Raw genomic sequence first — 72089 nt, forward strand, 5'->3', positions numbered from 1 at the left:
GAGGCCAGAAGACTGCCCAAAAAATGAGCACGACTCATTAGGCAAAGAAGAATCAGCCCAACTGATGAGCAACGCTCGTGAGGCTAGAAGACTGCCCAAAAAATGAGCACGACTCATTAGGCAAAGAAGAATCGGCCCAACTGACGAGCAACGCTCCTGAGGCCTAAAAACAGCCCAAAATATGAGCACAACTCATTAGGCCATAAATGACAAAGAAGAAGAGCACGACTCATGAAACCACAAGCAGCCCAAAATGCCTCAAGAAGAGTTGCTCGATAAAAAAAAAAAAAATACAACTTTCAAACTTTGGAAGTCAGCTTCAAAAATTCGAAATTGAAGGGGGGACAACTGATATACCCCAAATATATCACTTACCATAAATCCAAAGGAGACTAGAGTCCTGCATTGATGAGGGAAATTACCACCTAAGTCAACTGCTCAGGTAGAGCAATTGACGTCAGCTCCATGATGACTAGAGCAATCTACGCCAACGTTATAAAAACCGGAGCGATTCACGTTTGCGCCATAATTCGCTAATAAATGGCACATCACCCTTGGGTCAAACTCCATCACTATAAATGGGGATTCAGAGAAGAGGCTAAGGTATCTCATTCTAAACTCTACTTTACTGTTGCATAAAAAACCTCTCAAGTCAATCCCTGACTTAGGCATCAGAGTGATCCCCCGGAGTACACCCTGGGTCCTCCAAGCCTTGCTTATTTATCTCTTTTCAGGTGGTCGTGATCAGGGATCGTGAAGGTCGTTCAATTTTTGGCTGCAACAGATCACCATTGTGTACATGAAACATGAAAAATTACTAATTTTTGGACATAATTATCCTTATAAGCTTAATGAAAATTATGATCAATAAAATTTTCTTTGTGAGCATGATTAAGAAGCCCATTTGTTGTTTTGCTCCTACTTATTTTCTTTTAATGGAGTAAACATACTTGCCCATTGAAAAATAAAATAACATATAATTTTGTCAAGTTTCTTTGAAGGCATCCCCAAGGCTTGTTCTCATGACTTATAGGTTCATTTGGTTTTGAAAAATATTTTTAATTTTTTAATTTTTAGTTTTTCAAAAAATTATAAAAATTCTAAATTTTTTTAAAATATTTTCAAGATTCATACTAAAAAAGTAGAAAATAAAAGTTTTTCTAAATGTGCATAATAATTTTTAAATTTATTTTAAATTATAAAATAATCACAAAAAGACAACTTATTTTTCATAGATTTTGATTTGAATCTATTTGGATTTAGAAGAAATTCTATACGTAGTCCACACAAATTAAAGTTCAAAATCTGAATCATATGTTTCCATATGCAAAGTAAGAGTTGGAAATTTTAAAAAATAATAAAAAAATATGTTTTCCAAATTTTCTTTATAAATTTAAAAAATTGGATAAGGAGGTGAATTTTTTGTAATTATTTGAAAATTTAGAAATAAAAAGTAAAACTATTTTCACAAACAAACAGCGTCAAAACTGTTTATTGTTATTCATTTATTTCATACAAATGTTGAAAAAATAAAAAATTAACTTTTTTATAATTTGTTGAAAAATTTAAATTATTTTTCAAAACTAAATAACCCCTAAGTGCTTCTTTGGTAGGTTTCCTTTTCCTTTTATCAGTGCCAATTTGTATATTTTTTACTCTTAAATTAATATTTTTTTTTTCATCTTTCAATAGAATTTCTCACTTGTTTTTATTTTTATCATGCAGAATGTCTCTTTTTGAGGATTGTATCCCATATTAATTTCCTTGCTTAACCTTTTTTTAGTAAACTAACTAATGATAAGTCCGATTTTACGTGCATGTATGTGTGAAAACATGTATAAAATTTATTAATAAATTGACTTTTGAAAAATTAATTTTATTTTAACACAATTATATAATTATTAAAAAATTATTACACTATTAACTCAAAAAAAAAAAAAAAAACTCCAAACAATTGTAGTGAGATGAATCCCTTTGGAGTTGTAGGATCAACTTCAAAGAGCGCAGGATTAGTCACGTGGATCGTAAAATGGACGCGTGGATTCCCGGTGCGTAATCCAAAAAAAAAAACTAAAGGGGCTGTTTGATATTGTTGTATTTGTGCATAGTAAAAAATATATTATAAATATATGTTTGTTTATGTCACCAGTTTTTTGTTTTTACTAGTTTTCAATTATTTTTGAAAAAGTTAAAAGCTAAATTTTATAATTTTCAATTGTTTTGACAATCTATTGTCATAGCTTTTAATATTCAGAAATAACTCTTCTATATCAAATCATTCATTTATACACTCTTAAATTAAAATAAAAATAAAATGATGATATAAATTTAAATATAATTAAAATAAATATATATAAATTTCAAAAAATAATAATGAAGTCAATTACAGTATGATTTGACTATTTTTTAATTATCATGTTTAATAAAATTTCTATTAGTAAAATTTGAAAGTATAACAATTAAATAAAATAATTATAGGAATTTTTATTTTAATTATATTATTTTTTTTAAATATGTATTATTTTATAATTTTATCATTTGAATCCTATTTTTATAATATTACTTAATTTATAAATAAAAATAAATATTTTTAATTAAAATTTTTATTTGTTATTGTAACGCCCCTAACCCAAAACTAGGGTTCGGAATGTTATACAAAATATATCTCTTGTATCTGATACAAAATATACCAGAGTTTTTATACCTATATAAATCTCAAAACATAACCCAACATCCAGTATTCACAAACATCCATATATATTCCTAAAAACATAAATAAATTACAACCCAAAAACATAATCAAAGTTTATACCCGCTCTCTCTCTCTCTCTCTCTCTCTCTACAAAAATGTTACAACAGCCCCGAGCTCTCTAAGCTCGATCCCGTGGAGGTCTTGAAAAGATCAAATTCAACTATCAGGTGAGACACATCTCAGTAAGGATGGAATGCATTAAAACAGTGTATAGCCAACAGGAGATTTGTGTACAATATACATATATACTCGTTATTTTCAAATAGAATCATAATTATAAAACCATTCTCTGCTCCTAATCAAACACAAGCAAAGTATTTTATCAACGAGAGTTCCCAAAGATTGGGGTGATTACCTGCCCATATAAGTAGCACCCCTTTACTTTGATACTTTAAGCAACCTACGATCACAACTGAAGCATATCAGGACACTTACCATACTTAACAAGCCCTCAGGTGATTAGTTTATTTCGTACTCACACATTTATACAAAAGCTTATTGGCATAAGTTCCCGAGAATAGGGAAGATTACCCGCCTATAAAAGTAGCTTCCCTCTGCCCTAATACGTTCTGCAGCCCACAGTTACATCTAATACCTATCAGGGCACTCGTCTTTCTCAGCAAGCCCTCGAGTGAAGAGTATACCCTACCCCAAATACATGTAATAATACAATATATAATACATTTCTTTCTTTACTCTATATCATTCATTACATTCATATTCACATTCCTTATTCATATAATCTATTTCCATATCATTCTTGTCCATATCATTTTCATTTGCCAATTTTAATATCCGTTGTTCTCATATCTGCGATTTCCCATATATCCATGGTTAAAATAACAATTATGCATTTAGAACTCTCTATACCGATCGAAGATCGTAGTCATGATTTCGCCCCATGACGGGTTGAGTGGCCCGAAGGCTAGACTTAACTATGGTTGGCCTACCAGAGCTAAATCAACCACGTTCTATTGTTTGTAGGTCCGATTGACTACTCCCACACTAGTCTAGACTCTACGGGGACACTGCCCTTCCCAGCACAATCGACCATCCCATCTCCACATTTTATCTAAGATGTGTGGGTGCACTAGCTCCACCAAATATATTTGCAACAATACTATGCCCATTTCTAGTTTACCAGTTTCCAGTTTACCAGAGTTCTCAAACCATACATTGTCATTTAACAATTCGAAACATATGCAGAATAAACCATATCACATTTTTATTCTCAGTACATTTCTAGTATTTCTTGCATCTCATATATATATTTATCATAGTTCAACACAGAAATTTCATTTTACTCATGTCACACAATTTAGTAACATAATTCATACATTTACCGTAAAATAAGCCAACCCACATTCTTCGTTATTATACTGAAAATACACCTTTAATTTCTTATACAATTATCTAGAAAATTTGCCATTTTATCCTTCCTTTTTCGCAAATAGTAATTAGCGACACAGCCCTAGGCTTAGAAATTTACATTTTAAACGGTTGGCTTTTCAAAACTCACATCAAAATTATACACATATATACATAAATTTTTCATTTTTACCGGTTAATTTCACTAAATTCTTGATTTAATATATTCCCCTTACCTGATTTCTTAAATTACACCAACAAGAACCCCAAAATGATGTCTTTGGCGCTCACCTGAATCCTAGATAAAAAACCCTAGTTTAATATGATAAACCCCAAATAACCTACTATTTCAGCATTTCCTCAAACCAAAAATCTCAAATAAACCTTTAAAACCCCCAAAACTAAGAATCATAACCCTTACCTCAACTTTGGAGCATTTTCCAAAAAGCCTAGCTTAGAAATCTGCTTCGCTAGATGTATAGAGAATCTCCCCTAGAACACCGTAAAGATTTTCGTTTGTCGATTCGGGCTAAATCCGAACCGGATTTGAAGAGAGAAGGCAGAGGAAATGTTCTAGAGAGAGAAAAAAATGGAGGAAAATGTATTTCTTCGTGGAGAAGCAACCTTAGATTTATTTATACACGATGTTGTCACGTGACTTCGTCGACGAGAAGACATAATTCATTGACGAACCACAAAAGGGACTTCGTCAAAGAGAGTTGACGTTCATCGACGAAACGTAGAATGTGAAATTTACTCACTCAAGATCTCTTCATTGACGAGAGACTTAACTTCGTCGACGATCTCTAGAAGAACACTCGTCGACGAAGACAGGATATTCGTCAACGAGGTCTATTGTTCTCCTTTCAAAATTCCCCCTTTTTCCCTAATTTTTTATTTACCTATTCCATTTATTATCTTCCTAATTATTTAATCATTATAATTTTCCGAGTCTTTACATTCTTCCCTTCTTCAGAAAATTTCGTCCTCAAAATTTCGCTAATCATTCATCCGTTTACATTTCTATAGTTTACTAACTCAGTATATCCCATACAGTTCAATATATATCACCAAATAATCTTTTGCATCATCCATAATTAAATAAAATATTCATTATCTTAAATATAAATTCATACCTGCCCCCTTGGCTTTATCTACCTCGTCCAAGACCATCATTTAGACACATGCTGGTCCACCACCACCTCGGGGCACTTGCTGACTTCCCTGTATCTGACTAGGTGCAGGTGCAATAGGCAGCAATTCCTAACAGTTCATCTTGATGGGCGTTCACCGCACCTATAACAATTAGGAGTCCTGGTCCAGTATTCATACCTATGCCTCTTATTACATTTCTGACATACGGAGTAAGACAGATTATCCTAGTAACCAAAATAACCTCGATCTACTGTCTCCTGCCTCAGGCTCACAGTATTCTTCTCTTTCTTCCACGATCCCTAACTACCCTCAACCTGAAAACTAGAAGGTGAAGGCTTCTTCTTCTGCTCTGTCGGCTCTGTACTGTCCTGGATGCTCTTTTCCAGCACCAAAGCCTTATCCACCAAGTCAAAGAAGTTCTGAACCTAAAACCCCACTACAAGCTCATAATGTCTTCGTCTTAGGCCTTTTTCAAACTTTCTGGCTTGCCTCTCCTCATTCGGGATCAAGAACGGAGCAAAACACGACAATTCAACAAAATTTTCCGCATATTGCCCCCACAGTCATATTCCCCTGTGTCAGGTTAGTGAATTCCTCAATCTTTTCCTCTCTAATAGATAAGGGAAAATACCTATCAAATAATAGTTCCTTGAATCGATCCCACGTCAGTGCTATCTTCACTAACCTCTGTTCCTCTAACAACTTAACAGAAAAGCCACTAGCTTTTCGCATCCTCAGCCATTTTAAATGCAACATAACGAACCTTCTACTTGTCCATGCAGCCAAGTACTTCTAGCATCTCCTCTATCTGCTGAACACAATTTTCTGCGGTCACTGGATTAGGTCCTCCCTCAAACGTAGGAGGGTTCAATCTTATAAACTCCTTGATGCTACAGCCTTGATCTACCACTGAACAGTTCTGCCCTCTAGTACCCTTCCTTATTTCTACCCTGACCTGTCAGGCTATACCCCTCAGCATTGTGGAGGTATCAATTTCCTCTTCGCTAGAAGTCTCTAAATCATCTCTTCCTTCAGCCGCTACATCCTCATCCCTAGGATCCATCCTGAAAATAGAACAGAAAGGATATAATAATTCCATTATCATATCCCTATCAACACAATCATTAATCTAAATCCCAATATACACCTAACTTTTCAATTTAGGACTAGTCTCACAGCTCAGAAACGAAACCATCTAAGGTTTACCATGGCTTTTTTGAGGCCGTCGACTGCTTCAGAAAAATCACAGGAAATCGTCGACATATTTTCGCCTCTAGGCTACAAACCACAATCATATACTTCTTAATCCCTAGTCTACCCATCTCCTATCCTTATTATCACCCATTCCTATACTCTAGTATTAATCATTCTTGAGTCTACAGAATCCCAAAACCTAATACACTGATACCAAAATGAAACACCGCGAACCCAAAACTAGGGTCCGTAGTGTTATACAAAACATATCTCTAGTATCTGATATCATAATATCAATCATCTGATATCATAATACTTGAAACTATATCAATTATGCAGTGGAAATAACAACATATCCTCAATAAAATATACTAGAGTTTCTATACCTATATACATCTCAAAACATAACCCAACATCCAGTATTCACAAACATCCATATACATCGCTGAAAACATAAGTAAATTACAACCCAAAAACATAATCAAAGTTTATACCCTCTCTTTCTCTACAAAAATGCTACAACAATCTTGAGTTCTCTAAGCTTGATCCCATGGAGGTCCTAAAATTATGAAATTCAACTATCGGGTGAGACACATCTCAGTAAGGATGGAGTACATTAAAACAGGGTGTAGCCAACATGAGATTTGTGTACAATATACATATATATATATATTCGTTATTTTCAAATGAAATCATAATTATAAAACTATTCTCTGCTCCTAATCAAACACAAGTAAAATATTTTATCAACGAGAGTTCCCAAGGATTGGGATGATTACCCACCCATACAAGTAACACCCCTCTGCCCTGATACTTTAAGCAACCTACAGTCACAACTGAAGCATATCAGGGCACTTACCTTACTTAGCAAGCCTTCAGATAATTAGTTTATCTTCTACTCACACATTCATACAAAAGTTTACCGGCAGAAGTTCCCGAGAATAGGGAAGATTACCCGCCCATACAAGTAGCTTCCCTCTACCCTAATACGTTATGCAGCCCACAGCTACATCTGATACCTATTAGGACACTCGCCTTTCTTAGCAAGCCCTCAGACGAAGAGTATACCCCACCCCAAATACATGTAATAATACAATATATAATACATTTCTTTCTTTACTATGTATCGTTCATTACATTCATATTCATATTCCATATTCTTATAATCTGTTTTCATATCATTCTTTTCCATATCATTTCCATTTTCCAATTTCCATATCGGTTGTTCTCATATTTGCGATTTCCCATATTATCCATGGCTAAAATAACAATTATGCATTTAGAACTCTTTATATCGATCAAAGATCATAGTCATGCTTTCACCCCATGATGGGTTGTGCAGCCTGAAGGCTGGACTTAACTCTGGTTGGCCTACCAGAGATAAATCAACCACATTCTACTGTCTATAGGTCCGATTGGCTACTCCCATAATGGTCTAGACTCCAGGGGGACACTACCCTTCCTAGCACAATCGACCATCCCATCTCCACACTCTATCTATGACGTGTGGGTGCACTAGCTCCGCCAAATATATCTGCAACAATACTGTGCCCATTTTCTAGTTTACCAGTTTCCAGTTTACCTAAGTTCTCAAATCATACATTGTCATTTAACAATTCCAAACACATGCAGAATAAACCATATCACATTTTTATTCTCAGTACATTTCCAGTATTTCCTGCATGTATATATATATATATATATATATATCATAGTTCAACAAAAAAACTTCATTTTACTCATGCCACACAATTTAGCAACATAATTCATACATTTACTATAAAATAAGTCAACTCACATTCTTTGTTATTATACTGAAAATACACCTTTAATTTCTTACACAATTATTTAGAAAATCTGCCAATTTATCCTTCCTTTTTTGCAAATAGTAACTAGCAACACAACCCCAGGCTCAGAAATTTACATTTTAAACGGTTGGCTTTTCAAAATTCACATCAAAATCATACACATATGTACATAAATTTTCCATTTTTACTGGTTAATTTCACAAAATTCATGATTTAATATATTCCCCTTACCTGATTTCTTGAACTATACCAACAGGAACCCCAAAATGATGCCTGTGACGCTCACCTGAACTTTGGATAAAAAACCCTAGTTTAATAAGATAAACCCCAAATAACCTACTATTTCAACATTTCCTCAAACCACAAATCTCAAATAAACCTTTAAAACTCCAAAAACTAGGAATCCTAACCCTTACCTCAACTTTGGGGTGTTTCCCAAAAAGCCCAGTTTAGAAATCTGCCCCGCTAGATGTGTAGAGAATCTCCCCTAGAACACCGTAATAGTTTTCGTTTGTCAATTCGGGCTGAATCCGGACCAGATTTGAAGAGAAAAGGCAGAGGAAACGTTCTCGAGAGAGATAAAAATGGAGGAAAATGTATTTCTTTGTAGAGAAGCAACCTTAGATCAATTTATACACAATGTTGCCACGTGGCTTCATCGACGAGAAGATAGGATTCATCGACGAACCACAAAAGGGACTTCATCGACGAGAGGTGACGATCATCGACAAAACTTAAAATCTAAAATTCACTCACTCGGGATCTCTTCATCGATGAGAGACTGAACTTCATCGATGATCTCTAGAACAACACTCGTCGACGAAGACGAGATATTCATCGACGAGGTTTGCTGTTCTCCTTTCAAAATTCCCCTTTTTTCCCATATTCTTTATTTATCTATTCTATTTATTATCTTCCTAATTATTTAATCATTATAATTTTTTGGGTCTTTACATTCTCCCCTCTTTCAAAAAATTTTGTCCAAAATTTCGCTAATCATTCATCCGTTTACATTTCTACAATTTACTAACTCAGTATATCCCATACAATTCAGTATATATCACCAAATAATCTTTTGCATCATCCATAATTAAATAAAATCTTCATTATCTTAAATATAAATTCATACCTGCCCCCCTTGGCTTTATTTACCTTATCCAGGACCATCGTGTAGACACGTGCTAGTTCACCACCACCTCAAGGCACTTGCTGACTTCCCTGAATCTAACTAGGTGCAGGTGCAATAGGCAGCAATTCCTGACAGTTCCTCTGATTTGCCCTAGTTTACCAAACCTGTAACAATTAGGAGTCCTAGTCCAACATTCATCACTATGCCTCTTATTACATTTCTGACATACGGAGTGAGACAGATTATCCTGGTAACTAGAATAACCTCGATCTGATGTCTCCTGCCTTGAGCTCACAGTATTCTTTTCTTTCTTCCACGATCCCTGACTACCCTCTGCCTGAAAACTAGAAGGTGTAGGCTTCTTCTTCTACTATTTTGGCTCTGTACCGTCTTGGATGCTCTTTTCCAAAACACCGTAGTAGTTTCCATTTCTCAATTTGGGCTGAATACGGGCCGAATTTGAAGAGAGAAGACAGGATATTGGTCGACGAGGTATGTTGTTCTCCTTTCAAAATTCCCCCTTTTTCCCTTATTCTTTATTTATCTATTCCATTTATTATCTTCCTAATTGTTTAATCATTATAATTTTTCAGGTCTTTAAAGTTATAATTTAATACATGTTAATCAAATAGATGGACGGTGTCTAATTTTTAGTTTCTCATTTTAATTTTTAATTTTAATTTTTATAATTTTAATGGTGATATTAAATGGTCCCCAAACTATCAAAAAAAAAAAAAAAGGAAAAATGAGAAAAATAGTAAAAGTCGAAGTTTTTTCCCAATTTATTATTATTTTACAATAATATATTAAATAATACTTTGTTTAGAAAAATTATTCTCATAATGACGCTCATGTAATCTCGCTGGACCAAGCTGTAAGATTTGCCACGCGTCAGGACCAACTTATTTCCCAAGCAAATCTTGTTGGACCAAGCAGCGAGATTTGCTTGCCACGCGTCACTCAATCGATTGGGCTACCATTTAAATCTCGTTGGACCAAACAACAAGATTTATTGCGTATTCAATTTTTTTTTAATTAATAATCCTAAGTATTCCATTTTCAAAAAAAAATTTAACTGCAATTTGTAACATAGACTGTTTCAATTTTTTGTGTTCTCCTTTTTTATTTATAATAATAATAATAATAATAATAATAATAATAATAATAATAATGAGGACGATAACTTGCCACACTTGAAAATAGCCCAATGAATGAAATATGCAAATGGCTTGCCACACTGGGAAATAATCCCAATTGATGAAATCTGCAGTCCTTGTCTTTTGCCATTTACCACATATGATAGCTTAAAAGGCAAGTTTTTATGACAGTACTGAACTTAATACTGAGGTTACAATTAGAAGGGCTACTGGAATGTCAATCTTAAAAGTGTAGGTGACAAAATATTTGATTTGTTTTTTACTGTTGTAGTGTTGTATCTTCCAAGGGCACTTTTGGAAGTCTAAAATGTTGGTGTTGATTCAGATATTGAAATGTACCCAACACACTCTGATATATATTGAACAAGTATAAAAATTGTATTAATTTATTTTTATTTATGAACACGATTGAGGCACTTTCGATATGGCAAGGACACCTCCAGGACACTTATTGTACCAAAATACTATACTTATGTTTCCTTTAAATCTATTAACAAAATTTAAAAAAAAAAAAAATAGGGATAGGTCAAGAGATCGAGAGTGAGGTTCTTTGACATTGAAGTGGTTGGACTTTGGAACCCTAACGTCACTACACTTGCCTTATAGACCATGTTAGACCTCCCAGCCCCCAAAATAACCCCCTCTCTTTAATTATAAATTTATCATTGGTTGTTACAAAACTTAAATTATAATTTTTATTTTTTATTGAACTAATATTCTATAGTATAAATAATATCATTTAGCGTGGTGTGAGCGTCGAATTATATAAAGAATCATTACTATAAAAATTTCGGCAAAGTTTCCTTTTAAAAAATGACCATATCTCATCCATGCACCTATTAAAAAAAAAACAGTTTTCTTCGACAATCGATACCAGTATGTTCACAAATTTCATTCACAACTTTCATACACATTCAGAGTATCAAATTAATATAAAAATTTCAGCAGAGCCTCCTTTCAATAAATGACCATATCCCATCCATGCACCTGTTCAAAGAAAACATTTTTCCTAGACAATCGATACCAGTACGTTCACAAATTTCATTCACAACTTTCATACACATTCAAAGTATCAAATTAATGTAAAAATTTCGGCAAAGTCTCCTTTTAAAAAATGACCATATCCCATCCATTCACCTATTCAAAGAAAACATTTTTCCTACACAATCGATACCAATATGTTTGCAAATTTCATTCACAACTTTCATAAACATTCAAAGTATCAAATTAATGTAAAACTTTCAGTAGAGTCTCCTTTTTGAAAAATGACCATATCTCATCCACGCACCTACTCAAAGAAAACAGTTTTCCTAAACAATCGATACCAGTATGTTCACAAATTTCATTTACAACTTTCATACACATTCAAAGTATCAAATTAATGTAAAACTTTCGGTAGAGTCTCCTTTTAAAAAATGACCATATCCCATCCATGCACCTATTCAAAGAAAATATTTTTCCTAAACAATCGTTACCAGTATGTTCACAAATTTCATTCACAACTTTCATACACATTCAAACTATCAAATTAATGTAAAAATGTTGGCAGAGTATCCTTTTAAAAAATGACCATATCCCATCCATGCACCTGTTCAAAGAAAACATTTTTCCTAGAAAATGGATACCAGTATGTTCACAAATTTTATTCACAACTTTTATACACATTCAAAGTATCAAACTAATATAAAAATTTCGGTAGAGTCTCTTTTTAAAAAATGACCATATCCTATCCATGCACCTGTTCAAATAAAACATTTTTCCTAAACAATCGATACCAGTATGTTCACAAATTTCATTCACAACTTTCATACACATTCAAAGTATCAAATTAATGTAAAAATTTTGGTAGAGTATCATTTTAAAAATGATCATATCCATCCGTGCACCTGTTCAAAGAAAACATTTATTCTCGACAATCAATAACAGTATGTTCACAAATTTCATTAAAAAGTTTCATGTATAAGTTTGTGGGAAACAATACATAAGAGCACCTGTTCAAATCCATGGAACTATTAAAAGAAAATAATTTTAATCGGAAAGGTGGGAATGGTCACAACTTTCATTCACACCTGTCATACACAACTTTCATTCACATATACATACTGTGGAAAATGAATAAATATTCCTAATTATACATAAAGCAACAATGCCATACAAATGAAAAAAATAATAATTGCTGTACAAATGAAATAAAAATAATTGATCCTACTACTTTGTGTCACATGGAGGCCATCTCCAGTTTTGGGGTGGCTGCCGTCTGCATTTGTCCTCTCCTGGTTGCTTATCTCCGTCTGGTGTCCTGTCCCGTCGATGTGTTGTATGTCCAGCATCTCTCCCAATATGTACTGCATCATCTACATCCATGCGAAGCAGATGGGGAGATAACGCATATAAAGGCTCTGGACGGGACTGAGGTGGCATGGCGAGTGCATCCACCTCCTCTGCATCGAGAATGTCATGTAATAGATGTGACACCGATGGGGTGGCGGCAGAGTCAGAAGGAGCGTCTGCCTATCTACTAGACGATCCCACAATATCCGCTCCTGACGAAGGCACATATAGTGCTGACGGGCCGAACAAATACTCTACTCGTACAACCGGCAGCGAGAATGTGGGACTCAATGGACGACTGGAGGAAGCTGCTCGACCTCCTTGTACTGGAGCTGGTCGACCTCCTCATGCAGGCGGGGTAGCTCGAGGTCTAGGGATCCATCAGCCGTCCTTGTGCACAAGATCCAATCTAGCTCTCACTATACTCTACACTGCAAGATCTAGAGAGAGTAGATCAACCTCATGTAGTAGGTTAGCCAGCAGTATACGAAAAAAATGTGTTAACACATTAACATCGTAATATACACATTAAAAAAGTATATGTGGGGTAAAGTCTTCTTACGAGGCTCATATAAAAAGCAGTGGTCCTATCAACGAAGCGTCGTGTGATGGACCTATATTGGATAAAGTATGGATCATCCAGACAAATCAAACCATCCTCCTCCACTCCCGATATAATGTACTCTCGCTGATGCTGCCATATACTCACGTACCTCTCGTGCGCAGTCCCCCAGTTCGTGATCCCTCGACCGCGTCCATTAATTTCATGGAGGTCCTCCCCAAGTACATCTACCCTCGATGTCAAGATGCGGCCAAGAATGCCCTGTCGATAGCCAAACTGCCACATTATTTGGTCAGGGAGATACCACTCGATAATATGAAAGCATATGAGTGGCACTAGGATTACCTACAAGTCACGCCCAACCGCATAATTACGGGGTAGGTCGGCTATAATATCATTTGTGTAGGGCATCCATAAAAACTGTATATAAACATAAGTAAAAGGTAAGAGAACTATACGTATCTGGTAGTAAAATACTATGACATGTTACACTTTAATCGGACTATACCTCATGCTCCTCGTGTATGTCCAACTCGAATTTGTCCCTGGGAAACATGTATTGTGCAATCGACAACGCCCTCAATTCATCCCACCATCTGTACAAAATAAAATGTAAGTTAATAGGTGTATTAACTAGTAAGTACTACGAATTAGTATTCGTAGTACTCATAGCACGAATGCATTGTAAATGAAGTTACTGACTGGAATGCGAGTGGGAGTGGGTCAATCTGATGACCATCCTCGTCCTTCTCAATCTACAAGACACCATGGTGCATAGTAGCTAAGGATATGAATCTCTCTCATGCCCAAACCTGTAGTAAGTGGAGTGGGCTAGAGATCTCCTGTCGCGACTGGTTAGCAGCGTGACACATCTCCCTGTAAAGCCACGCTAACGTCACGAACCCCCAACTATACGAGCGAATATTATTTAGGTTTGCAAGGAGTGGAAGGAACATCAGATGCGCATAACTCCCTGAAAGGTTGCAAAACAACGTCCCACATATCAAACGCAATAGGTGGGCTCGTCTGTGACACGCTATAGTATGTGCATTTGCATTTGCTGGAAGCTAGCAAAACATATCCTAGTCAAGAAACCGCATACGGATGCGGGCACCAACCAACTCGCTATTAGGTGGCACCACCCCTAACAATCTCTCGCACATACAATGTAATGCAAGTCCTCCCTAACGATCTGCAGGGCCCTCTATTGGTCCAACAGTACGACCAATGACGGACCTCCCATCAATCGGCGGCATAGACAAAATCGCAATGTCTTGGAGGGTGATAGTCGCCTCCCTGTGCACTAGGTGGAACGTGTGTATCTCTGGTCTCCATCGCTCCACAAAAGCAGTCACTAGATGCCAATCCAATTGGATATGGCCAATCTGAAATATCTCATAGAATCCTGCAACGCGTATCCATATAACGATGCGGGCATCTGCATCTATCTGGTGTTGGACTAACTGCATACCCCCTTAGAAGTGTAAAGGGTCAGCGTGACAATCAGCCCATGCTTGGCTGGACCGGTGCTCATCGCCCATCGTCAAGACACTGGAATCAGATAGCCCTATATCGATCCTGAAAAAGTACCAGTGAAATACAGTAAATATTATGATAATAGGATGTGTAAACGAATGCCTATAAGTGCGTAATAAGTCAATGCGAAGGTCCAACTACATCCCCAGGTTGTGTCCTTCTCAGACACCTTGTGCGGTTATGTCCTTCTTGATGACATATGATGCACGTGATCTTCTTCCTAGCTTCCTTTGCTTCCATCTCAATGTGTATACGTGAGCACCTAGGTTGATCTTTATGTCGAGCATATGCAGGATTTGCCTGCAAACTTGGTAACAAGGATGCTAGCCAATACGCCTCATGCATAATTGGATGAAAATCCGTGGCATATGTTACATAGTGATCGGCAGTGCTTTAATAGGACTCAACATACTAGACAACGTTTAGCCGTGTCTATGCACATGTAGCAAGAAGGTGGGAGTAGGGAAAGTTTAAAACTTGCCACTTCCTACATAAGCATTTGCAGCTTCTAAAGTTTGGATGTTATTTCCTTTATGTAGCCCCAATTGCACAGTTGTGATGCTAAAAGTATCCCTAGACCGGTTGAACGTCGTGACTCAATGTCCAGTCGCCTTCAGCTTCCTTCTTTTCATCGCTAGCAAGATATGCAGAGTAAATGCATTTCCTCCAAATATTGCATTATGAGCAGCCTCCCGTCGACTATTGAAATAATGTGCAACACAATAAAATGTTAGTTGCAAAAGGGCCGCTATAGGGAGGCTACGAGCTCCTTTCAGGATAGCGTTGAAACATTCCACAAGGTTAGTGGTCATGTTCCCATACCTTCGTCCATCATCATGGCACTAAGTCCACATATGAGGAGGGATATGCTCAAAAAATGATTTTGCTGGTTCTCCACCCTCATCGAATATCCTCACTATCCACTTGTCAAATTTTCTTACCTGATGCTCCCTTCCTGCTCGCTCAGTTATATGCTTAAGATTGACACTCTATACTTTCGTATTAAAGTTGCTGATCACGGGTCGAAAGCAGGATCGGAAGTGGGCACGTAGTGATTGCTAATCAGGATTGCGTTGCACTGTAGCAAGAATTTTTGGATGCTGATATGATCTAAGACAAATGTCGTCCCTATCAATAATGGAACGAAGATAACACAGAAACCAATTCCATGTGTACAGGCTTATCCTACTCAGCTCAGACGATTCATCCGAACGAATCCCCGTATAGGAAGCTCCTCGTCACGTGAAAAATCTGTAGCATTTACGTCAATTTGACCGTACATTGGAGGTTCGTCCATAAACTGGGCGTCGTACATGGCATCATTCGTTTCACTAGGGGGGTGGGTTCACATCATCGGGAAACTCATTTAACCCTTCACCAGTTTCCTGCTCGTACGTGTCTTCATCTTGTAAATCAACATCGTTCGTAATATTTATCCCCTCATCTAATGCGTTGTTCGCAATGACGAACAAGGATCCTGGACCTTCTACCGGAACTTCTTCGCAACCTCCCTGATCATCCATGTGAAGAACAGGTCTTTCGTACATAGGAGGCTCGAATGACAATCCTAGACATTCATTAAAATCCACAACAGGAATCCCACCAACCTCCACACTCGTGTATGGTTCAATACCTTCTTCTGCAATTATATCATAATGACGTGTTTGTTGGGTGTCTTCCTCTGCTTCAACCACATGCTCGGTATACGTCCCCGTTTGCTTATCCACGATGACACCAATGTGCAGAATGGTTTCAACATATAACTACACAGTTAAATATGTCGGACTTACGCAGTGTGCATCCAACACAATGTGCAGACCATAATCATCAATTACGGGAATAGCCTCATAGAGGACTGTATCATTAAACCCTCCCATAGGGTATCTTGCGGTCACCCGTAATGCATATTGATATGGATCAATATGCAAATATTTGTATATCTTCGAATACAATTTATTTAATTTACTCCTATGTCCAATTCAAATTAGTCGAACCGACTTAGTACTATAACTAACACTTTCTATTCTGATGATAATTTCTCCTCTATATACAACAACACCGTCCCCGGAACACTGTTTAAACTTCCTGCTATTTAGATTGACCCTCAAGAAATAGAAACAACTTAAGAAAAACAAAATTGTATATATAAATGCATGACATAACATCAAATTTTTATTATTTTTAAAATTTTACTACATTTTTTAAAATTATTATTCTTAAAAGCATCTAACATAAAAAATAAAATAAAACTAATTTTTTTTTCTTTTTCAAAGAAAATCTCAATCCAAATAGAATCACAAAATGGTACATCAAAGTGCAGCTTAAATAATTCCTGGAAAAGATAAATTAGGAGAGACATTTCAAGATCTTTCTTTAAAAATCTTCTTATAGATCTTTCTACAGGCTTACAACTACTGGCAACATCCAATAGATTTTCAGAAGACACAAAAAAAAAAAAAAACATAATTGTCATGTTGTATTTTATACTACTGCATGCTTATGATTTGCAGCACTTCTTCATAATTTTAACTCGGATTGGAATGTGGATCGGTTTGTCCCCCGCTGTTCTAAATAGTCAGAAGGCTAAAACCAAAAGAGAAAAAAAAAATTATTTTTATTTTTTTTTATTTTGTCCATTCATTAAAACTAAGTTGATGAGTACTTTTTTTATTTTTGCCATTAATAGAAGTAAAAAAAAGTATTTATCTTAAAAGTATTAAGCGATTTAGAAATATCTATATATATTTTAAAAATACTTATTTTCTTTAAAAAATAGCTTGGAACTTCAAAGAATATTTTTGGAAAAAATAATTATTTAAATGTAAACCGAATATTATTTATTTACACAAGCTCTTAATTTAAAAATTTTCACAATATGTAATTATTTTTAATACATTCCAATAGATTTATAGAAGACCAAAAAAACAAAAATCTTCCACAGATGTGTGTGTGTGTGAGAGAGAGAGAGAGAGAGAGAGAGAGAATTCCTAAAATATTTATTAAAACACATGGGCGTTTAATAAATAATTTTTTTGTCATTCACAATTACACAGACAACATGAAATAAAATATTTTTTTTACATAGACAGCATGAAATAAATGGCAGGAAATATAATATCAAATTCAAGTAAATCAACAAAATCATAATAATCATAACCTCAATCTTAGGGGTTTTTAGCAAATGCTTGCAATCAACAACGAATATATTAAACACTTCAATCAAACTAATAGATTTTTCACAAAATCAATAACGTGAGTAAGAGTTGAGAAAGTTACATATTTCATCTTCCCCCTTTATACCTTCTCCCCAACGTTCGACAAGCAATGGTCGGCAAGTCCTCTCCAACGGTCATTTGCTCTCCTGTCCAATCATCTGTATAAAGAAAACTGAATACCCTTTCAGATTATCAATGAAGCTAAAGAATTAGTGAAGTTACAAAATAAATGAATATTACATATGCCCAGTCAATTTATATACAAGGGCTCGCTAACAGAAAACTAAAAATAAAACAATTTTCTGTTGAAAAATAATTTGTTACAGACATTTTACTAAGACTACCAATGATTACAAAATAATTATATCACAGGCAGCAAATCTTCATAACCCATGCTCTGTTCTTGGATCACTAACTTGCCTTTCACTAAGTTTAACACCCCAGCATTACCAGTATTAGTGATTAGCTCATTAAGTTTAACACCCCCCCCCCTTTCAAGAGCAAAGCTCTTGCTGCTTGATCATCCACATTACAATCTGGATATTCATCTTGATGAGCAAAGATATTAATCAATCTCAACTTCTTGATCATTCTAATATAGTTTTCTACACCAAGTGCCTTAGTAAAAATGTCTGCCAACTGATTTTTAGATGCAACATGAAAAGTCTTGATTGTACCATCTAGAACTCTATTTCTAACAAAGTGACAATCTGCTTCTATATGTTTTAATCTCTCATGGAACACTAGATTTTCAGCTATATGCAATGCTGTCTGGTTGTCACAATAAAGTAAAACTGATCTTTCATGCTTAACTTGTAAATCTCTTAGTAAAAATAAAATCCAAGTAATTTCACAGGCGGTGCTAGCCATAGATCTATATTCAACTTCAGCTGAAGATTTTGATACCATTGACTGCTTCTTTGATCTCCAAGAAATCAAAGCATCTCCAAGAAAAACATAATACCCAATAAGAGACATCTGGACATCCAGCCCAATCGGCATCACAATATGCTTTCAGTTGTAAATTTGAACCACTAGGAAATAAAATTCCTTGTCCAAGTGTCCCTTTGATGTATTGCAGGGTTCTTGTTGCAGCTTGCATATGAGGAACTCTTGGTTTGGCCAAAAACTAGCTTAGCCTGTTCACAGCATTTGTAATATCAGGTCTGTTGAGTGTTAAATACATCAATTTACCTATAAGCCTTCTATACTTTCCTGAATCTGATAGAAGTTCACCATCGTCCTTTGACAATTTCAATTGTTGTTCCATTGGAGACTTAGTAGGTTTACAACCCATCATACCTATTTCCTTTTAAAATGTATAAAGCAAACTTCCTTTGATTTAAGCTTATTCCCCCTTTTGCTTCTAGCAATTTCAAGTCCTAAGAAGAACTTAAGTGATCCAAGATCCTTAATTCCAAATTTAGCATCTAGAACTGACTTTAAAGTGGATCATTTCCTGTGATGATCGTGTCATCCACATAAACCAATAAAGTTGTGAACAAAGAACCTTTGGCATGAACAAAAAAGAATTATCAATAGTCAATCAAGTTGCTGAATAACAGATGACAATTTCGTATACCATTGTCTTGAAGCTTGTCTCAGACCATAAAGAGATTTAAGCAACTTGTAGACAACATGAGTAGATGATTGTGAGGAAGAAGAAGCAGTTGAAGGCCCCCTTTACTGTGAAAACCAGGAGGCAATGACATATATACTTCTTCATGTAAATCCCCATGTAAAAAAGCATTGTTTATATCTAATTGATGAAGAGGCCAACACTTGGCAGTTGCTAAAGCAAGAAGTTCTCGAACAGTTACTGTCTTAGCAACAGGAGAAAATGTCTCAAAAAAATCAATGCCTTCTTGTTGTGTATACCCTTTAGCCACAAATCTTTCCTTGTACCTTTCCACTATTCCATCAGAATTTAGTTTAATCTTATACACCCACTTACACCCAAGAGGGGTTTTTCGAGGAGGTAATGTGGTAAGCTCCCAAGTTTAATTCTGTTCAAGAGCCTGAATTTCTTTGTCCATTGTTGATCTCCACAAAAGATTTTGAACAGCTTGAAAGAAAAATTGTGGCTTTTGAGGTAAGGAATTAATTGTCAGCAGATATGAATGATAGGAAGGTTCTAAATGGGAATAAGTGAATCCATCAGCCACATCATAAGCTGCACCAGAGACATGAGTGGTAGAATAAGCATAATCCTGTAAGTATGTTGGTTTAGTGGATTGCCGATATGATCTTATGATAGGTGCTGATGGTGATTCATGAGCTGATGTAGAAGCAGGTACTTATGTGATAGGAATAGAAAGTGTGGGCACATGCAAAGAAGGAACTGCAGTAGATAAATCAGAAACCTGAACTGGAGAAGAATTAGGAACATAATTTAAACTAGGAATAGACTCATCTTAGATAGGAATAGGAGTGACAAAAAATTCATTACTTGAGCTAGAAGATGCAAGATTATTAACTTCAGCAATTGAAGTAAAAGGATTTGAAATTGACGCTGTAAACCCTTAATGAAAGGAAATATGTTTTCATGAAAAAGCACATTTCTGGATATGAAAACTGAATTTGTAGACAAGTTTAAAACTTTGTAACCTTTTATGCCAAAAGGATAGCCTAGAAAGATACACCTCCTTTGCTCGTGCTGCAAATTTGTATATGTTATGTGCTAATGTAGAAGCATAACAAAGACAACCAAAAATTCTTAGATGGTCATAGGAAGGAGGACTGCCATAAAGAACCTTATAAGGTGTTTTGTGAGATAGAGGTGTACTAGGAATCCTATTAATCAGATATACAGTAGTTAAAACACAATGTCCCCAAAGATTTAAAGGTAAATGAGAATGGAACATAAGTGACCTAGCTACATTCAAGATATGTTGATGTTTCCTTTCTACAATTGCATTTTTTTGAGGAGTCTCAACACAACTTAAATGATGCAAGATGCCCCTTTTAGCAAAGAAATCACTCATGATGAATTCAGTTCCATTATCAGTTCGAATTATCTTCGCTTTCCTAGAAAATTGACTTTCAATCATAATGCAAAATTGTTCTAATATGGATTGAGTTTTTGACTTGTGCTTTAACAAGTAAATCCATGTACATCTAGAATGATCATCCACTATAGTGAGGAAGTATTTGCAGGAATCAATAGTAGGTACAGAAAATGGACCCCACAAATCACAATGAATCAAGTCAAAACAATTCTATGAAGTATGTAAACTTTTATTAAAAGGCAATCCTTTTTGTTTGGCAAGAGGACAAACATCACAGAATAAATCTTCACTTGAATCACAAATCTATACATTACTTGACTTGAGTAAAAGCAGCTTGGTATTGGAAGGATGTCCCAACCTCGAATGCCATATATGTGGCTGAGTTTTATTAACAGAGGAAACAAATGAAACAAAAGAAGGAATAGAATTGCTATCTTCCAATAGGTATAGGTCATTGCACTCTTTACCTTGACCAAGTGTGTTCCAATGAGCAAGGTCCCAGATGAAACAAAATTACCAAAGAAAATAAGGCAACAAAGAACATATTTGGTAAGTTGGCTAACTGATATAGAATTGAAGCTAAAAGATGGAACACAAAGAACATCATATAAGATGAGGTTTTCATTGATTTTGACAGTCCCAATATGTGTGACTAAAGCTACCTCACCATTTGGAAAATTTATGTGAGTTTTCATTGTGGCTATTATGGTGGTGAAACAAGACACAGAATGCACCATGTGGTCAGTAGCACCTGTGTCTATGACCCAATCAGTAGTTTCAAAACAGGTTCGATTAACTAGTTTGGCTGAAAAAATGGAATGTGTCAAATTTGGATTTAAGATAGGGCTAGAAACAACACCTCACATAGTTTCAAGGTAATTATTATCTTGAGAATGTGGTTTAGTGGCAACCACACCAACAATAGAAGGATCATCAGCAAATGAACATACATCAACAGCTCGAGAAACCAAATTTGGCAATCCATTACTAGTACTCACATTGGCTACATGATAATTCTTACCATAATTATTCCTCGCATTGAGGAAAGTCAGCAATTGCTCACATTGAGCTTTAGAAATAGGACATTGAACTGACACACTCTCAGTTGCTGTTCCTGGATTGCAAGTGACCTGATTAACACTTGATCTTCCTTTTGATTTATATCCTGGTGGATAACCATGTAACTTGTAACATTTATCAATTGTATGTCCAAGCATGTTGCAGTGAATGCATAACAGTCTCTCCCTTTTGTTATTTCCTTTGTTCCAAGAAGAATTTCCAGAATTACTCCCCTTCGAATTGGCATACATTGCTACTGAGTCAGACTTAGCAGTGTAATATCCTCCATGTCTTACATTCTTGTGAGACTCTTCTTGAAAAACAAGGGCATAAATCTTGCTGATCGAAGGAAAATACTCTTGCATTAGAATTTGAGTCCTTATAGTCTCAAAATTCTCATTCAAACCCATCAAAAACCTCATAGCATAAGTCTTGTCATGAGAAGCATTTAAGGTTTTGATTACTCCATAGGTACACTCTGGTAATGGCTCTAGATTTAGCAATTGATCCCACAGCTTCTTGAATCTTGTGAAGTACTCTGTAATTGTCATATGGTTTTAAGATATATTAGAGATCTCCTTCTAAAGATTGTAGAGTTTGGGACCACTACCCTATGAAAAAAGTTTTTGCAATACAAGCCACATCTCTCTAGTAGTTTGACAATACATCATGCTGCTAGATACATCAACATGCATCGAGTTGATCATCCATGAAATCACCATTGTGTTACAGCTTAACCAATCTTCATAGAAAGGAGACTCTGGATCTGGTTCAACAATTTTGCCATTAATGAAACCTATCTTCTTCTTGGCAGTGAGAGCTAAGATCATAGTCTTGGACTAAGAATGATAATTCTTCATTCCAAGTAATGATTGCATAACCAAGATGTTGCCTAGATTTTCATTCGAGTTGAGAAAATATGGATTTGTAAGATTTGAAGAACTGGTTTCAATGTTTGGATTACTTGATTCAGGAGATGCCATGAATGATTTTCAAGAATTCAGTTGAGGAAGACAATTAGAAATAATGAAAAAAAAAAAATCAAGAATTTAATTGAAGAAAAACAATCAAGAAATGGAAGAAAATTAGCTAGGAAATTAGCCAAGCTATGCTAGCCGAGAGTCTCTGATACCATGTAAAGAAAACTGAATACCCTTTCAGATTATCAATGAAGCTAAAGAATTAGCAAAGTTACAAAATGAATGAATATTACATATGCCCAGCCAGTTTATATACAAAGGCTGGTTAACAAAAAACTAAAAATAAAACAATTTTCTGTTGAAAAATAATTTGTTACAGACATTTTGCTAAAACTATTAATGATTACAAAATAATTATATCGCAGGCAGCAAATCTTCATAACCCATGCTCTGTTCTTGGATCATTGACTTGCCTTTCACTAAATTTAACACCCCAGCATTACCAGCATTAGCGATTAGCTCATTAAGTTTAATAGTCCGACCAGCTCTGCCCTCTTTGGTCTCTCTGCAAAGCCCCTCTCTGGTCTCTCTGCAATTCGTTCGCGAGCAAAGGAAGAAGGAAAGTCAATATTTAAGCAAAACTCGTAGGATGGTCCAGCGAGTTTTGACACATGTCCAATGACTGAATAGACCAGCGAGATTTGTCACGCGTCTAACGCTGCATCACTTTCTTAAACAAATCTCGTTGGATCAAGTAGAGAGATTTAAATGATAACCTAATCGAGTATTAACACATGACAACAAAATCTCACTGAATGGTCTAATGAGATTTGCTTGTAAAATAGCTCAATCGTGATGCTTGACAAATCTCACTACTTGATTTAGTGAGATTTATTTAAATTTCGCTGGATCAAGTCCCGAGATTACGTGTGAACGTCATTTTGAAAATAATTTTGTTGAGAGTATTATTTAATGTATTATTATAAAATAATAATATAATGGGAAAAAACTCCTAAAAGTCATGTAAAAAATAGTACAGTGCGGCAGGCCAATCGAGGTCGTGCATTTTCCGCCACTCAAGGAGGTACGCTGTTTCGATGTTCTGCAGACCACTATAAAGTCATTGGCGAGCTTGACTTAGAGCCACTAAAAGTATGCCACGTGAACCTAGACATTTACTTTTGCCGATTGTATGGATCGGGTACCGAAATTCACGAGCGCTCCGCTATTCGATGATCACCGAATCATTGCTCGGGAAATTCAAATGGGAAGATGGGATAAGACGGCAAGAGACAACGTGTAAGGGGCGGCAGGCTAGCGTCGGGCTAAAGTGAGCAGCAGTACGGTCATGCTTTTCCCTCCAATCACTCGCCTTCCTCCTCCGCGGCTCCACCTTGTGCTTCAAGCGTCCTCTTTCCCTTTCCCCTCCCTCCGCCCCTGCACCACCACCACCATTTCTCTCACTCTCTCTCTCTCTCTCTCTCTCTCTCTCGATTTTTTTGTTCTGAGTTGTGAATATTCGATGGTGGATCAATTTGGGGGCACGGATGTGCTCCAGACATGACATGGCGTTCTCAGCAGCTTTGCATCCCTATCTTCCTGCCACCTCTTCTCATCAGCTCTCCAAGGTTCTCTCTCTCTCTCTCTCTCTCTCGATATACACACACAGCAAATATTTTTCCTGGTGTTTGTTTGTTTTTTTTTTTTATTCGTTTTTTGATTATTTGTTGTTTGTATAATGTTATAGGTTATTGCCAATTAGATAAAATATTGTTTTGGAGAATGTGGTGAATGAGTTTGAAAATAATTTCTTTAGAAGTGTTTAGATGAAAATTTCTGAGTTCTGGGTTGGGTTTTCAAGGTTCAAGTTTAAAGGAAAATTGTCACTTAGGCTTTGAGTGCTTGGTACACTTTTGGGTGCCTTTCCATTTTTTTTAATAAAATATTTGGAGTGATTTTTATAGATTTGATGGAGTCTTTGTACTTTAGGATTAACGCACCAAAATTTGAAATAATGTGAATTGATCCATTTATTTTGGTATGGATTGATACTATGATTATTGTTACCAATGATTTTCTTGATGTAAACTCTGAACTTTGGGCTTAAATACCCTCACCCAGTTTAACAAAGTACTAGGCAATGAAATTGCAAGAAACGATATGAACATAAACACAATCACCAGAATTTATGTGGTTCATCCCTTAACCCAATGTCCATGGACAATCTGGCAAGAATCGATCCACTACCAAGGTGAAGATTGTTTATTTGTACTTGTATTCAGAAGGGCAACTGCCTGCAAATAAATGGGAGATTGAAATCATTAGGCAATTTTTGTTGACAATATAGTGGAGATTTTTGCAGGGGTTTTGTTAATAAATGATTTTAAATAGCGGTCATTATGTAGCGTAACGGTTGTTACATAATGTAATTTCAATGCCCTGATACCGATATGGACTGCTGGAATGGTGAGAAAAAAATCACAACTGTAACAGCTGTTAAGTTTCCGTTACTGGCTGTTACACCATCGCCCCTTTCTGACAGCTCTGTATACTGAAAAATACCTCATTTGTTCCTGATTTTTCTGAGCTTTGCTACAATTCTCCTTCTCCCCAAGGTCATCCGGCTTAGATCCAGTGATCTATGGCTGCCAAAAAAGAAATATGTGCTTGAAATTGCCATAAGAAGGTGATCAACTGCATCCCCTTCCCTTTGAAATTTTATCCATTTGGTAGATCCAAAGAGGATTTGAAGCATTGAGCTTTGAAGAGGGTTCAGGAATGGGAGACGCTTTACGTTTGTGAGTTCCTGAGTCCTGACTTCCTGTTCGTGGGTTTGCCTACTGCCAGCGTGTACAATTTATTCCACCCAACATTTTTTTTTTGCTAAAACAAGTTAGATAGCTTATTAGATTAACTAATTAATTTGCTACTTATGATTTACACTTAAACAAAAATGCTTGTAGCTTAAGTGCTTAAATAATTAATTTGCTACTTATAGCTTAAGCATATGCAATGTTTATTACTTAACTATTTCCACTATGTAGTACGTAGTTGCTTATACTTTTAATCATGGTTTTAAATCGCAGTAGCGGGTAGAGTAACGTAATGGTAACATCTGTAATGGGAAGCAGGAGTAGCGGATGCTACATAATGGGAAGTGGGTGTAACGGGCGTGAATTTTTTTGAAGCACGCATAACCTTGTGCATATTAGTGTACTTGCATGTTTTAAGCTTTTAACCCTTCTTAGAAAGAGTTTTAGTATATTTTGGATCCTTTAATTCGACTAACTAAATTATTTGGTAAGGGCAACAAGTTTACATTTGTTTTAAACCACCATTGTTAGAAAAATTACATGTGTGTGCGTAGTTATACTTCTCATTGTTCTTATATGTGATAAATTCTTATGCGTGCTAAATTAATTAATAAAAAAATACATTATACACTTCATTAATCTATTAGACACATAGGACATACGTATAATACAGATATAAAATAGTTAGAAAAGAAAGAAGGTTGAAGTTGAAAAATGTAGAATATATATATCACATTACTAATATTATCAAAATAAAATATTTTCCTAACAAGTTAGTATTTTCAAATTGTTAATTAATGCATCTCTTGTGAGTATTTAAAGAAATAGTACATTTTGTATTATTATCATTCTCATTATAATCTTTTCCCCCTCTTGCTACATGATATATTGAGAATGATTTATGAAAGAGAGGGAAAAAGTGAGAAGATAAAGTAAATTATAAAATAAATTTTTTGACGTTACTGCCTTGTAGCTGTTATGTAACGGCAGTAGTGGCCTTTACGTAATGGCTGCGATTCGAAACGGCCGCTACAGCCGTGATTTTTCTTCCCACTGATTTCACGGTGTGTAACGATATCGCTAAGTCAAAACACTGTTACGTAACGGTCGCGGCCATTATTTAAAATCATGCTTTTAATTGCTAATTTGCTATTCTTATAGCTTAACTAATTAATTTTCTTAATGGGCCTAAATTGCTATAATTAGTTATTGATATTTTGAATATTAGAATTTAAAAATTAATATTGTTAGAAAATACAGAAGAATATGTAACTAAGTATTAAATACAATGAAACTACTATCTATTTAGTCTTAAATTGCTTAATGGACCTAAATTGCCTAACCCCTAATGTCCAAATTTTTATGCTTGCTTCCTTATTGATTTATTGTTATTTTGAATTGTAAAATTTTAAAATTAAATTTCTAGAGGATGACAAAATTATGTGGAACTATGAAATGTAACTATTACATATATTGATACTAATAATTTATTGTGTATGTTCAATTGTATATTGACTCATTGTATGTTTCTAATTTATTGGTTTTCGTCTTCAATTACATTTCTAAATTTTTTTATCATTAAAGTAGTAGTAAGTATATAAAAAAAATGTCTTGTTTGTAACAGCGCATTAAAATTAGTATAAAAATCATGTTGCATAATAAAAAGTGTTTGTTCGTTGAATAAAAGTGGTCAAAATTCATTAAAAATCATGTTTTAAAAGATTCCATGCTTATTCTTCAATTTTGACATGATTGTGCATGCATGAAAATAATTCACGATTGCTTCCCGTTACGTAACGTCTGCATCTCCTGTGTCCTACGACACCCGCAACTGTTATGCAATGTTACCTGCAACTGCGATTGTTGTTGATGCAAGCAACACTGTTGAGTGTTGACCCATGTAAATTGTTAATGTCGGAGGAACAATCCGAATGAAACCCCAAGACCCTCTTTGCCTGCCTGGACACTCTTAGCCAAAAGCCCAAGACATGCTACACTCACCTGGTTTCCCTTAATAAGTAAAGGCAGCCCACTCAAAGGTGCTAATCCTTGGTAAGAAGCAAGCATGCCTGAAAATTAAATAGTCCATGTAGTACCTAGCTTTGGAAATAAGACAAATTTACCAAATAATCATTTGGAGTGTAGCATAACAACAAATGCAAAGCAAGTGGTTCAACCACATAGGCACAACTAACTGAACAAATTTCCTCCTCACACCCATGTGATGCTGCTGCCAAGCCCATAACCTCCACCTCAATAGCAAACCACCACTTGGCACCTTGTCATACTACCAAACTTTACCTTGACTCTGGAAACAGAAAAAAAGTTTCAAGTGGCCTGCGTATCTCTTTTGGAAATATTGTATCCTTCTCCAGGAGTGGACCTTTGTTTTTCACTTGCACCACCTTTTACTTTTTCCTTAGAAGTACCTCCTTTTCTATGCACTTGAAACCACTCACATCCTGAATCAACATAGTACCAATTGGCTTGTAAAAAATTTCAACTCGGATTCCTTCGTCACAAAAATTCACCTTTTGAAATTTTGATACATCCATTAACCTCCCAAATGTTATTCAAGAGTAAAATAAGTTTTCATTCAAGTCCAACACAAGCACAATATTTTCAGAAATTCTCACAGCACCATTGGACGTTTCGGACATTGTCAACTATTTCAAAATTGTCCAAACAATCAATATAAAAATCAAAACATGATTACATACGATAGGTTCACCATTATCAAGAATCCAACTTTCAGGAGTATTCTTACAGGTAATTTACATTTTGCCATCACTAATAGATGCGAATGACTCTTGAACTTAATTTGCTTCACTTCCATGCTTATCGTCTTCTTTTATTTCTACACCAACATTCCCTGTTGACATGCCTTTTCCACCCACTCTGCTGACAAAGAAGTCTACCATTGTGGCTTTTGAAGGCTTCTTTATGATGTCCTACGTCTACTAGATCATTCTTCTATTGCATCCCTTTGAAGTTCATTGGCAATATACCATCCACCTTGAGTTTGTCTTCTTGCAGTAATTCAAGTTTATGATTACACAAATAAATATTTGACCATGTACATAGCACCTTCATATCTTCATCCTCCATCCTCCTGCCAATATTTTCTAGTTCACCTGTGATGTCATTGAATGCATTTAAGTGATCTGAGACCTTGGTGTCTTCTTTCCTGTTGAGGTGAAAATTAGCTTGATACAAGCTTTTCAATCTTTCTTACAAACTAACAGCCGTTGAATTGTATATACCACTTTCCTGTTCATCAATCTTCTTTGGCTTTTTATTCTTGTTACGCAAGATATTGTGTCATCCAAACTAAACCAAACTGTCGTGGACTTTTGGCTTCCACAGTTTGAAATTTCATTTTTCTATAGAATTTTCCACCTTGAGTTTGTTACTTGTAAGCTTCTCCATTTTATTTTTCTAAAAAGAAATTTCGTTGAATTTTTTGGCAGCTTGAACTTGTGATTTTGATACCATTTAAATCTCTTAGACCCAATTTGGCATAGTAAAACATGCTAGTGAAAGTGCAAGATAGCACTCTAGAATTTGCATCTTTTGGCACTTATGCTATCTCCACAGGTAATCCATTATCAAGGTGAAAAAAATTACAACACTTGCAACATTCTTAGCCAAGGCACACTTCCAACATTCACTTGCCTACCCTTAAATAAGTCCTGGCAGACTAGTCATGCATGTAATCTCAGTCATGGTCAAGTTGTCTTAAAGATGACCCTAATCCTTGGTAACATGTTAGCATGCGATGTAAAAAATTAAATGGCCCATGCAATAACCAGCCTTGGAAAGAAGACAAGATGACCAATTAGTTATTTTGTATATGCCCATTGCATGGAAACAAATGCCCTTTCAACCTGCCCTTCAAATTTACCCATGCAAGCTCTCCCCCAATGAGTGTACGCATGCTCATCTAAAGTACCTAAACTTCACAGAGGATGCTCACACTCTTCGTTTCCAGCTTCATATGATCAGATGCACCTTTAAGATGTTTGAAAGCCATATCTGGATTTTAACTCATTTGCACATAAGTGGCAGGTCTTTGCATTCTAATTATGTCACACTTTCCTTAAGCTAAGCAAGTTTCGTGAGGGACACAATTGTGGTGCAAATGATCGTTTTCAAAAGCAAAAAAGGTCTCTCTTTGTGGATGCTTCGTTATCAGCTCAACATGGTATTCCCTCCCTTTTCTTCCTCTCTCACGCAAGGCAAAAAATTGAGAGAGTGCAAAAGGAGAAGTTCCTTTGGATTGATAAGGCCTAAGTTCAAACATCATCAAGCCAAGGTGTCACAAACCAAGTTTGTTTAGGGAATTACATTTGCTTGTGACTGCTTGTCTTGTGTACATGGGATGAGTAACCTTCATGTAAATAATAGTGTAGGTTTTATTCTTTGAGTAGGATAATGTCTTAGTGTAAAATAGGAGTACAACTCCATGGTTATTGTAATGTTTCCTAGTGTTAGAGTTAGAATAACATAGAAAACTTTTTAAAGGGAGAGTGAGTGTTCATCAATCATTATAAAACTCAGTAGCTTTTGTAAACAGGTTTAGCCTACTAGCTTCCCTCGTTTAACACACATTATCTATGGAGGTGTTAATAATGAATTGTGTTGCTTTACAATTTACAGTGCGATTGTTATCTACTTTCATGTTGGTTACTGCTTCTGCTTAACTTTTTATTTGATAGTTGAGAATTTGTTCATGTGGAGAAATCATGGTATACTTTTGGGTGAGTAGTTAAGCAAGTGTTATAACTAGTGCTGCACGGCTCTTCATGAGGTGCAAAGTGTTCAGCTTGTGATAGCTGGTCCTAGAGCTTGGTGAATTTCATTGTGAATTCGGTTTCTTTTGTATTGTGGGATTGTGTGAAGGATTAGTAAGAGACCATGCTAATAATACCAAGAGAATTAAGGCGTTAGAAGTGCAGGACAACCAACAACGTGGTTGTGGAGATGGCCAAACTTGCTGAACTTGTTGATGTATTGGAGGGATCACAAAAAACATCAATAGGGTTATATTGTGAAATTCTTAGAGAACTTCCATTCTACGATAGAATCTTTACTGATTTAGACGATTAAGCTTACTACCTAGATGAACCTAATGGTTCTTGCTATTGAGAATTTCAGTCTATAGTGGTAGAGTATGGAATGACAAGTGTGCCAAAACCATGAGCATAAGGAGGTGTCCGCGATGCTAAGGAGTTGGAGAATTTCTTATTTGACATGGAGCAATACTTTTGTGCAAATCTATATTTTTTTAGCAAACTTCAAAGGAGGTAAATATCATTTTTGAAATCTCAACAGAGATTTCTATCTTTTTGTCAAATCTCCAAGAAAACAAATGTCTTTTATCCTTTTTCTTATCAACACATAATTTGGTGCTACAATCAAATAATAACATCAGTATTTTACATAATTATATGATATCGAGCAAATGACAAAATGGGTTAAAGGATGTGAGAGAGGACTTTAATTTAAATGGCAAAGCTAGCTTATGTAGCAGAGATCATGCATGTGTCCTCGCGTGGGTGGTCATGTGCCAATCCTTGGTGTCTCCTCTACTTTTGTGCTGAGAGGATCAACTCAAAGGAGGCAAAATTATCTATGGAGACAATGTACTTGAGTGATGACACTAAGTTGTGGTGACGTACCACGTGTGATGAGATACCAAGTGGAAAGTGTGTAATTGATAGTTGGGTAGAGCTCAAGGTTCAATTCTTTCTTGAATTGAGTATGCTCGACGCAAGTTGTGAGATCTTAACCACACTAGTATAGTCATGGGGTATGTGAAACAATTCTCTACTTTAATGTTGGATATTCGGGACATATTAAAGAGAAACAAGTTGTTCCATTTGCTTAAGGGATTTAAACCATGGGCAAGGGTTGAAGTTCATTGACAAAGAGTGCAGGACCTAACTACTGCATAAGCTACCGCGAAATACTTGACTGACTAGTGACTACACTAGAGAGCTCCACGTTCAAAGAGACTGAGATATTAGGTGGAGACAATGGAAGTCTTTCAAGAAGGGCAAACCCAAAACCCGGGGGGAGCCGATGCTAAGGCATCAACTTCAAAGGAAGCTTCATTTATCATTATCTTTCAACAGACTTGGTGGTAAGAGTATGTTGGCATGCTTCTTATGTCAAAACTCTCATAGAGTTGTTGATTGCCCTCATAAGTCACTGTTTTATGCCTTGCAAGCTTCCATCGCAGAGAGGGCACAAGGACAAGACGAGGATGGGGAGGAAACCTAAAAAAGGCAAACAAAAGAACAAAAAATTATCCAAGCTAAGGGTTAATGTTTGTGGATTTGCGAATCAATGGAAAGAGCACCCATGTTATGGTGGATATCATAAATTTGTCTTATAGATGGAAATGCAAAGACTTAACTTGAACTTGGAGAAAAATTCAAGACGCATGAAAACAGTTAATTTCGTAGCTTAGTTTACTTTAGGAGTAGCCAAGCAAGTGATTGTGAAGTTTTTACAATGGCTAGGTGTCACGAGTTAAGCTTGTTTAGGGCATTATGTTTCCTTGTGACCGCTTGTCTTGTGTGTTTGTGATGGGTTTCATCATGTAAATACTAGTGTAGGGTTATTTTCTGCTAGTAGTTCATTTGTATGCCAAAAAGGCAATATGACTCCTCGATCACTTTGATGTTTCCTAGTGCTAGGATGATAATTACATAAAAACCTCTGGAGGGGAGGGTGAGTGTTCATCAGTCATTGTAAAACTCACTAACTATTGTCAACATGTTTAGCCTACTTGCCTCCCTCGCTAAACATACCATGTAAACGGAGGTGTTGTTAGAATTGCGTAGTTTCATGTTTACTGCTTGCTTGCCATGACTTTCATGAATTGATTACTGTTTCTGCTGCTATTTGAATAAATGTTAATGAAAATGTTTCGTGGATAAATGTTGGTAAACGATAAGCTGGCTAGTGAAGCAAAAGTGTTTTAGCTAGCGCTGCATGGACCTTCACAAAGGTGTGAAAAATAGTTAGCCCATGACACTTGGTATTAGAGCCAAGGCTTAGTTGCTACGAGAATTTAGTTACCTTCGTTGTGGGATTTGAAAAGTTTTGGTAAGTGATCATGGCACCAAACATTGTTGAGAGGATCAGCATGCTGGAAGCACAAGCTGAGGCAACAACCAACACTGTGGCCGCGGATATGGCCCAGATGAGGGAACTTATTGATGAAGTGATGGGATCACAAAAGCATCAAGTAAGTTTATTAGGTGAAATGTCAGAGGACTTTCGCCATACAGTTGGAACTTTGCAGTCACAGATGGTTGATCTGGATGCAAAGATGAATCTGATGGTTCTTGCTATGGGGAACTCCAACACTCTAGGAGTTAGCAAGACCAAGGTACCAGAACCCATGATGTATGGGGATGCCCGGGATGCCAAGGAGTTAGAGAACTTCTTGTTTGATGTGGAGCAGTTGTTGACCTTATAGGTCATAACCCGTTTTGATAATGACAAATACCTTTGTATTTAACGTTTGCCCTAAGTCTGTGTGCAAGATTAATTTAGCATGATTTGGGCAATGTCATATGGAGACTCAAAGAAAATGAAGCCCTAGAGTGTTTTCATTTGTATTTGTATTTTACATTATTCATTCGGGTCTGTAATAACTGCATCACTTACATGATAGGACTAAATGCTCGACCTTAGAAAGACCCTAGATCCCTGCATAAAACTTTAAACTCAGAAAGGACCTATATTTTAAGTTTGAAAGGGCTTCGGGTGACTGAACCAGGCATGTTAAAAATGTCTCGGTCGACCGAATAGTTGACTGGTCAAAAGTTTGACTTGGGTCGGGCGACTGAACCGAAATGAGTTGAACGTTCACGGTCGATCGAACCCTAAATGAAGACTTTTTGATCTTCCTCGGGTGCTCGAACTTCACGTTTATTTACACCCCAGGCGACCAAAATGGCAAGTTTGGCAGACCAAACTTAGTGTCAAGCGACTGAACCTCGAGCATTTTGGGAAATCGCCTTGACCTTAACCACCCAAACTTAACCCTGGGCACCCGACTAGTTAAGTAAGAGTGCTATAACTAGTGTCGCAAGACACTTCACAAGGTGTGAAGTATTCAGCTCGTGACACAAGGGAATGATCTTTGCATCCCTAAAGAAAAAGGAGGTTTAGATAGTCACCCCTCTTTCTGCAGTGAATAAGCATAAGTTTTCTATTAAATCCAAAATTGTTAATAAATAACGAAGCAGTAAGAAGAAATGCATTAATTACTTTGGTTCCTCCATCTCAATTTGGAGCCTATGTTTACCAAGTATTTTAGAAATTTTTGGTTAACACAATCATAGAATTTTACCATATAAAATTTGCAAACAAATTTGCTTCACCTGATTTAGGCATGGGTAATCATTTGCACTAATATACCAATCAAGATATTGCTTGCTTTGGATTAGTACACATTGATAGGAAAAAATGAATCAGGTTGAGCATAATTGAATAGAGAACCTTGTAATAGTTATATACACTTCGGAAGAAGTTAACAGAGCAAGATTCCTGACTACAACTCCGACTTCTTTGTTACAAGTGTAGTAATGCCATGGAGGATGCATGAGAAAAGAACTCGTCATTGCCAGAAATTAGCTCTTTCTGGCTCCCAACGCTTCTTAAAGAAAAGGGCTGCTTCAGAAGACAACTTGTCATTCTTGGCGATAACCTACAGATTTTAGACATGTGACTGAATTCTGTCTGTCATAGTTCCAGAAGGAGGCTTCCTGTGGACGTTGACTGCACCTTCTACAGCCATGTCTTCCTCCAATGGTCTTAAATTTCTACGAAATTGTTGAAATTTCTATCGAAATTTCTGATTTTCATCACCCTCGAAATCGAAATGGCATTCGATTTTCGTTTTGCATAATTTCCATCGAAACCTCAACAAATCACCCAAAATTTATCGAAATCTTGAAATTTTAGCGAAACTTGGCCAAAATTTAACTATACAATGAAATTTCATTAGAATTCAAATGAGAAATTTAGGAGTGAAGTGAAATTTCTATCTTAATTTATTTTATCCAAACAAAAGATTATTACAAGTGCTTTTGAAATTTTATGAAAAACTAAACTTACAGTAACATTTTATTTAACCATTCATGTCTCTAAATTATCATTATTTGTATAATAAATAATATTTAAATGATTTATGAATTTTATTTGTATTAACTGAATATGTTTAATGTACATTCTCTTACAAATATGTTTGATACACATACTATTTTACAACTTTTCCACACATACAAAATATAAATGTATTTAATTTGAAATATATTAGTCCTAAAACTTATATTATTATGTTTGTTAATCATTTCTAAAGTTTCACAAAGAATTTCATGCTTTACCACTAATTTTCGTTATTTTTTCAAATCGAAATTGAAATTGAAATTGACATTGAAATCGAAATTTCCATAGAAATTTTTGTACTTTTGGATCTTCGAAATTTGACTCAAAACGAAAAATTTAAGACCTTACTTCCTCGTGCGTGTCTCAATAATGTCATATTTTATTATAAGATCCACCTTTTCTCCGCCATTGGCCATTTGATGCCATCTAAGATTTATATTTGCCACCTAGCCCATATCGAGAAAATTATTGCAAGACTGCTTATGTCCAAGGTGCCACCTAGCCCATATCAAGAAAATTATTGCAAGACTGCTTATGTCCAAGTAGGGCAAGGTCTTAAATTTCGATTTTGACTAAAATCTGGAATTCTTTAATAGAACTTTAGAAAACCATTAATAGACATAATAATATAAGATTTAGAACTTAAAATATTATAAATAAAATATAGCAAGGACTGGTATGTGTGTGTAAGGGTGCAATAACTGTAACATAATAATGATATTAAAAATATTAAATTAATAGAAATGAATACATAAATTAATTAAATATTATTTATTGTACAAATAGAAATGATCCTAGACATAAATGGTGAAATAAAATATTTTATTTAATATTTAAGTTTAATTTTTAATATAATTTCAAAATTCAGAAAGCTATTATCCTTCTTGCAATAATCTTTAGTTTCAATGAGAACAGAAGATAAACTAATTCAAAATTTTCAATCTAGGTTTTGATCTCAAATTTGAGTTTCAAAGAAAAATCATTCTATAATAAAAAAATTTCGACAAATTTCGCTGATCTTCTTTTTGATATTGATGTGAACCCATGAACCCCCTCCCCTCCCCCACCAACACACACAGCTCTATTTTGCTGGAGAGAAAGACACAGAGAGAGATGATAGTGCTAGTTATTCTCTTCTCCAGATCTTCTGGCCAAAGTATTTTTGGGAACCCGTGGACCCCCTCTCCCAGCAACACACGCGCTCTATAATGATGAGCCAAAACTTTTGTCAAAACTTGTGAATTTGAAAATTTTGCTAATGTTTGGACCAGGTGGTAATCTAATCACAGGTTAAGTTGATCACATGCTTTCTGCAGCATATAAATTTCTAATGCATTAGGCAGAAACACTTCTATCCTTGTTCTGAAGATACCAGAATGATGATTAGATTGATTGCTTAAAATCTTAAAAACTGCACTTGTTTACCTATGTTTTCTTCTTGTTTTTTGGTTTGTACTTTTCTCGCCTGTCAGCCTCTTGCTTTTATGTGCGTTTCTAGTCATCAGCATTATTATTATTATTGTTTTTTTTTCTGGCCTGTACATTTTTCATAAAACGATTTTTGACCGCAATACTGACCGAAATAGGGATGAAAGAGAACACTAACTGAATATCTTGGTTTTGCACTTGATTAATTATTATACATTATGGGACAATTCTTTCTGCAGTTATTCTCTCCAAGGCTTAGTAGGAAACGGGAAGGTTTAGCTGTTACAAAATCTCTAAAAGAGAAGGGTCACTCGACATGGTCTGTTAAGTCAGCCTTGGATAACAGGAAATCCAGCATCAATGACAATGGGGCAATGGAACCAGCGAGGGTTCTCTTGGAGAGATTGTTTGCACAAACACAAAAACTCGAAGAACAGATGAACAGAGATTCTCCTCTCTCACAGGATATTCAGTGGGGCCTCAACCTTGAAATATTGGAGTCTGATCTTCATGCTGCATTGGAAGTTTTAAAGAAGAAGGAAGAGGATCTACAAGATGCAGAAAGGATGGTCTTGTTGGAACACAGGGAATTAACCCACGCAAAGGAGCAGTTGGAGCAGAGAGAGCAAGAAATTTCTGCCGCCTGTTTCAAGCAGGAAAAACTAGAGGATGAGCTGAAGCAGGCTAATCTTGGCTTACTTGCTCAGGCTAGGCAGATGGAAGATTTAAAGCTTCAGCTTCAGGAGAGAAACCAAGAGATTACTGCCATGGAATCTGCAATATCTTTGAAAGAAGATGAGATGGATGAAATAAGGAATGAATTGGCGAGGAAGAGTGAGGAAGCTGCCACGACCAATTCTGAACTAAAATCCAAGGCTCAACTCCTGAATGAAGTCAACGAAGTTGTTAAGAAACAAGAAGTTGAAATCAAAGAACTCCGGAAAGTAATTCAAGAGAAAGAGGAAGAACTTAAAGTCTCTGTTACACTGCAGAAATTTGAACAGGATAAGCTGAAAGTTGCAGAGGCCAAGTTAGAGAAGCAGACAATGGAATGGTTATCAGCACAGGAATTTCTGAAGAAACTTGCAGGGGATACATCCCAAAATATCGGAGAAACTAATGAAACTTTGGAGGACTTTAAGAGAGTGAAGAGGCTTCTTGCAGATGTCAGGTCTGAGTTGGTTACTTCTCAGAAATGTCTGGCTTCCTCGAGACAGAAAATGGAAGATCAAGAGCAGCTGCTAGAAAAGCAAGTAGCTGAACTTGAAGAGCAAAAGATAACTGTTATGTCTCACATGACGAGTTTAAAAAATGCTCGAATGGAAGTGGAAAGTGACAGGGTGAAGCTTACGGTTGCTGAGGCTCGAAACAAGAAGCTTGAACAGGACTTAACCATGGAGAAAGAGCTAGTAGAAGAGTTACAGAAGGAGTTGAATAACGAGCAATCTTCTCTGCAAAAGGCAATCCAGGAAGTGTCTTTTCTTCGGAGTGAGCTAGATTTGAAGAGTTCTGAGTTTGAAGAGATGCATAATCTTCTCAAAGCTAAAGAATCAGAGTTGGTGGAAGCTAAACTAGAAATTCAGCATTTAAAATCTGAGCAGGCTTCTTTGAGACTTATCTTAAATGGTAAAGATGTGGAACTATTCACTGCAAGGAAGAAGTTAGAAGAAGTAAATCAAGAGGTTGCTGAGCTAAAACTGCTTATGAACAACAAACAGAACCAGCTTACCCAGGCAACTACTCTGCTACAGGAGCAAGACAAACATTTTCAGACAATGCAACATGAATTAAGTGATACAAAGCAGAGATTTTCTGAAGCTGAAACAGTGGTTGAAAGGATTGTAGAGCTTACGAACAAACTGATCATCTCCACAAAGGATGAAGATGCATTGGGCCCAGTTAATGGAAGGAGAGGCAGTTTGCTGCTGCAACTGTCAGAGAAGCCGAGCAGTGATGTTAGGTGGCAGAAGAAACAGCTTGAAACTGAGCTTGAGCTGACCAAAGAAAGCTTGAGAATGAAAGAAATTGAAGTCCTGTCTGCACAGAGGGCCCTTACAATTAAGGAGGAAGAGCTCAAAGCTGTTCTTGGGAGATTAGATGCAAAAGATGAGGAACTAAAGAGGGTGAAGGAAGAAATTATCGAAGACACAGATGGTCTGAGGAACCTTTATGCTTTGGCACAGGAGAGAATTGGTGAAAGGAGTATTGGGGACTTGGCAATGGAAAAGCTCCAACTTGAGGCTGCCCAACTGGAAGTTGAAGCTGCAACCAGTGCACTCCATAAACTTGCAGAAATGAGTAGGGAGCTTTTGAATAAAGCTAGCCTGAGCATTGAAGCTGATGCTGATATCAGTGTCTTACTGCAAAATGGTTCTGATTCTAGCTCAAATGTTGTGGAAAATGGGTCTTTTACTGAGGTTGAAACAGAAGTTACCTATCTTTCATCTTTAACCGAACAGCTTGTTAGAGAAGCTGGGATTGTCGATGCTGCGTATTAGCAGCTCCAATTGCAATGCTGGCAGCCACAGGCAGCTTTTGTGCATATAATTGATTGCTTTCTATAGAATAGCTGGTAGTCTTGGCACATTTGTTCCTGTGTTGTAACTATCAAGCTATCCATACAAATGTTAAAAGTTTGGTTCCTCAATAGAATAAGTTGAGAATGGAATAGCTACCTTATAATGTCATTTTAAGGCGAATAAATCATGCAAAAATTAGTGTTATTCTAATTAGCATAGAATATACAAGGAGTGATTATTTTCAAATATCACGGCCATTTTATTGTTATTCCATGTTAGTTAAAATAACTCATTAATGTACATGATCATTTGCCATAAAATTATATCATTTTTTAATTCTTTTTTATTTTGTAAGCTATTTATGTTATATGGTTTTTATTCCATTCCTAACTTAGATCTATTTTATGAACTAAATTTAATCAAGATGTGAAATTGTTTGTTGTATCACAAGCAACATGTGGTGTGCTTCTTTTAGGAAAAAAAAAAAAAAAAACTTGTCCTATTCTTTCTGTGCTGTATTCTTTCTATCCCAAATACCTTCAGCTGGTTGGAATGTGCCATTATGTTAGGACATTGTCATGTTTGATAATGTGTTCAAAGCAATTTTTGAGAAAAAATGTTTGGGCTGTACGAATAAAATAGAATTAATCACTTTATTTTTGTGGCAAAACATGTTCAGCACACAATGTTTTTTTATTCCATTTCACAACAGCACACTTTGCATAAAGGAGATGTATTACAATATTTAAGACGTATCATTGCTGCGTAGACTTCCTGATTCCTCATATTTAGCTCTGATCATTGATAGCCTTCACTTAGAAATTATCCTAGCTGCTTGTTGCCCTTGCATGCCCTTAACAAGAAACAAGGAAAAGCAAGAAAAATGTTCTATGTTGCATACAAAACATGGATATATCATGCAATTCACTTTATTGTCTTTCGGCTCTGATATTTAGAATATAAACCATCCACCGCCTGGAGCCCATCAGGTTTTCTGAACTCAAGAATCTGGGCAACTAAAAAACAGCACGAAGACTCTCCCTTGTTTAAGAAACTGGTTCAGATTAAAGATATGTTGATAATGCAGTGCAGAGGTAGAAGCTTGGCAGAAGCTCAGCTAATGCAGTGGGCTGAGGATGGAAATTTTCAGTGCTCTAAGGCCTATAATTTCCGGAGATGGAAGGGGAGGAATGCCCCGTGGCAGAAGGTGACATGGAAGAATGTTTGTGCTCCTAAACACTCCTTTGTTCTCTGGTTGGCAGCAAGAGGGAAGCTTTTGCCTAGTGACAAAATTTGGGGGGAGGGGATTGACAAAACCTGTGTGTTCTATGATTCTGAAATAGAAACATTGGACCATCTGTTTTTGAAATGCAGATTTTCCTCTATAGTCTCGAATTCCATTAGGAGTTGGCTGGGTGTGACTAGGGCTATGACTACTATTAATGCTAGTCTTAAATGGCTCCACAAGGAAGGCAAAGGCACTGGGGTTCATGCAGTGGCCAAGAGAGTTTGTTTGGTCATCACAGTTTACTGTTTGTGGCTCTTTCCAAACAAGAGGAGATTCGAAGGTTCAGACACACTTTTATAATAATATATATGATAAATCCCTGTCTTTGTATTTGAGTCAGGTTGAGTTGTATTTCTTGTTCTTTGGTTGTGTGAGCTTTGGGCTCCCTTCCTAGGTTTGCCCAGAGTCCTTGTACATATCCTTTTTGGTCTATAATTATAATTTTCTGATTAAAAAAAAAAAGAAAAAAAAAAAAAACAGTAATTAGCTCGGGAATAGCTAATCCTGCCCAGATCCAGCCAAAACAATCCTAAGCCAATGCATAATCATTTCACCTCATTTAAAAAAGGATTCACTAATTTCAGAGACCCCAAATTCTTGTAGATGGATGAGGATATTTTGTATAATCTGAAAACCCCAGTAAGCATGGATACTGCTCCTAAAATACTCAGGAACTATAGTAAGATGCATATGATTCTCACTGAAAGAACCAAAAAGAAAACCAAACCACTATCCATCAATTACCACAATAATTACCATTCGCGTTGGCCTTGGTTTCCTTGACCATAAAAATACAGAAAGCATGTTATGAGTGTAACGAATTATAAACTTATTTACAGCGGAATCACCCAACGAGCATATACACATCTTTTTACTTACATAAATCATCATATTCTTGTACTAGAATATAGACACTGACCTTGCCCAAGATTTAGTTCGTCCAATTTTTATAGTAGAAATAGTCAGTACAAGCCCCTAAAACTAGATCAATGATTTGCTGTTTGGGGACACATTGATTATAGCAAATTTTCTAGTGTCAGGGGGCTTCAGTTAGCATAATGAGCTACCGAGCAGTAGCTGAGCCAATACCTTCTTTGAAAAGGATATTTGGCACAGATGGGCGAAACCATGCAGGGTTGCCCGCAGACTGACCATCCAAATGTTGAGCATCACCTTGTATTGCAGTGCTTTGGCTCCTCTTTGCCTTTGATCTACCCATTTTCTTTCCAACAAAGAAGCCAAGTTTCATGGCTGTAAATAAACCCAATGCAATCAGAAGTGGCCTCACAGCCCAGTGAAAATCCTCAACGTGTTGATATTTATTCACCAACCCATGACAAGTACCAAAGGAAACCACTTCCACTTCCGCTGGATCAGCCAAGAAATTGCTGCATTCCTCCCCAAAAGACAATATCCCAGGAAACTTGATGACAAGGCAACCATTTGGTAGGACCTGCTGAATCCTCCCTGTTGCCCAAGCTCCTCCTCTTTTACGAGGCCATTCAAATCGGGGGCTTAGAACATTGGCCTTAAGCCTCACAAACTGGCCCACACAATAAGATTCTGCCATCTGGAGTTCAGATGAATTTCCATGCCAAAGAGTTTCTGCCCCTATAAATCCAACAGCCACGCTTCCATCGCGATGGACAGAATGCAGAATGCCCACTGGTGAGTGCTTCTTGTCTTCCTCCTTCACACGTACCCAATCCCCAGCAGCCAAGCCAAATGTCACCCGTTCTAGTGTCAATATATGAACTCGCAATGGGTCATGGATGCCAAGGACCCTCACAAGAACAAAACCATCTCGGTCAGTATCACGTTCCAAACCCACAACTGTTCCTTCTGGGACATCCATGCTTTCAGGTTTAAATGAGTTTAGCAACTTTCTTGAACGCACCGTATCACCCACTTGGAGATGATCCTTCATCAGGAACCACTCATTGTAACTGCTGCTACTTGATTTGTCTACAATTGTTCTGCCCCCAAGACCTGTCCAGCCTCCATCACTGCAAATGACATTCTGTGCGCTGCAAGTTTCTTTTAATCAATATGACACAGAAGAAGAGGTGAAAAAATGAACTATTATTTCTGCAATTAAAACATTTATATAGTATCTGAAAGTTTTGAGACTGAAATGTGTAGTACATTTGAGACTGGTTTGTCGACCTTAAAATCAGCGAATTCCAAAAATATGGCTGATCCAGCATCTAATAACCAAAATGGTTGCTGAGGAACCAATCCTTGTCCACCTTTTCCACAAGAGATTGGCACCCATGGTGCACCATCTATTTAGCTTAGCTTTTGGAAGAACAAATAAAAACATTTAAAAACCAAGGACCTCGGGAGTTTATCTTAGGTTAGAAAACAGACTGACAAGTCAGATGTTAGCAATAATGCTCTGTTAGTTTCTGAAGAGGAATTATAATGATATTTGACAATGGAACAAGAATGAATTGGAATCTTCAGCAAAGCATTAATTCAAAAATAACTTTATAACATAAACTTGTCCAAACTGTATGCATTGCCATAAAAATCAGATGCACTTATCTTCTATGAATAACAAGAAGCATAAATGAACTTAACTCCCACTAAATTCATGTCCAATAAACTGCATATGAAGTTACAACTAACCAGTCAAGGGTCAAAGAAAAATACTACTAAAAATAAGGCTCTCCATATGATATGATTTTATAAGCATCAAATGAGCAAGCTATATATATATATATATATATATATATGTATGTATGTATGTATGTGTGTACGTATATGTATATGTATGTATATATGTATGTATCAATATTTCAAACTAAAAAACTTTCTGAGAGCACATTTGCACATGCCTTGGAAATGAGTTCATCTCTGTTATTGATGAGTTACAGGTCCATCTTCCTTAATAGAGTCACTGTAAATATATCTGTCATAACAACTGAGAGACTTAATGATATGGTAGATCACAATGGGCTGCAACCTAAATGGGTATCTTAAGATTGTTGAGTGGTAGCATAGAATCATAAAATATGAAATTCATTGGGACAGGTTATGGGTGGCACAAATTAAAGGTGAGATGAAAGGGGGGAAAAAAAATTAAACAAAGTTTGGACATGTGCAACAAAGACAACTAGATGCACTGACAAAAAGGAGTACTGATTTGATTCATGTGAACCAAGAGTTCCAGGGAGAAGAAGATCAAGAGGAACATGAGTTCAGACAATAAAAAGGATTTAATAAAATTTAATTTAGCAGAATGGAAAAAAAAAAAAAAAAAGATCCCTATAGCTAACACCAAACCGCCAATGCCTAGTTGGTGTTGTTGATTCAAACCGTCAAAGCAGTCAAAAAAGTGGGAACCATTTTAGAGATTTTTGAATAAGGTAAGAAGGGGAAAACGATCATAAAAGAGAGAGAGAGAAAAGGATAGAGGATATTCCAAGAGAATGGTTTTTTTTTTTTTTTCATGTTGGAAGTGGATCATCATTTAATGAAATTTCTAGATCATCTTTAAAATTTAAAAATTGCACAATTTTCATAATTATGGATTTTATGGAAAGGTCAAAATTTTCTTGGGTCATGTTTTTAAATATGATCTTTGAAGGGAAGGAATATCATGCAGCATATACAAATGAAAGAAAAAAAAATATTTCTTGTAAACTAGAGATTTGGATCCCTCCCCCTCACACTAACCCTAAAAAATTTGTCATGGGTTTACAATCTCTCTTCCTAGTCCTCTGTTGACTGTCAACTATACATCATAGGGGTAAGCATTGGTTTTGGTCAAACCAAAAAAATGATTAAATCAATTGTAACTGGTCAGTTTGGTTCAGCTTTAAAATTTGTCAATTCAGCTACAGTTTAAAGTTGACAAATTGAGTTCAGTTTGGATTGCAGTTTGGAACATGTAAAAATGCCAAGTCACCAATCCGGTGCATATATATATATAGTATTATATGTACTGGATATACTGCACTAATTTTTATAGTATATTACTTTCATGTTTGGAGATAGATTTTGGTTTTTAATTAATTTTTAGAGTTGATGTCTATATTATGATGACCTCTGCTGACCTTTGATGAAAAACTGCAAATTATGTTTTGTATGTGCTTTGTCATAGACTACGTGTTTTAAAGTGCTTTGTTTTATATTAACTAGTGTGCACATGAAATTAAATTAGAAGTTAAACCCTCAAACCAACCCAAACCATGAATGATCAGCGTGATGGTTCAGATTTGGCTGGTTCAGTTTCAATTTATAAATTCTGCACACCGACAATTGTCAGTTTAATTTTGATCTCATAGTGAAAATGACCCAAGCCGAACAACAATTACCCCTACCAGTTAGTCTTGTTAAGACAATTGAACAACTACCTCCACCATTCTATACAAGGACTTCCTTGAATCAAAGCTGACGACTAGAATAGGTTTACAGGCATCCAGCCAAACTCAACCTAAACATAGGCTACCCTAGATTTCTAACTGAAGTGTAAAACTTTCATATTATTTATCTGCATATGCACAACCATATGTAGTGTAACTGTGCAAGCACAAAGACATGCTTAATCTATAGTAAATTTCAGGTCGTCATCCCTGATGAAATGCCAAGTGAATTGATCCAAAGTCAAATCTCCCACATTATAGGTTGAGCCCCAGAAAGCATGCTAAAAAATGAATAGGCAGAAAGATTGTTAAGGGTCATATTAAGCCTACTATTTAGTCCTTGGGCCGTCCCACCTTTTTTGAGACCGAAAAAGGATGGCACTTGGAGAATATGCCTTGACGGTTGGGCCATCAACAAAATCATAGTGATAGGTTTTGGATTCCTTGCTTGGACAAATAAGTTAGATTAGTTAGCGAGATCTAGGCTTTGATTGAAATTGGATCTAGCACCTAGGGGTGTAAGTAAGTCAAGCTTACTCGCGAATTATTCGGACTCAACTTGTCCCCTAACTTGACTCAACTCGATTCTACTTGAATTCGAGTCCATTGAAATAATTGAGTAGCTCAAACTCGAATAGAATCGAGTCAAGTCCAGTTCAAGCTCCTCAAGTATTTTAATAAGTTTGAGCTCAATAATAGTACTCGAGTCAAGTTTTGAGTCTACTCAAGCTTTTTAATTTAATTATTTTATATTATATGCCATATAATATATTTTTTACAAAAATATTTAATATTATATATTTATATATGTATTTAATATTAATTTATAATTGAGTCAAACTTACTTGAGTCGAGCTCGAGTTTTATGAACTTGTAGCCAAGTCGAGTTTGAGTTTAACAATTACGAAATCAATCGAGTTCAAGTCAAGTTCGAGTGTTAAACTGTATCGACTCGACTCGACTCAACTCGAATACACCTCTAATAGCAGCTATCACTATATTAGGATACAACTTGGAGGATGAATAGAAAATTGGGCTAAGAGCGACTCAACTCGAATACACTCCTAATCAGCTATCACAAAAATTTTGTCAAATATTTTTATCACCGAACACTTATGTAATTACACTAACAAAAGAATTTGAGTGCTAGACATGCTAAATGAGTCGAATTTCTCCAAGACTACTCTTTTGTTCTTAGGCATTATGCAGATGCTAAGAATAAGCCTCTGATGCTTTTAGTCAAGCCCTAGCACTTTTACACTATCAGTGCTCATTAGTGGGCACTGATTGTATAAAGGACAAGTTTTTTTTCCTGAATTCGGTATCATTTTCAAAGAGGTGCAAAATGATACCATCATGATTCTATTGATTTTGTGGTTAGTAATGGTTGTTTGTTTAGAGAGACTAAAGACTACACTCCATTTTGGTATGGATAAGATCACTCCAGTTGAAGATAGGTTTAAATTTCAATTGACCCTCCTTAAAGAAAGAGGTGTCTAGGATCATGTCCCAATGTAACACTTGCCAATTAGCAAAGGTTAAGAAGCAGAACATTGGGCGATAAACTCCTCTTCCACTTCCTAATACACCTTGGGAGGATCTTAGCATGGACTAATTTTAAGTTTGCCTAAAACTATTAGGGAGTCATGATTCCATTCTTGTGGAGGTTGATCAGTATTCAAAAATAGCCCATTTCATTTTTTGTAGTAAAACCACTGATGCGCAATAGATAGCCAAATTCTTCATTCATAAATTTGTTCGGCTCCATGGGTTGGCCAAACCAATAGTCTCTAATAGGGATGCTAAATTTGTTAGCTATTTTTAGAAGACCTTAAAGAAATTGTTTGGCACCTAGCTAAAATTTTCAATTGCTTTCATCCTTGGACTGAAGGCTAAACCAAGTCGGTTAATTGTAGATTGTGTGACCTAATTAGGTGTGCAGCAGGGGATAAGCCAGAAACCAGGGAATTGTCGTTACCTTTTGCATAATTTGTATATAATAATTAGTGAATTGGTCTATTGGAAATAGTTCTTGTTGAAATTGTCCATGGATATTCCCCTCACACCCTGATTGACCTTATCCCCTTGCCACTTGATCCCTACCCATTAGTGTCAGCTGAGTCTTTAGCTCAACATATTACTGTTTCAAATTTTAGGTAGACAAAAGATTGCTATGAAAATTGCACAATAAAAGCTAGCTGCTGATTATCACCACAGGATTAAATAAGGGTGACTATGTGATGATACAAACATTACCACAAGCATTCTTTTAACAAGGCTCATGCTGGTGCTTCTAGTTTGGGCCCTAAATGCTTGCACTTGAACTACCACCCAATATGAGCATTAGTCCTATTTTCAGTGTTAAGACTTAACCCCTTACCAAGGCATTTTTAAGCCTCTTGTCGTGCATGCAGATATAGTATCCTGTATCAGTTCCAGTTCCAGTGCTTCCATCTGTTCCACCCTCTCTAGTAGATCATGTTGAGAGCATTTTAGAAGATGAACATGCTACATTTACATAAAGGTATAGACAATACCTTGTGAAATGGACCAATTGCCCAACTTTCAACTCCATATGGTTCCAAGGATGAGTTGTGTCACCTAGATCTGGATCTATTGGAGCAGTATATCTGTCTTTCCTTTTCAGCGGCAGCCTTTTATCACCACAGGGGAATTGACGAGATCACACTCGGTGATATCTTTGTCTCTACCATAGGCGTAGACATATTATTGTGTCTTTATGATTATCTAGGGTTTTTATGACACTTTTGGTCAGGATCCAACTTGGGTACCATATTGTAACACTTGGACCCACTGCCACAAAATTGTCCACTCTGAGGTGAACCCATCATGACTTTGAAACACATTGTATCAATTGGACGTCTCAAACCCACATATATAGCCAAGGCCCTTCTTCTCAGCCCAAAACCAACGCTCTTGGGGCGAGGAGGAGTCCCACATCAGTCAGGAAGGAGAAGAGCCTTGGCTATATATGTGGGCTCGGGACCTCCACCTATCACAATGTATTTTAAAACCATGATGGATTCGCCTTCAAAGCAGACAATATCATGGTGGTGGGTGTAGGCATTACAGTATGGTATTAGGGCTAGATCCCAACTGGAAGTGTGGTGACAACACATGCTAGGTAAGGCATGTCCTGGTAGAATGGGTTACCCCGCCATCCTATGTCTTGTGGGGGTAGGAGACAACCTAGAACTAAGGTTCTTAGAGATTTTTACTTAGGCTAAAGGCTTGATGTACAACCTTGAAGGATAGATTGGAATATTGAGCATTTAGATATAACTGAGTTTTATCTTCATTTCTTATTCTATCTTTGAATTCCTACTCTTTTCTCTTAATTTCCTGCATCCTTCCCTTGTGCCAATAGGTCCTGCATCAAGTTTACAATTTCCTACTTGTGCTGTTGTGCAGCTTGATAAGTCCGCTCTACAAGGACACGGATATGATCTATCCAATCCTCTTAGGTCCTTATGGCCTTTATTACCCTGCCAATTCAGTTCTGTCATATCAGTTCAGAGTGATACGCTTTGGTTCTATCACCGATTCCAACTGGTCTAGCTCAGTTAACCTTGCTGGTCTGGACCAATTTAGGGAACAATATCAATTGAATAAGATGGATAAGTGGTATAATATTGAAAAATAAATTAAGAAATGAACATATTCGTGGTAAGTTAGGTGTAGTTCCTATAAAAGATAAGATAAGGGAGGGATGACCCAGATGGTATGGACACTTACAACGTAGGCCACATAGTGCACCTGTGAGGAAGAGTGACTTAGTTACTGTAGGGGGTAGTAGAAGAGGTAGGGGTAGATCTAAAATAACTTATGAGGAGATAGTGAGTAAGGATTTAATATCCTTGAATCTATAAAAAAAAATGGTCCATGATCGCATAAATTGGCGCAAAATGATTCATATAACCGATCCCACTTAGTGGGACTAAGGCTTGGTTTTGTTGTTGTATCAATTTAATAAGAAGGAAACCCAACCCTTTCTTTTCTCAACTGTTACTCATGAGTGTGCTAGCCCTCTCCCACTCACAGATACTCATGTCACTCATGCAGATGAAGATGGTGAAGGGTCAACATATAAGCTCAATGATAAAATAATGAGGCGGGAGGTTATATGATGAAGATGACAATGAGTTTGTTGCTGGTTGAATGACGGAAGAGACTGCAATGAGCTCCACTGATTGTATCATTGACAACGAGGCGGTCAGATTCCATGGCAACAATGATGCTGAGGTCATTGCTAGTTGAATGATGAAGACTGCAATGAGCTCTTCTGATCTGGTTATGGTGGACAACTGGATGGCTGGATGGAGGGATTTTTGGTGGTTTATGGGGGATGACAATGTGAGACAGAATCAGAACTTGGGAGGCTTCTACACTGAACGAACACTCAGTAGTGAGGATTGTGGCAGTGGAAGTGCGTCTTCAACTTGCCAATGATGACATATAGGGACAGTTGCTTCTGGCCTTCAGCAACGAGGGTGACAACTTTGGCAAGGTCAGGCAATGGGCTGAAGGAGATGTGTGCTGGCAGCTGTGCACACAGTCAAGATGGTGCTGTTTGTAGATAGTAGTTTGGTGGTGCTCGAACAACGGCGATGGTGCAGCAATAAGCTATGACACCAACTGTCTAGGTTCTGACTCCTCACAAGGGATAAAAAAAGATAATAACTCAATCACAATTCATAATATTCCAATCTAAATAATATCTCCTACAATCACATTTATAGGCTTAATGTGCTTCGGGAATCACATAATTAAAAATAAGGAAACCTAGTAGAACTTAAATACTACTTTCCTAATATCTAGATACATAAAATCTTCTAAATGACCAAAAACTAAACCACTAGAAAATATCTTGAAAATTACAAAATAATAATAATAATAATAATAATAATAATAATAATAATAAAATCTTAAAATTGAGCAATTGGCTCCAAGTAGCTTAACCTTGCTAATACGTGACTTCTTGATGTTCCTCATCAAGAGAGTATGTTGTTTCCAATCAGCAACCTGAGGAGACAATAGGGATGGTCATAGCTGAATTAAGATTCCTTTTTCCCTGTATTTTTTATTTTTATTTTTTTGCATTTGAGAGGGAGGGGGGGGGGTTCCTACTACAAACCTCAACAAATTTTATAGAAACATATTCTTCTAAATTTTTAAAACACAATGAATGAGAAATCATCTCATTTAATATTCCCTAACAAACAATGAAACACAGAAATTTAGTTTCTTCATTAAAGACATTCTTCAACAACTTTTTCCTCATTGTTTTTACCTATTCTGCAAATGCATAAAGAAACTTGTGCAGCAGATGACTATAAATAGGTATTTCAACACAGAGCAATATAATATGTTGGCCAGATGATGCAGGATGGCATCAAGGATCTGTAGCCATGAAAGATAGGAAGAAAGGGGAAGAAGGAAGAGGGAAGAGAGGAGAGAGGAGATACAAGGGGGAGTCGCCCATTAACTTCTCAATTCAAATTCATCAACTACTACCTAACATGGCTTTCACACACTATCTATAAGAAAGTCTCTGACACATGAAATTACACATATCCCTAAAACTAAATGAAATAACAAACACATCTCTAAAATACACAAACATTACAAACAAGCCCTCAAATACACATAATCCTAAATAAATTTCACTAAACACTCAATTAACTACTAACTAAACCCAACAATCCCTTGACCCAATTCTTCTTAATTATTCTCCAACAAGGATGTTTCGAAGGTCTTGGTTCTTGTCCTACATCGAATCTCCCCCATTTAGAAAAAATTCGGCCTCGATTTTTGAAATTTTGGAGGATCAGAACTAAGAAGCAAACTTGGACTCCTCGAAAGCTGGCGTTTGAGTGATACAAGAAACCGCGTTCCATTGGCAGCACCATAGACTTGTGTTAGCATCAATAAACACATCAGAAATGACAAACTCAAGGACAGGAATGTCTAAAAGACTTTAGATGTCTTCAAACACATTCATTTCCTTTTTCGTAGTGTCTTCAAGTTGAAAAACTTTGACATGATCAATAATCTCAAATTCTTTGTCCTGGTTGGTTGGTAGAGCAAGCTTCAAAATGATTTTCTTCCCATTATAATGGAAGACCTATGTATTTTCATGTGCTTGAGTCACACCAAAATCATCCAACCAAGGAAAACCAAGGAGTACATGTCCACTATTCATATGAATGATATCACACCAAACATTAGCAAAATACTCACCAACTTGGATAGGAACCAGACATCTTTCACAAACATGTAGAGTCATCAACCCAAAATATCTCATAAGGCTCTGGATGAGGTTCTAGATAAAATTGCATACGAGTGAGCCCATTTATGAAAACCATAATCATAGGACATCTTCCATCAATGATGATTTTGCAAGCATTTCCTCCACACTTGAGAAAGGTGTGAAAAAGCTTAAAATTGTTCCCTAAGTATGACAAATGGTGTTCCTTTTTCCAATAATTTGTCACCATGTTGCAATTATATATCATATCACCAAAAACCCTTAAACGAGTTGCTAACAATCCCTAATCTATTATTGCAAATCACAAATCGGATTCCCAATGTTCAAGAACTATCTTCACTTCAATTTACAAGTGGCCCAGAGTCCATGTTGAAATTTTTAAAAAAAATCACAAAGAAAACTCACAAACATGGCAGTGCAAATTTTAATTACTGACAGTAATAAAGCCAGGCTCCATAGTGCTGATGGTTCAAGTGATCCTTCAATTTGTAGCTTTCTATATCAAAATATCACACTTGTTCACAAAATATCATGTATGGAATTAAAATATCATGCAGCAAATCAAAATCTTAGGAGAAAACACCAAATTCTCATGGCTGGAACAATTTCTTTCGAGTTTGACAGTTGCAGGAAGTTCTGAAAACTATTCTCATCCACATCACTGGCGCATGAGGTGCGTGAGTCGCCGGCAGCGAGTCTCCAACGATGAAACTTCAGGTGAAGATAGGTTAGGGGGTGACGATTGCAATGATGGTGGTGGTGTGATGAGAAAAAACAAAGGAGGTTGGGATTTTGGAGGGGGGGTCAGCTGGAAATGATTCATCTGGCACATGGGGGCCCTCTGGTGGTCGGATGGCAACTAAATTTTAGAGGAAATGGTTTCAGGGGGTTTTGATTATGATGGCGTCGGAGGTGTTGCAAAAAATATTCCAGGAATGAGGTGTTCAAAAGATGAGGACATGACTGGAAAATTCTGAAAAAAGTTCAGAATTGCTTTTCTTTTTTCTAAAATTTCAAAGCAGAGAGGATGGTTGAAGGGGATGAAAACTGGGATTGGGATTTAGAGTAGCAAAGGGAGCAAGACAGAATTGGGGGAGAGAAACAAAGAGAAGGGAGGAGAGAAGAGGAAGAAGAAGAAAGAAAGAGCAGCAGCAGAGGGGCCGAGAGAAGTGACAGAATGAAGAGGAGAAGGAGGAAGGAAAGAAGAGGGGGAGAAGAAGAGTGAAAGGGGAAGATAGGGGAGGAAATGAAAGAATGGAGATTGATTTTGGCCTCTGACACCAAATGATGCAGGGGCAGCATCAAGGATTTGCAGCCATGAAAGATGGGAGAAAAGGGGAGAAGGAAGAGGGAAGAGAAGAAAGAAGAGATGCAACGGGAATCAACCATTCACTTCTGAATTCAAATTTATCAACAAGTACCTGCAACATTAATTTCACACACTATTTATAAGAAAGCCTCTAACACATGAAATTAAACATATACCCCTTAACACTATATGAAATTACAAACATACCTCTAAAATACAAAAATATTGCAAACAATCCCCCAATTACATATAATCCTATACTAACTAAACTAAACACACAATTAACTACTAACTAAACCCAACAATCACTTGACCAATTCTTCTCAATTATTCTCCAACAAGGATCTTCCCAAGGTCTTGCTTCTTGTACTACACCAGATTAACTCTTTAAAAAGAAAATCATAGTTGTCGTATTTAAGAACTGTGTCATGAACTATGGCATGATTCCACGAGCATACCAAACTAGTGTTGAATCCCATTTTTGCTCATTGGTCTTAAGGAAGTACCCTGGTCTTCCTAACCGGCACATAACACTCAGGAGAAGTTAATCCTCAGTCAACAAACGTTACACTGGTACTTATTTCAAAATTTTTAAATTTCTTATTTTACTAGTGCCACATTATGATGACCAAGTTGACGCTGAGAAAAGCATCATAAAAGTAAAACATACTAGCCTTCCTACTCAGCTACTAATTTCTTTTCCTGTAATTGGAAAATTCCTATTTGAGGATGAAAGTGAATCAACAACAACAAAACCAAGCCTTAAGTCCCACTAGGTGGGGTCGGCTATATGAATCCTTTTCCGCCTCAATAGTGTAAAAAACAATATTTCCTCCCAATATCTTGCAAACCTAACGATATATAAGACATTCATGTCATGTGCCAAAAAACCAGATTAGCTCAAACGGGAGAGGCTTAGCACAATACTCATGCTTATCTAGTAACAGTTCAAAACATTTATAGTCAACAAACAGATCTCTCCAGGTGAAACAGATTTGGCACAATAAATTCATATCCACAGAAAAGTCCTTGACCAGTCGAATTAATCATCTACTTGTTCTATTATCTTCTTTATTAATAACAAAAATCCAAGGAACTACCCAGGCCATGTCCCAATGGGAGACGGCCAAGATGAATGAAGGTCAACTCCTTAATCTATCAAAATAAATGTCTATATGAAGAAAGTTCAGTATATCCAGAAACTTCAGAATAAGGTCTATTTGGTGCGCAACGCTTTCCCCTTAAAGAGGGCCCAAGTAAGGTACATGGTAAGCAGCCCTAACCCCTTCCCAATTGGAACTTGTGGCCACTGTATGGATAAGAACATACATGAAAGCTTCAGAACTAAGCAAAAATGTAATAGAGACCTACCTTTTAAATGCCTGCAAAATGTCTGAGATTAAAGGACGACTTCTGAAGTCATACATAAAGCAACCAAGAATAACATTCTCAACTGCAGGAGGAAGGCCGCCTGGGAAATGTGGTTTTTCTTGCTTTGTAACAACTGAATGATAAATTTCTTCAACTGATCTCCCAGACCATGGCTGAACACCAGTCAACATCTCCAAAATGCTGCATCCAAACCCCCATGAATCAGTCTCAAAGGATATTGGACCCCGTACTTCTGGTTGCCATTGTTCTGGAGCCATGTAGTTAGGTGCTCCAAGTCTTCGAGCTATGTCTGAACTTGGCAATGGAATACCAAGCAGTAGGTAAGGAATCCCAACATCTCCAATAATTGCCTTGTCATTTTCAGTAAGAAGGAAGTTAAAAGGCTTGAGATTAAGAACTAGAATCCCTTTTGAGTGTAGCTCCAAAATTCCCTCAGCCAAGTTGATCCCATACCTGTAAAAATTAGAGCACACACTGAGGACTGCCAGTCTAATGCTTAACTATAAAATGTACTACGACGGGGAAATAACCAAGCATATTTTTATTGTCCTTTAGACCCATGTCACCTCAAAACATCAGTCAATGAAAGCTTCCCCCCTTTAAGACGACACAATCTGTCACCAACAGATCCTTCATAGAATTTCATGATAATGCATATCTGCAAGGACATATGGGCTGTGTTTTAGTAGAATACAAGCCAGACAGGTGATAAAATTGTCTATTTAGTACTTCTGAATATAAACACAAGATTTGGGCATTCATATAAGCACGCGTCACCTTTCCACCTATAACTGAAATACCATGCAACAAATAGACACCATCTAATCCTTGACACTTGAAAAACAAATCATCAAACTTTTCCAATATGGTCTTCATGTGATCCTCCTGGATTGGATGTAACATCTTCACAGCCACTTCATGATACTCATCATAATCTTCAGTTGATTGATGATGAGTCGCTAACCAAACATCACCAAAAGCGCCCCTCCCAATTCTGTGTCTAAGCTTCAAAGTTGAAGGGTCAATCCATGGAGTAATCCGGTTTGGTGTTGCTACAACAGTCCTGAGGTGATCAGGATCACCTTCAAAAAGTACATACTCAAATGAAGCTGGTGGTTGAGCAGCAACAACTTTTCCAGCCATTTCTCCTGAAAAAACATAAATTGATCATTAAATGAAGACCCACTAATAGACCCAATATAAAATATTAAAATATTATAAAGAGAGAACCAAAAAAATGCCGAAAATTTTCACTGACATTCATTAATTGTAAAAAATAATTTTAGCAGACTTATGTTGGTGGTTTTTTCTTTTTCAAATTTTAAATAAAAATATACACGTGTACAATACTTCCAAGTTGGATTTGCGCTTATAAACACATAGAATATCTAGCAATTTCACTGCACTCAGCACTCTGCACTCAGACATGCTTACCTACAGACAGCTGAGGAAAGGGCAATTAACACACATGAACCAAATTCACCTAGACACTGCACATTAGCTCAATCAAGCAGTCTATAAAATAAAAACCCTGTTAGAAAAAGGCAAAAATATGATAAACATTGGCAAATGGCATAAGTTAGCTAAAAAAAAGGGCTGCCTAGAGCACAAAGCTCCCACAAATGCAGGGTCCAGGGAAGGGGCAAACCACGATGAGTCTAGAGTACACAGCATTACCTTGCATTTTTGCAAGAGGCTATTTCCACGCCTCGGACCCACAAGACAACAACTTTACCGTTGCACCTAGGCTCCCTTTGAAGTTAGAAAAACAAATAATCATAAATTCATAATAGAAAAGACATGAGTGAAGTTCACTGCATTCTTCTTTTTCCTGAACTCCAACTAAAATCATGCTATGGGGACAGAGAAAATAAAACTATTTTATGTAGCTACCAAGCATTATCCAAGATGTTCCCCTTCATAACAATACTCTCCAGTTGATTATTTGGGCAACCCCCATCCTGATCCAAGAATAAAACAGAAAAATAAAAAATGTAAAACATTTTTAAAATTCTGATGAAGAGAAATATCCAGGAAGTATGATAAGTAATATTAGCTGTTACAATATTTTCAGTTGGCCCAAAAACCAGGGGCAAATATCCTGAATGCGTTTTTTTTTTCTTTGCCAAAAGAAGAGAGAAATAAAACACAATTTTATATGCTTCACATTCTTTTGGTTTTCAAAAAGGAATGAACTCACATCAACTAAGCCAAATAGTTGCACCATGTGAGCTTGAGTTTAATGCTTTTGTTTTCCAGTTCCCAAATAGTGTAGCAAGAAATGGTCCCAACTAGTAAAATTATGATTCAAAATTTTTATTTTTTTTCTTGGACATTAAAATGAAAATTATCTTTTTCTTTAGCAAAACCAAAAGGATCACAACTGAATTAATCATACTGTAAGGGTACATAATCTAGGAAACTGGTTACTAAGCTTCTTTTCACAAGCACTCACTTGTCTTAAGAGCTCTGTAAAAGATTATTTCCTCTACGTGTTTAGTTTCACTGTATCATATAGTAAAGACTAAACAGCAAACATTTCAAAGAAAAATTAGGCAACTAACCATGATCAGATGAATTTAAACACACAGATAAAATCTATGCGGTCAATTTTTACCAATGGACCCCCTCCCTCCTCCCGCAAAAAACAAAAAATATTGATTATGCAAAAATAATCAGCATTCACAGCCACCTCCATTTATGATACGTTTGGTTACCTAGATAATGAGCCGCAAAGGGCGCCCCCTCCCCGGGGCGGGGGATCAAAAATCCTAAATTAGATTTTCATTTCTGAGGAACCTCAAAAAAGTGTAAAAGGATCCTAGTTGACACGACTTTATTCACTGCAAAACTGAATAAGCAGTATAAAGACTCGAAAGCTTCTTTTCCTGCTCAATCTCCTCAGCAATCAAACAGACATCACATAAGTTACAGAACGCAGAAGCCCAAAAAACAGAATTACCGGATCGTGGAATGCAAAATAGTGCAAATTAAACTACTTACAGAATCAGACACAGTGGCTATGCAAAAGTGAAGAACAACCGGTAGAAGAACAGTGACTGAGATTTCGACAAATTGAAGGCGAGGTATACACATATGGTCTAGGCAGTGGTCATGTTGGGATTAAAAGCTCAACGGGTATCTGCCCAACCGAGAAAAAGGGGAGAAACAAAGAACCCAACTATTGCAGAGTTGAGAGGAAGGAAAGGGTCCAAAGTGGGGAGGGAGGCGAAGGGGAAGAAAAGCTGCACAAGAAACTTCGGTTTGGCATCCAAGGAAGAAGACAGATACAGAGTCACAGACGCATGTGTGTGTGTGTGTGTGTGTGAGAGAGAGAGAGAGAGAGAGAGAGGGGAGGGCTGGGGAGCCAGAAGGTTGGACTGATGGTATATGTGAAGGCGGAGGCCCAGAATTTTTATAACTAATAATAGAAACATTATGGATATCATTGTCAGACATCCTCTGGTGAAGTTTCCTACTTGGATTATCAAATAACCTACAGCCCCTCGCAAGCCCAATCCAACACCTTAGTTAAGTTGAAATAATGCAGAGTGGAAATTTGATCATTCATAAAAGTAGACTAGAGCTTTTGAGCTTTTGGAAATGGGAAATTGTCAGTGGCCTTGACAAGTTCCTTGGATTTGATTAAACCTATGACAAGTCTCTTTCATGAATTTTATTATTATTATTATTATTATTATTATTATTATGATTCCAAACTTATAGGTTTGAGTTACTTGACAATCTATCTGTCATTCCACATCTATATTTGATCTTAATGTTCCAATCCAAGACTTATAACACAAAAGATCAATACTCTAACAACTAAATGTGACAAAAAATTTTGACTACTAAAATTTCCTTCTTTTCCTCCTCTAGGCTCTAACCCATCTCTCATCCATATTTATGCTAAAGACTAATATTAAAAATTTATGACTTTAGTGATCAAAAATTATGGCTTTAAATGCGTGGTTGGAGGCACTAGAATAGGGTTAGTCAAGTTGGAAACAATTGTTCAAATACCAATCTCTTTCATATTAAGAGAAATCAATGAGTTTCTTATAAAAGCTAATCAGCATCTTATAACAGTCAATACACAATTATTATTATTTGTTTAGAAAAAATAAAGGTGAAATCATTATCTTAAGAGGACAACAATTTTTTCGCAATTAATTTGTGTTCCTTTCCCTTCTTTTCTTCCTATCCTAGCTCAACATATTGACTTTGACATCAATGAAGATTTTCTAGAGTTGCCCTCCGTCTTTGAATGTATTCACTTATTTTCTTGGTATTTTGTGCTAGTGTTACAGGAGTTTACCTTGATTGAAGTTGTCTTGACCTAACATGACCTCAATCGATGTCTTTTAAAATCTACAACAATGTATTGGTGTCGCTGTAGAAAATAGACAAAGAGTCATGGTGAAAACTAATAGGAATAATAACCAAGGTAGCACTCACCAACAAGATCTTGAGTGTAGTCTTTCCAAGTGATGCTTGTGGGAATCTTATCATTATCATCCAAAACTTGAAAGCATAGAGGTAATTGCAACATATCTAAAGACTTTGTAGCAAGAAATCAACCATAGGAGAATGATTTATCCTCCAAAGTAGCAAATTAACCAAGCTCTACCACTATAGGAGGAGATAGTTTAAGAGCATATGTAAGAGTGATCTTCAAGTTGACTGAGCATGTCACCTAGTAGCTCAAAAAAACAAAGCCTGTAAGTTGTCTAAACTCTTCAATAGATTGCTTGTCCTCAAAATATGTTTTGCCCATAAGCAATTAAATAAGATAGGTACAACCTAAACCTAAGGGGAGATGATGAATATTAGGAAAAAGAGGATCCTTGACTCCAAGATAAAACCCCTTATAACTCTAAACATAATTGTAGAGCCCTTATCAATTGTTTCAAAACGATACATAATAAGGGATATTTTGGCTAGGCTACTAGGAATTAGAGGCAAAACGCTAGTAGGAATAGAAAGCACACTTCCACTACTAATTGCTACCTTTAAAAGGCAACAACAACACTAGTGATTCACTTAATTATCTGACTTTAAGTAACTTATTAGGAAAAACCATCTATGACTTCCATGAAAGCTTGCCTTAGGGTGACCTTAGGAGAAGACAAGTTCATTCTTACCCAATCATTTTTTAATTTAATTTTTTAACTATATTCTAACTTAAGCATCAAAGAATTTTTTCAAAGTTTTAACTCTAATAGCCCAATCATTAATTGCATTTATAGGGCATTACAGTACCATTCCCACCCCCAACTAGAAATGCATTAATGGTATTATGAAAATGCATTCGAAGATTAGGGATACAATAGCAAAACAAAAAGAGAAATTAAAGGAAATACAATAATTTACGTGATTCGATAATGTGCTTTCATCCTTAGAGTTTTTGGGCAATTTCCATTAATTATCTCATCAAATAAAACCGACTTTAGGTTTTAATCCTAGGCTACAAGCATGTGTGTGTGTGTGTGTATGCCTAGTCTCCACGTAAAAACCTCAAAATCCCTTATATAATAATATAAGGCACTACGTCCTAACTCAAACATACTACCTACCTCGAGGGGTTTCACCCCCTTGTCCTACATGCATGAAACCTCCTACTTATAACAAGTTTCAAGTGGACAAATCCTTATAAATATAACTCAACAAGTGCAATATAGAATGAATGTTCTTTGATTGCTCTCATTCTTATCTAAACAATTGCAATGGTCAAGTTCCTAAAGATGAGGATATCACCTTTTGGCCTTTCCCCATCTTAATGATCCATCAAGTTAGCCTAATCCATCACTTGGTCCCTTCAAGGTACATTGCACATTAATTTTAGATAGTTCTAGGCTATCTAAAGGCATATGAGATTCTTAGATTAAAATATATATACTCTATTAGCCTAAAACAACTCACACCATGAGCATAGTACAACGCACACAAAGCCTTAGACTACCCAAGTTAGAGAAAAAGACCTCAAACTACTCTATATATAAAACTTTGTCCCAAGTATCAGCCAGATAATCAACTTCTAATATTCAAAGAAGCGAAAAAATTTACGTTTTGAAGTCAAATAAATTAGTTGAAAGACAATCAGCTTTAGGAGCCCATACTCTCTTCACCTACACAATTATTGAAGAGCCCTTATCCCTAGGTTTTCAACTAGTAGCCATGGAATCTTATGACAATTCTTTGAGAAATGTAGGCCTCTAATCTTCATGGAGCACTTGATACAACAAATGTGTAGAGCTTTTGCCACACTTTGAAGACATTAACCTTGAAGTGGTACTTCAAACTCATGTTGGCCTTGTACATATTTTTTTTTATAACAACTTTAGTGCTTTTTCATTAACCATTTATTAACTATTAGAGGATGAGTGAAACTTTCACCAATGTCATGGAGGTAGGGCAAAATGACACTAAGCATAATATTAGGCTATTATAAATAGTTAGACACACAAACATGTAATTTATAAATTGATATTATCGGATTGCTTTAATTTATACATTTTTTTTCTTTCAAAATGAGGATAATTAAATTCAATATATTAGTATATGTTGAAAGATTTATGAATTGTCTGACTACTAGACCCATTTAAATACACAACATACACTTTAAAGATTGTGAACTGACAAAAAAAGATATACAATAAAAGGTAACTCATTTTCCATCCCATACTCTTTTCAGAATTCATACCTAAGACTTTCAACAAGAATGTCTCAAGTTTTGACTTGAAATGTGTCTAAGACATCTATAAATTTTTATATATAAAAAATAGTGTCATATGAACAAAATTAGTTTCTTTAACATTTGTGGAAGTGTTCTTAATGATAAGGCTAGCTCATGACTTTATAGATTTTTTTTTTTTTTTTTAAGTATCACAAGTAAGAGGAACCAATCCAATTCAAAGTTTAAGAAATAACACATAAGAACTTAGAATTAAAACTTTTCTTTTAAAAAAAAAAAATTCAGTTTCAAATTTTATTAGCTCATAACCCTAAAATAATTATTGGATAAATCCAATTCTCAAGAAGCACTTCAAGTTTAAATCTAAATTTTACGCATATGACTAAATGAATATTTAATTGATTGGGTAACGTAAATACTTGAGAATAAGATTATGCAATGCTAACCACAATTCGCATACTTTTCACTTTAATATCAATACATTACTAAAAAAATTTATTGACCAAAGATTTCCTTCTAAAAAAAAAAAGGAAAATCAAATAAGGAAATTGCAATTTTCAAATCAAGTTAATTTTTTATACAACCAACCTAGTCACTTGTGATAGACAATAAGAATTTTGAAAATGGTATGCACGTGGAGAGCACGTGAGGATGCCCTGCAATGCAGGCTTGGGCCATTGTGTATTTGCGTGCAATGGCTGCTGGAGTGTTCTCCACTCCTCTTGACCATCCAGAGGATGACAGCTCATACCCATCGTACCCACGTCAACAGACAAAATCAATTTCATTTATTGTTTATGAAATTTTTGGCAAATTTAATTTTTTGAAATTTTGAAATTTCTAAAAATTGGAATGCCTATAGATTTTGTCCAAAAGAAATAATCGGAGCAATATTTTATAATGTCTTCTCAAATATTTTTTTAGAGGGACTTAAAATTATTTTAAGAATAAAAATAGATTACTTGTTTAATTATTAATCACATTTCTAATTTATTGAATTAAATACAAAAGTGAAAATCGTTGTAACGTGGCGAGTGCATAAACACAAGATGTAGGTTGCACGAAAGGATCGATAAAAGAGTTTGAATGAAATTATTTTTATTTTATTTTATTTTTTTTTTTATGAATTTGAGCATAATATTTTTCTTCATTTTAAGGTCATGTTTGGAACTCAAGAAATTATTAAGGAAAAGAAATGAGAATATTAAGAAATTCTTGTTTTCATGTTTGCTTATTTAAGAAAGTAAGAAAGAAAATGAAAAATATATCACACAAAATTTTGATTTTATACATTATTAATATTTAATTTTTTTTAATTTTAAATTATAATAAAATAAACTTTTATTTTTTAATATAATTTGATATAGAAGGAAAATACAGTTGGAAGATGAGTTCTTCCCTTATTTTCCTTTTATATTCTTTTCTCAAGTAAAATTTTTTATTCAAATGGACCCTAAGTGCCTGCTCGGATCAAGAATTTTTGCTTGCAAAAAGAAAGGAAAGAAAATAAGGAGGGAACGTATTTTTTTTCTTCTATTTTTCTTTTTTATTAAGATTCCATTTGGAACTCAAAAAATACTGTGCAAAGAAAAGGAAAATATCAAAAAATTCACATTTTCATGTTTAGTTATCGAGGAAAGTGAGAAAAAATTAAAAAGATATATATACCAAATCCATAAACAAAATTTTGATTTAACACATAATTAATGTTTAGTTTTTCTTAGTTTCTAATCATATTAAAACAAACTTTCATTTTTTATAATATTTAATAGAAAAGGAAAGTATAAGAGAAAATGAGTTTCTTCCTTATTTTCCCCTTCTTTTCTTTTCCTAAGTAAAATTATTGATTCAAACGGACCCTAAATACAATCAAAAATGAAAACTTGTTTTAATATGATTAAATTTTCTAAAAAACTATACATTGGTGACGTATAAAATTAAAATTTTGTTTATAAATTTAAAATATTTCTTTATCTTTTTCTTATTTTTCTTAATAATTAAATATAAAATTATGAATTTCTTGTTTCTTTTTCCTTTTATTAATATTTTATAACTTCCACGAAACCAAAATGAAAATTTGATAGTTGGCAGGAAAGCATAGAGTTGCATTATTGGGGCAAGATTTTCAATGACCTAAATTTCTAATGTTTTGAGTCTAGGAATGTGTGGCTGCTATTATTTACTAATTTCTCAAGTGATCTCGAAAGTTTTGGGTCATTATCACCTCTATCTCTTGACATAGATGGTACGTACTACTTTTTCTCTTTCCAAATTGAGTTTCGAGTTCCAATAAGTTATTTTCTAGTTTGTCCTAGCAAGTGAATAGGCCAAAAAAAGGATTTTTCATTTTTGCATATCTTGTAGAACTATTGAATGGTAGGCTTCAATTAATTTTTAAAGGCTCAACTATCTCACAAAACATACAAATAAAATAACATAATATATCTAGTCGTAAATTATTGTCTATTTATATTTATACTATATCTAAAGATAAGAATAGTTACGAGCATTTTATACTTTTTAGTTAGATCCTTTAAGTAGTGTTTAAAAACATGAGTTTCATACTTTAAATTTAAATTTGGATAAATTTAAACAATTTCAATGCTATTTTATACTACATTTGATCTATATCCAATACCACTTTAAATCCAATCCCTATCCACACATAGTGTAGACTTCCAGAAAATAGTAATTAATGAAATAATAAAGGAAAGAAAGGAGTTGGTTTGGCACAGGTCCAAATCGTCGACGGTTTGAAGCCATCTTAGGAAACTATTGACAGTTATAACAACCGAGAGTATTTTAAGTGTCAAACCGTTGACGGTTTTAAATTATTGCGGTTAGGTAAAGGTAAAATAGTAGAAATGACTTGGTTAAAAAGGTCAAACTATCGACGGTTTCCCTTGCTCCAACAAGCCTATATAAAGGCTTTAAGTTCATTTGTTTTAGAAAAAAATTAAACTCTCTCCCTCTCTCCCTCAACGGCTATAGGCAATCCTCTCTCTCCCGTCGATTTTCCTCCTGAAACAAGCCCGAATCAGTTAATAAACATCATTTCGGGATCCCTGCTACGATTCTCCGCTGTTTAATCGGAGCAATTTCGCTGTTCAGGCTTCCTAAACACTATTCCAAACCTGGGGTAAGGAAGTTGTTTTTCAAGTTTAATTAATTATTGGAATATGTGGGCCTCGGGGATGTCAAAATGATAAATATTCTTAGGTTGAACTGATTGAGTTAGGGTATATGGATACAAAGTTTGTGCAAGCGCCGTAGACATAGTTTTAAGATCCCTGCAGGCATAGCTCCAGGAAACAGGTAAAGAGAATAGGTTATGTCAAGTGTTTTCAGAAATTTTACTAAGTAAATTGTAATATGTAATTTCTAAGTAATATAGACATTTTCTTGAGTATACTGATTTGTGAAAATGGAAACTTTGGAAATGATATACAAACATATATGTTTTGAGATAGTTGAGTTATTGGGTTGAGTAAAACCTTGGAGATAGTCATAGCATTATTTTCAGCAGAAAAGTATAGTATAAAGTATCACTTAATCTGTGTGGCATGAGTTTGAATGTATGTATAAATCAATTTGTTGGTTTTTATGGAGATATATATATATATATATATATATATATATATAGGCATACGATTTTATACGGTATAGTTTTCATACAGTATTACAGCATCCTATTAAGGACTACAGTACAGATTTCATACAGTATTATAGCGTCCTATTAAGGACTATAGTACAGATTCCATACAGTATTATAACATCCTATTAAGGACTATAGTACATATTTCATATCGTATTACAGCGCCCTATAAAGGATTACAACGTTCTATATAGAACTACAGTACAACATTTGATACAAAAATACAGACATTATATGATTTTAGAACCCTGATGAACCATAACTAGGCACAATATCGTAGCCCTATAATTGCCAGTGCAGCCACACTTCTTAGATAGAGTATTGGTGGCATAGTCGATTGTGCCATAGAAGTGTAGAGATTACCCCCTAGAGTCTGGACTAGTTGGGTAGGCCAATCATACTTGTAAACACCCTATTTTTGCCCTAACCAAATAGATCAAAGGGGTCCCTTCTCATTATATTATTATTATTATTTTCTTGTAATTATTTGTATTATTTATTATTATTCATTACTAGTATTATAATTAGTGTTACTTTACTATTATTATTTTGGGTATTATTATTATTATTATTATTTATACTTTATTATTACTATTATTTTGCTATTATCATCATTACTATTACTATTATTATTTTTATTACTTTTATTATTATTATTATTATTTACTATTATTATTGTTAGTAACATTATTATTATTATTATTATTATTATTATTATTATTATTATATTATTATTATTAGTAATACTATTATTATTGTAATTACTATTATCATTATAAAAAGAAAAAAACAAAAAAGGAAAGTTCTTTTAGGGTTTAGGTGAAAAGCCTATTTATAGGCTTGATTGGGTAGAGGCCGGGGGGGGGGGGGGTGGCGGGAAGCACAGCCAAAGAAAGAATAAAAAAAAGTGTTGTTTTTCTTCTTCTTCTTCTCCTTCTTTTTCTTCTTCTCGAGCAGTCCTCTCCACCGACCCATAGCCGCTGCAACTCCCATCTGTCTCCATCTCTCTGCAATCCCCCAGCCCTCTCCGCTGCTCCAAAACCCGATCACCCCAGACACGAGCAGCCCCCATTGTTGCCCCTCTCGCTGCACAGTCACGCTCCGCCATCACCATCTCCTCCTTCGTTGCCGCTGCCCAACTCCAGCTGCAGGACGCCCACAACCGCACACAGCAGCTGAGCCGTCGTTCTCCATTCGTCTCTCTGCAAATCCTGTCTTACCAGTACAGCAGAACGGCCACGCACAGCAACCATCGTTGCCCCCGGCCGTCTGCTCCACCAGCAGATCCCCTGCACCGACCATCCTCCATAGCCGCACCAGCAGAAGAGGAGTTCCTGCCGCCGCTCCCTGCTCACTGCCACCACTCGCGCCAGCAGACATAGAGCACCACCGCAGCAACCCCTACAAATCACGAGCAGAGCTTCTCCAGCCAAAACCCGAACCAGCCCCTCTATTCCAGCCATCGTCTCTGGCGTCCCTCCGTCGCGCCCACATCCTCATACATACACGTAAGTCTCTGGTAAAATTCCTCTGCTGTAAGCTCCTCTGCTCTCACATGCACACACACTCACCTTATGTTTTAAAGCTTAATTTTTTCTTTATTTTATCCTTGATTTTTTTTAAATTGTTATTGAAAGGTTTTTTATTAATATTCATATGGTTGTATGTTTAATCTTGTCATTGTAGAATTTAATATTGAATATTGTGGTAAGTTTATTTATTTATTTTTGTTTTTTGTATTTGTTGTGAATATTGGTCGCTTGCTTTAAGTAGTTTATATTGTTTAGTTGTATATATTTTGTGATTTAATATTGTTATTACCAGTTTTATTTTATTGTTGTGATGTTTGTTTAGATTTTTTTTTGTAGCATTCATTATAAATACTAATTGGTTTTCTCTCATTTTTGTAGGTTTTCTTTTTATTTGTGGGGACTAGTTTCAATTTTTAAATTTTGAATTGTACATTTGTTAAATAGGTAACATTATGGTTGATTGAATATTATTGTTAAAGTTTTAATTTTCTTATTGTCATATATTTATTTAATAAATAGTATATTACTATTTAGGGTTGTAATTATGTTTTATTATTATTTAAGCATGTTTAGAGTTTCGATTGGTTTCTACGTCCAAGATTTAATTTATTTCTATATGGCTTGTATACTAACTTTAGAGATAACGTGTATATTGATTTTAAGTGTTTCCATAATTTCATTATCTTGGTGTCATCTTCATAATCGTGTAAGTACCTACTAATTTTAGAATTGATTTGTCTTCATATTGTATAGCTTGCACATTAATTGTAGGATTGGATTGTTTCCCAATTTCATTAGTGGTTTTGCATATTGGTTTTAGGGTTGATTTGTTTCCTTAATTGCATTAGTTGCTCCCATACTTATTATTGTATTTGGTATATTAATTTTAGGATTGATTTGTTTTCATATATAGTATTTTATATTTACATATTAATTTTAGGGCTTTACGTGTTTCCATGTATATATATTTTAGGGTTTTGATCAGTTTACATTGTATAAGTATTTTTAGGGTTTCCTTTATTACATGTAGTTATTATGGTATTATAGTTATGCATTGTGATATTTTTTGTTTTATCTTAAAATATTTAGTACTAATTATTTTTGGTATCTTAATATATTTAGTATTAATTATTTTTAATATCTTAATACATTTAATATTAATTATTTTTGGTATCTAATGTGTTTAGTATTAATTATTTTCAGCATCTTAATATATTTAGTATTAATTATTTTTTAGTTTCTTAATACATTTGTGTTAATTATTTTTGGTATCTTAATATATTTAGTATTAATTACTTTTAGTATCTCGATATATTTAGTATTAATTTTTTTTATAGTGTCTTAATATATATAGTATCATGGTATTTCATTACTTACTTTGATATTTATAATCTTTTAGCATATATGTATCCCTATTATTATTACATGTATTATTGTAATTTAATTTCTTAGTTTATTATCTTATTAATATATATTAAAACCTCCCATACTAGTATTTTCCTATAAAAATTTTATATACAATTTCAAAATTTGGGAGTGTATTTTCTTAATTATTATCCCTATGATTTTAATGTTGGGGTATGAGCCTTCGGGTTTTATGTACATTAAGCTCTGAGGGAATATATATGTATATATTATATTTATTTATTTATTTATTTTTCATGTGTATTTCTAAATCCATAAAAGGAGTAATTTAAAGACTTTTTAAATTAACTTAGGGATAATTCTAAATTAATTAGGTACCATTCGTAAGAACGGGTGCGTAGGGGGTGCTCGTACCTTCCCCTCGCGTAACCGAACTCCCAACCCCAGCTCTGGTAACATAGACCCATTCTACCCATAACGGGGTAGTAATCATGTGTTCTAACCACACTAAAAGGTTAGTGGTGACTCCGACATTCCTTGTTTTCCTCGAAAATTTAAAATACATTTTTATTTCGCTGCCCGAGGCACCCGCGTTCCAGGACGTCGTGACAATACTCATAGATACAGATACAGATACAGTTGACTTAGCCTAGTTAGGCCAACCATGGCTAGGTCTAGCCTTCGGGCCACACAACTTAGATCATGCGGGATTAATATATGACGTTATTGTTTATCCATCCAGAGAAGTTCTTGCTTGCATATATGCACATTTACTTATACAAAGTTATATGTTTTATACAGAGTATGATGAGAAAGGAAAGTATGCATTTTGAAATATATTTGTACGTGATTACAGTTTTACATGATTTCATAGTGAAAGAAAAGGTAAATAATAGTTGTATATTTGGAACACTAAAACTCATATTGCCACACACTGATGATAACTTATTCCCACTTACTAAGAGGTGTCTCACCCCAAGAATTCAAACATTTTAGGAGATCTAGACAGACGAGCGAAGTGAGCTCCGAGGTAGTGGAGGTTGTGGTACTGCCCTAGTTTCAGGGTAAGTGTATGAGCTGGGGGATATGTTTTTGTGTAATCCTGAGGATGTTTAATGGATTTTGGGGATGCATATGTATAATTATGGAAATAGTAGAACTTGGTATTGTATATGAGATTCTTATGTTTTTCACTGCATAGATAGTATGTATTTATGGACAAGTATATCCCTAGAATCCCACTCTGGGTCTAGGTTGACTTTGTTGATAATTTGTGGTAACTGAGTTTATTATGTGGAAAATATATATATATATATATATATATATATATATATATATATATATATAATATAGAAGAATTTTTGGGTCGTTACAATTTGATATCAAAACTTAGGTTGCTAGGTTCTTTAGACTTTAGTGCACAACTGAAAGCAATACCATAGTATAGAATGGATCTTGACAAGAGTAGGAATTGGGTAGATCAGGATATCAATAAGTCATTGTTGGAGGTTAAGATGAGAATTTAGGGCTTTGTCTTATAGATTGGAGGCAAGAATTCCATGACGGTTTCTGTGATTTTCCTAGAATGATGATTTCAGGAAAATCATGGTAAACTATCGTCGTTTTTTTTCTTTCTAAGTGGTAAAACTGAACCTTAAATTAGGGGTAAGGATGTTAAGTTGATTGGTGGTAAAATGATATTTTATGGTTCATAGTTAGATTAATGTATAAGTCATGTTATGAAGTTAGTGTTCTTAGACCATGTTGTTCTATTTTCAAGATGGACCTTGGGAATGACAATATGAATGCTGCTGGTGGTGATGATGCAGGGCCTTCCAGTATGGGCGATAGAGATTTTGATGCGGTGTTACGTAGTATCACTCAGCATGTAACGACTGAGATAGCTAGAAAATCAAGGGAATAGGGTTGCCCGCTAGCTCATCAAAATTTTACGATCAAGTAGTTCACTCGAATAAATCCCGCGTCATTTTCCAGAGGAGTCGACCCGTTCGTGGTAGAGAATTGGGTCCAAGAGATTGAGGAGACGTTGGCAGTTCTCCCACGCACCAAGGAGCAGAAGTTTTATTCGCTACTTTTAAATTGACAGGGGAGGCTAAACGATGGTGGAGGTCAGTGAAATTGCTGGAGGAGCATAGGTCGGTGCCTATAGATTTGACCTAGAGCCACTTCTGGGTGGTATTCTTCGAGCGGTACTTCCCTGTTACTACTAGAAATGCTAAAGTAGCAGAATTTCAAAATTTGACTTAAGGACATCTGACGATATAGCAGTACACAGTCAGATTCATTGAGATAGCACAAAATTCTAGGGAGAAGAGATGCTCGCTAGTGAACCAGGGCTGTACTATAAAGCAGTTCACTAGGATGAATCCTTCGGCCTTTTCAAGGAGTACTGACCCAATTATGGTAGAAAACTGGATACAAAATATTGAAAAGATCCTAAATGTACTGCGCTGCACCGATGAGCAAAGAGTTTTATATGCCACATTCAGATTGAGAGGGGAGGCTGAGCGTTGGTGGTCTGGTGTAAGGCTTTTGGAAGAGTAGAGGCCAGTACCATTAGCCTTAACTTGGGGAAGATTTAAAGAGATCTTTTTCAACCACTATTTCCCCTCCTACATTAGAGATGCTAAGATGGAAGAGTTCTTGAATCTGATTTAGGTCCATTTGACAATGTCACCGTATGCTGCTAAATTCATGGACCTATCTCGATTTGGCCCCTTCATGATATTAGATGAATTCAAGAAGGCTCAAAGATTTGAAAAAGGGTTGAAGTAGGGAATTTCTGAGTAGGTGGCATTGTTGCAGATAAGGGATTTTTCTGAACTGGTAGATATAGCCATCGTAACTGAAGCCAGTCAATAGAGGGGTATGGGAGAATAGAATAAAAGGAAGAGGCCTGCGCCTCTTAGTTTTTAGGCGAGCTCTAGTCAGGGCTAGTGGAGGAGGCATGATGTGGGCCAACGATGACTAGGGGGATACCGAGTTCCTCAAGGCAATTCAACACCTCCTACTTGCCCTCGATGCTATAGGAGGCACTCAGGAGAGTGCCAGGTTGGGGTAGTCACCTGTTACCGATGCGGACGGCCAGGTCATACGGCGCAAGATTGTCGTGGGCCTCCGAGCAATGCGCCTGTTCCTAGACCATATCGAGGAAACTATCTAGCACCTTGAGGAGACCAACAAAGGAATATCGCCTCGGCACGAGTTTATGCACTGACCCCAGGAGACGTGGAGGTAGCAGGTGACGTGGTGAGATGTATCATTTATATTATGTCATATAAAGTTATTGTTTTACTTGATTCAGGGGCAACACATTCATTTGTGGCTCGAGAGTTTGTAAGGTTATGTGGGATAAAAACTCGATCACTGGATGTTAGTCTATCAGTGGCGGCACCGATGGGGACTATAACAGTGTGTAGGAGGGTACTTAGGAATTGTCCGATTAGTATTCATGTTTGCTTATTTAAGAAAGTAAGAAAGAAAATGAAAAATATATCAAACAAAATTTTGATTTTATACCTTATTAATATTTAATTTTTCTTAATTTTAAACTATAGTAAAATAAACTTTTATTTATTTTTAATATAATTTGATATAGAAGGAAAATACAATTGGAAGATGAGTTTTTCCCTTATTTTCCTATCATTTTCTTTTCTCAAGTAAAATCTTTTATTCAAACGACCCTAAGTGTCTGTTTGGATCAAGAATTTCTGCTTGCAAAAAGAAAGGAAAGAAAATAAGGAAAGAACTCATTTTTTCTTATATTTTTCTTTTTTATTAAGACTCCATTTAGAATCTCAGAAAATATCGTGGAAAGGAAAGAAAAATATCAAAGAATTCACATTTTCATTTTTAGTTATCGAGAAAAGTGAGAAAAAATTAAAATATATATACCAAATCCATAAACAAAATTTTGATTTAACACATAATTAATGTTTAGTTTTTCTTAGTTTCTAATCATATTAAAACAAACTTTCATTTTTTATAATATTTAATAGAGAAGGAAAATATAAGGAAAAATGTGTTTCTTCCTTATTTTCCCCTTCTTTTCTTTTCCAAATTCTTGATCCAACGGACCCTAAATACAATTAGAAATGAAAACTTATTTTAATATGATTAAATTTTTTTAAAAAAACTTTACATTAATGATGTATAAATTAAAATTTTGTTTATAAATTTGAAATATTTCTTTATCTTTTTCTTATTTTTCTTAATAATCAAATATAAAATTATGAATTTCTTGTTGTTTTTTCTTTTCTTAATATTTTATAACTTCCACGTACACCAAACCAAAATGAAAATTTGATAGTTAGTGGGAAAGCATAGAGTTGCATTATTGGGGCAAGATTTTTGACTCACTCGAAAAATGAGCAGCTCGAAAGTTATTCCAAGTATAGGATTTATGTCGTGTAATACTCAGCCCAATGACTAGATCGTCTATTTAGGGAATGCGTTTTAATCTCAAATTTTACATTCTTTCAATCGAAATTAAAAAAGTATTGAAATTAGTTCAGATTTAGGTTTTTCAAGATTGTTTAATTTCACTTTTGACAAATTAAACGACACTCAATTTAAAGTCCTAAAACTAACATGCAATGAATTAAAGAACAAAAACAGGAAACCCTAGTCTACTCCAGGAAACATCGAAGCATGCGCTAATTAAAGATGGTAATTGACAACATGGAATTAAAACACGCAGAGATAGAAACTCAGCCAAACGCAATTTAAAAAAAAAAAAAAAAACTTATCTTTTTTTCTCTTTTTTTATGCGATCAATAAATTAAAATGAGATTCAAACATTATGAACTAAACAATGAATAGAAATAAGATAAAAATTTGAACTTTAACTAAACTACCCTAAACTTAAAGAAAATCTAATACAATTTAATCTTAAAACAAAAATAGCAAATTTACTCCTAAAAGTATTTTTTTCCTTTTAATACTTTATTCTTTTTTTTTATTAAGAATTAAAACGGAATCTAAATTAAAGACGGATAAATAGAAAGCCACTAATTAAATCTAATAATAACT

General features: G+C 35.5%; 2 protein-coding genes across 4 annotated transcripts; one reads left to right on the forward strand and one right to left on the reverse strand.

The window, feature by feature from the left end:
- Positions 1 to 24403: 24403 nt before the first annotated feature.
- On the forward strand, positions 24404 to 39298 carry LOC131150710 (uncharacterized). The gene is made up of 2 exons (XM_058101598.1): positions 24404 to 24822; positions 36864 to 39298. Exons 1-2 carry the CDS (start codon positions 24742 to 24744, stop codon positions 39120 to 39122), a joined length of 2340 nt encoding a protein of 779 aa, XP_057957581.1. The 5' UTR covers positions 24404 to 24741; the 3' UTR covers positions 39123 to 39298.
- Positions 39299 to 41147: 1849 nt separating this feature from the next.
- Positions 41148 to 57208, reverse strand: LOC131150711 (uncharacterized). Of its 3 annotated transcripts, XM_058101600.1 has the most exons (8): positions 56795 to 57153; positions 55685 to 55752; positions 55469 to 55543; positions 55226 to 55306; positions 54569 to 54939; positions 54358 to 54449; positions 53771 to 54244; positions 41148 to 42458 (listed from the first exon to the last, which is right to left on the reverse strand). In XM_058101600.1, the coding sequence occupies exons 5-8, from the start codon at positions 54932 to 54934 to the stop codon at positions 41495 to 41497; spliced, it is 1896 nt and encodes a 631-aa protein (XP_057957583.1). In that variant the 5' UTR covers positions 54935 to 54939; positions 55226 to 55306; positions 55469 to 55543; positions 55685 to 55752; positions 56795 to 57153; the 3' UTR covers positions 41148 to 41494. The 3 variants fall into 3 exon arrangements, with proteins under 3 accessions (XP_057957583.1, XP_057957582.1, XP_057957584.1); XM_058101599.1 differs by lacking the exon at positions 55226 to 55306 and having other exon boundaries at positions 56795 to 57208; XM_058101601.1 differs by having other exon boundaries at positions 55226 to 55281; positions 55469 to 55752.
- Between the last annotated feature and the right edge of the window lie 14881 nt (positions 57209 to 72089).

Source organism: Malania oleifera, chromosome 3 (genome assembly GCF_029873635.1).
Source record: "Malania oleifera isolate guangnan ecotype guangnan chromosome 3, ASM2987363v1, whole genome shotgun sequence".
Lineage (NCBI taxonomy): Eukaryota > Viridiplantae > Streptophyta > Magnoliopsida > Santalales > Ximeniaceae > Malania > Malania oleifera.

Bases quoted from the DNA above. Each gene is read 5' to 3' on its own strand.
- LOC131150710 (XM_058101598.1), top strand. From the start codon at position 24,742: ATGTGCTCCAGACATGACATGGCGTTCTCAGCAGCTTTGCATCCCTAT. The intron at 24,823-36,863 runs GTTCTCTCTCTC...TTCTTTCTGCAG, and splicing joins CTTCTCATCAGCTCTCCAAG to TTATTCTCTCCAAGGCTTAG.
- LOC131150711 (XM_058101599.1), bottom strand. The intron at 54,450-54,568 runs GTGACGCGTGCT...ATGTCCTTGCAG, and splicing joins TTTCAGTTATAGGTGGAAAG to ATATGCATTATCATGAAATT. The intron at 42,459-53,770 runs GTAGGTCTCTAT...AGAAACTTGCAG, and splicing joins ATTTTGCAGGCATTTAAAAG to CGCACAGAATGTCATTTGCA.